Raw genomic sequence first — 72,089 nt, 5'->3', positions numbered from 1 at the left:
GCAGAAATGTACGCGTTTTGTTTCATTAAAGGCATGAGGATCATGCAAACCAGGTCTCAGATGTGTAGTAGTAATCCCTTTTGATAAAATCAGAAATTCTTGAGGACCGATTTTAATTTTGTGTCCAGATGAACATCCTTCTCTGTCTTCCACAGAAGACAGACGTCAATAAGTATAGAGCCGCACTTTGGAGCACCGTACCAAAAGATAGGGCGAATCCAGTGAAAATAGGTGGCATGCTTTTCAGGGTTGTTCCTTCCACCAAAGTTACGTTTCTATTACTCAATGTCTCACAAGAATCACTCAGCTACGAGACCCAGAAATATATACAGTTTCACTTTCGGTCTCATATCTTTTTAAGAACTATCAAAATTTTAAATCCTTGAATTTGTTTGTGTCATAATAAGAAATTGAGTAACATTTACATTAGAAAGCCTTGGCTGAAATTTTATAAGCTTTTGTTTGACGCAACAATTGGTAATATTTCTGTTTTATTTAAAATATTATAAGAATTTACCCGTGTACTCTAAGATCTTTAAAAGACTGAATATATAAGATTGTCCATATACATATATATCTGGGATTTTTCAAACTTATTTTTATGTAAATTAGAACAAAAATTAGACCTATGTAAAAATGGCGAAAATTGTTTTCATCCACAGAAACATTGCGGCAGGAAAATTAATCAAAACGCAATTCACATATTTATCATGGATTAATTATGATAATTTAAATTTAAATTAATATCATTAGCATTCCTTTAGCGGGTCGGAGTAATAGTTATGGTAGGGCAATAATGTGTTCTCGTTATATTATTTCAATCCTTGGGAAAAAAAATTCTTTTGCTAAATATGTACGCAAGTGAGTAAAATTTAGGTACTCCTATGTATTTTATGTAAAAGTAAATATTTGCCACCCTTTTTTAATTGTCTGGCAATTTATAAATAAATGTTAACCAATGTTTAATAGCGTTAACATTTTTTTATTTTCTTGGTTGATTATTTAATATTTAGCTTCTACAGTTTTCAATGACTTTCTCAAAATAAGGGAAACTGGTACAGAGAATTGCATTATAGGACAAAAATAATACCAGCATACAAAACGCTACATTACTCGCAAATTCACGGCACCCGATATTCACTTTTTTCACCCTATTTAATTCCGTGTTACGTGATTTCGAGGACAGCCGCTAGAGCGAGCAGAGATCGAGTTCATTCGAGTTATTCCCTGAAGTTTCAAGTTTTGAAAATAAGGTTTTTCATTTCCTAGCTTTTAAAAGGCTCGAAACATTTTTGATTTGTTCCAAAAGAAACTTTTTCGTCGAAAAGAGCTAAGCATATAAGTTCTTCGGAGAGGTTCCAAAGATGAGATTGAAATTTATTGAGAATTTTTATTGCGATATCCACATCTACACATTATTAGTAGCGTAGGGGATGAAGTCGATCGTTGCTCGCTCTAAAGGCTGTTCTTATAAGAGTGCAATACAAGGTTAAATAAAGCGAGAATATTAACTTTACATTTGTGAATACTGTATTGTAGTTCATGCTGATTTTGATTAGGCTTCGCATAATCCAAAGAGGATGCAGTTAATAAAAAGTATATATATATATATATATATATATATATATATATATATATATATATATTCGAAACAGAACAGCGATGACTTAAGTGTACTAAAACAATTATTAAAACATTTAAACGTAGATTTATATAAATATATATATATATATATATATATATACACATTCAAACACGAAATCCCGCCAAACGGCGAATAAATACTCATATATACAGAAACATATATAAGGAAAAGGGATAGGAACACGTATAAAGGACGAACACAATAGAGGCGGGGAAGGCGGAATCGAACGGATCACAAGAGTAAAAATATTTCCTCAACCGGGACTCGAACACCGGATCTTTCCACTTGCCGGGCGGATGCTCTTAACCACTTGAGCTATCGAGGATATGTAATTTACCCTGAGATCCGTGGGTCTTATATGTCGCCAAGCGCCCCGATTATTTAGCCAAGAGATGGCGTCAGGGGGCTGTTTCACCCACCAAAGGAGAAATAGACAATACACAAGAGGAAAGGTCAGTGGTTAGAATTCATACAACATCATACAGGAAAAGAACAGTGCGTTTCGTGGCACGCATAGCCAGAAGAAAGAGATGAGCCACATTGGCCAAATACACATTCAAACACGAAATCCCGCCAAACGGCGAATAAATACTCATATATACAGAAACAGATATAAGGAAAAGTGATAGGAACACACATAAAGGACGAACACAATAGAGGTGGGGAAGGCGGAATCGAACGGATCACATGTAATTTACGCCTGACGCCATCTCTTGGCTAAAGAATCGGGGCGCTTGGCGACATATAAGACCCACGGATCTCAGGGTATTTTACTGACTATCCTCGATAGCTCAAGTGGTTAAGAGCATCCGCCCGGCAAGTGGAAAGATCCGGTGTTCGAGTCCCGGTTGAGGAAATATTTTTACTCTTGTGATCCGTTCGATTCCGCCTTCCCCGCCTCTATTGTGTTCGTCCTTTATACGTGTTCCTATCCCTTTTCCTTATATATGTTTCTGTATATATGAGTATTTATTCGCCGTTTGGCGGGATTTCGTGTTTGAATGTGTATTTGGCCAATGTGGCTCATCTCTTTCTTCTGGCTATGCGTGCCACGAAACGCACTGTTCTTTTCCTGTATGATGTTGTATGAATTCTAACCACTGACCTTTCCTCTTGTGTATTGTCTATTTCTCCTTTGGTGGGTGAAACAGCCCACTGACGCCATCTCTTGGCTAAAGAATCGGGGCGCTTGGCGACATATAAGACCCACGGATCTCAGGGTAAATTACATATCCTCGATAGCTCAAGTGGTTAAGAGCATCCGCCCGGCAAGTGGAAAGATCCGGTGTTCGAGTCCCGGTTGAGGAAATATTTTTACTCTTGTGATCCGTTCGATTCCGCCTTCCCCGCCTCTATTGTGTTCGTCCTTTATACGTGTTCCTATCCCTTTTCCTTATATATGTTTCTGTATATATGAGTATTTATTCGCCGTTTGGCGGGATTTCGTGTTTGAATGTGTATTTGGCCAATGTGGCTCATCTCTTTCTTCTGGCTATGCGTGCCACGAAACGCACTGTTCTTTTCCTGTATGATGTTGTATGAATTCTAACCACTGACCTTTCCTCTTGTGTATTGTCTATTTCTCCTTTGGTGGGTGAAACAGCCCCCTGACGCCATCTCTTGGCTAAAGAATCGGGGCGCTTGGCGACATATAAGACCCACGGATCTCAGGGTAAATTACATATCCTCGATAGCTCAAGTGGTTAAGAGCATCCGCCCGGCAAGTGGAAAGATCCGGTGTTCGAGTCCCGGTTGAGGAAATATTTTTACTCTTGTGATCCGTTCGATTCCGCCTTCCCCGCCTCTATTGTGTTCGTCCTTTATACGTGTTCCTATCCCTTTTCCTTATATATGTTTCTGTATATATGAGTATATATATATATATATATATATATATATATATATATACATACACATTCAAACACAAAATCCCGCCAAACGGCGAATAAATACTCATATATACAGAAACAGATATAAGGAAAAGTGATAGGAACACACATAAAGGACGAACACAATAGAGGTGGGGAAGGCGGAATCGAACGGATCACAAGAGTAAAAATATTTGCTTGACCGGGACTCGAACCTCGGATCTCGGTTAAGAGTATCCGCCCGGCAAGTGATTTTTTCTCAGATCACTATCCAATTCTTTTTCACCTCCCCCTCTCCTCTCCACGGCTCCTTCCCCCTCCTATTCAGTCCTTTGCCTGGCACCGCTTTCCCGACTCTCTCTCCGCCGTCCTGGCGCCAATCGCTCCTCTCATTTCCCCCTCTCCCGAGGACTTAGACCGCCGTGCCGGGGTCATTTCAGAGGCTTTTACTGAGGCGAGGCGCCTGGTTACTTCGCTAATCCCTCCCAAGAAGAGGGTAAGGAGACGCCCCCTCCCTCCTCACATTGTTGCCATGATTAAAGCGCGCAATACCGCCCGGCGGACTTGGCAAAGAGACCGTCTGCCGTGGGACAAGTCCAGATACAACCGCCTGGCGGCCGAAGTTAAGAAATCTATTGCGGCTTATTCATCGCAGGAATGGATGCGCCACGTTGCTTCCCTGTCGTTCGAGGATAACTCTCTCTGGCGTACTTCAAAATCCCTTCGCCTCTATCCCAAGCGTACCAACCCCCCACTCCAATTTAATGATGCCCTAATCTTCGATCCTAGCCGCAAAGCGGAGATACAAGCAACCCACCTGGAGTCAATCATGGCCGCCGATCCCGCTCCCTCTCCTGCTGACCGAAAAATTCGTAAATTCTTTTCCAACATTCCCCCGAATCCTCCTTTCCTCCCCTTGATTACGTCTGCGGCCGAAATTAAGGTTATCCTCACCTCACTCCCAAACCATAAGGCGCCAGGATTAGATAATGTTTCAAATCGCGAGCTCAAGCTCGCCGCCTCTGTCCCCGCTTTTCCTCTCATCCTTTCAGATTTAATTAATCACTGCCACCTCTCCTCCCATTTTCCTTCCCCCTGGAAGTCAGGGAAAGTTATTCTCCTCCCGAAACCCGGGAAAGATGCCACCATCCCGGGAAATAGTCGTCCGATTACCCTTCTTTCAAACGTCTCGAAAATTTTCGAGAGGGTCCTTCTGACCCTCCTAGAGACCCACGTCCGCGACCGCGGTATTCTCCGTCCTGAGCAGCTTGGCTTTCGTTCGTGGGTGTCCGCGTGTCATCAGATCCTTCGCCTCAGTGAACAAATTTCGCACGGCTTCAATCTTCGCCGTACGACGGACGCCGTCTTCCTGGACGTCGCCTGTGCTTTCGACCGCGTTTGGCACAAGGGACTCATTTACAAAATGCATACCCTCGACTTGCCCCCTCCCCTTCTCCTCCTCGTCCGAAATTACCTCTCCGATCGTACGTTCCGCGTGTCGTTGGGTGATTCCCTCTCTTCTGTAAAGAGAGCCGAGGCGGGCGTGCCGCAGGGCTCTCTTATCAGCCCTCTGTTATTCAACTTGTACGTCAACGATCTGCCTTCTACGCCTCACACTTCCCTTTACATGTACGCCGATGACACTGCTATCGCCGCCACATCTCGAACACACTCCGCGAACATCAGACGACTTACAGCACACCTTTACAAACTGCACCGGTGGACACGGACTTGGAAAATACGAATCAATCCTGACAAAAGCACACATATTCACTTTTCCCGCAGACGAAAACGCACACCCCACATTCCTCTTTTCTTCCACCAACACATTATACCGAGGGCTTCTTCGCACCGATTTCTTGGTGTCATTCTAGACAACCAGCTCACTTTTCAGCCGCACCTCGACTTTTGCCGTCAGAAGGCAATGGTTGCAAGGAGCCGTCTCGGCTGCCTTTCCTCCGTGATATCTCCCCTGAATCACGCCGACAGGATGCGAATTTACAGGTCAATCATTCGCCCGCAGTTTCTGTACGCTTGCCCCGTGTTTGCCATCCGGAAAACGCTCTGGCGTCACCTTGAAACCATCCAAAACAAGGCTGTTCGGTCGTTACTCCAAGTGAGTCGCTTCACTAGGATGGCCGACGTGCGAGCGGCGCATAAACTCCCATCCGTCGCGGAATTCATTCGCTCGCAAGTCGCGTCTTTCAAATCCCGCCTCGCACCGTCTGGAAATCCGCTGCTACAAACCATCTGGGACTATGATCCCGGAGAGAAACACACTTATACACTGCCTAAAGATATTACTCGCCTATGAGTCTTTACTATGTCTTTTAATTTTAAATTTTCTTCATAGTCTTAAGCCGCTTCACCTGAGGTAGACAAGTACGGTTTAGGAGAGAGAAATGGTGGCAGGGAGAAATCAATTGAATTTTTCAGGGGAAATGGAGTAATTATAATTATTATTTGGTTTCAACACTTGAGTAGGTAAGATTGAAAAACGCAAAATAGTACAGGGAAATATCGGTTAAGTTATGTAATTTTTAGGTATAGACACAGGAGTATGCATGGGGTTAGAATTCACATAAACGTTTGTGTAAATAAAGGGTAAAATAAAAATAGGGTAAACCAAGAGTAAAAATAGGGCATTTCAGGCGAATTAAGGGTTAATTCGGCAGATTGGGGTCGAGTTTACCGTCATTATATCAATTTTTGAACAGGTTATCAGTTTCATCTTCCTATCTACCACTCACTAATGCCTTATTCATGGGGCGTAATTTTCAAAACGGGTTTTACAACCGAAATATAAGAATATACTGGTAAATAATATTTGGCCTCACCATGATGTAAGAAAAATCGGTCGCAAAGTTTATTTACCCACTGCGTATGCACAAAATTAAATGTTTTCATTTTGTATATATGTGTATAGAAAATTATATATATATATATATATTTATATATATATATTTATATATTTATATTTATATATATATATATATATACATACATACATTGCTACATTGCTAATTTAGCTCCAGACCGCCTCGCCTTCAAACCTTTTCCATCGTATCCGGCTGACTTCTTGGTGGTAGCATTTCTCCCCCACAGTTCCTCCTTCTTTCTACGGTCCTCCCTTTCTCTTGGAAATTCCTCCCAATCTGAAGCCCCCACCCACACCGTTCTTCCTTTTCCAGATATAAATGTGGCCATTTCGACTTTGAAGTACCCGAGAGGGGAGAAGACGCAGACTGCAACACCTCACCCTCACCCTTCACAACCCTCCATTCCTCCTGTTCAATCTCCACCTTTCCCCCCATTTCCTTTGGCTTCGAAGGACGAATCCCTTTCATTTAACATCACCGCCACTGCGTCTTATGCCAGCTGCGGGACGTTTTATTTCTCCTTTCCCTATTTGCGATATTTGGAGCACATCTTTTTCATTCACGGAAAGAAATCATGACATTCCACAACAATTTATTTATATATAACTACACAAATTTTTATTAGTAAATTTTTGAAGAAGTAAGAATAATTTAAAAATTATTGTAATGAGAAAAATAAAAGCAGAAGGTATGTTTCACAATTGGAGGTTATTTAAAAATAAATGTTCGTATTTATGGAATTGGAATAATCGATGAAGTTAAATTAGTAAGTATAATGGTTGATGGTGATAAAAAGAGACGTTTCAGGCGTGATATGGTGGAATATCAAAATTAATTAAAAATTGGCAGTTTTCCACAAAATAATTATTTTGTGGAGAATTTCCAAATTTTAATTAAAAGGATGGTGATGTTTGGAACACACCTAGTGAAATAAGAGCAAATTTATTAGGAAAGCAAACTTGTAGATTTTGCAAACATTGATTTTCATATCTGGTCTTTGCGGTGATGTCAATGGATTTGCATGAACGGGCAAATGTTTTTATTATTTCGAAATCATTGATATTTTCTCTGCCTTGAATTCTTTCAAAGAAATTTACTTTCACGTTGGCAGCTATTCAGCTCATTACCCGAGCACTATTTCATAAAAATTAGCGCCAAACATCTTCACTTAAACATCGAAACTTACCTGAGATTAATTCAACACGCGCAAAAATGGAATTCTATCAACCAATTAAACTAAAGCTGGAAAGTGATTCTACGAAACGCTAACTCCGGAATTTCGATTCACGAGACACACGACTCATGCAACAATAACCGTCCCCACACACTGGTTCATGTCATCCTATTCGAAGGAGTCTGGAGCAAGTTGAACGAATCATTCTTAGAGAGACTTTAACTCACTATTACGAGAATTCTAGATTTAAGAGAACAAAATTCTGGCCGAATTTCATCTCTCTCTCTCTCTCTATCTCCACTTCCTCATTCTGTTGCGTAGCTACAGAATGAGGAATGGCAAGGGAGGTTTTAGTGGCCCTCTTGCGCCCCGCCGGCGTGTACCTTCAGAGTGTGCCCCACCTGCCGAAGAACAAATGGCGCGCCAGCAGAGAAGCTTGCTTATATTTTTGTTCGGGGTACAAAAAACGTAGGTACATGAAAATGCAGGAGTTTTCCCAGCTAAAGAGAAGTTTAAGGGCTAAACCTTTTGACGTGAGACTTGCGCTAAAGGAAAATGGATATCCTTTTGAATACGAAGAGAGAAACTCGGCTCGCGTATCCACGAGGCGTACGTACGCCAACGAGACCAGTTCTTTTAAATGCTCGAGACCTTAAGAAATCGTGTGTAATCCGTCTCTTAATGCCGCATTAAAAGGAATCTCATTTGCATTTAAAGCATGCACATTTCTTCGAAGGCTATATCCTTACTCGTGGTATGGCGCTACCCTCAGGGTGGAGCAATAATTAACGACTCTAATACCATGCTCCTCCGTCCCATTTGTTGATTCATTTTTTTAATTGACTTCCTTTAAAGCAATGAAGATAATTTCCTCGGCTTGTTTTTCCACAGAAAGAGAAGAGGCTGTAAGGAGTTGCAGCGAGGAAAACCTCGAGTCCTTTTTCTATAATTCAGATAAGGTGAAATTCACCTTGTTTGAATTCGACCTTTTTCTTCCATTTTACGTTTCTCCTACGGCATTACTAATCCTTTATGCCGCATACGATATTTCTCATTAAACGCGCATGGTTGAGAAATATTCCAAACCATTAAGCAGTTTACATTCCTCTCGAAGTTGAACTCTCATCGTTATAACTGACAATGAAATGTAAGATTCAGTCAGCATTTCCCATTGCGGCATTTTCAAAGGTAGGAAGGACATTCCTTTTCAATTTAAACTTTAAACATCTATCAAAATGCTATTGATATATGCAGGATAAAGAGAGGTATTATATGATTTAGGGAAAATTCCAAAAAGAATAGATATTATTAGAATCTTCTTTATTTTAAGAGAAGCAGGATTGTGAATGAAACTTTTGATTATAATAAATTCACAATTTTCTGCATTTCTAGGTGCAAACAGAAAATTATATTGGAAAAATCTTCCGATGCTCTGGTGATATGGTGAATGCTGACAGCAGCGGATATGCAAAAATCAACGATAATTTAAGAGCGCAAAAAATCTCCTAAAGATTTCTACGTTGAGCACAAAGATCTTTAGGAGATTTTAAAATTAAGTCAGTTTGTTGAATGGCGGTGAAACGTGAAATATAAGGGCAGCAAAGTGTAGAGACTGAAAGCCTTCGAATAATGCTGCTTTAGAAAATTGTTTATATTTAAATGGACATATGTGGTAAAAAACAAAAAGATTTTATGAAAGTGAGATGAAGAAACAACCAACACTATGGAAAACATTTCAGGGGATAAGGGGTTATTATATAGCTAACATTATGGGGAATGACGACAACATCAAATGAAATATCATTAAAGAAGGAAAAAAATTATATATGAAACATATCATTAAATTCATGGCATGCAGTTGACATGCAGAAATCATGAGAGTAGCTGAAGATACAAAACGATGAAAAAATGCGATGACAGCAAATCTATCAACAGATTGTTACGCACAAAATATGAAGTGTACATACGCATTTAAATGTGATTTCCAAGCATTTAAGCTACAAAGGCTGTCTCCAAATTATCTTCCGTTATACCATAGAATATATACTGTAATAGATACGGACATTTTATTATTTTCATCTAAAAGCTACACATCTCTACTTTTATATACATATATGCCAAAAAGATTTAAGCAACTGTCATATCTCTCAAATGGATTTAATATTCCTTCAGCAATAAACTCTATCGCCTAAGATTGCAGCCATCCAATTATCGTCTGAGATCGCAGGCATCCAATGACTGCATCTTTTGCTTCCACGTCGAGACGAGCGCAAAACATATAGTAAACTTACTTTTTATTCGAATTTCCATGCAACAGAGTCGTAGAAATCTGTAGAAAATTTTTTTAAGTTTTAGGTATCGTAAAACCTCCGTTTTTACGAAATTTTCCTCAATTTTCAGAGGCAATTCATAATTCACCAAGGACGGACGGCCACTTTTGTCATCATCATGGACACTCATGTCCACTCTTAAACGAACGACAACACTGACGAACAACTCTTATTAATCATCCCGGATGGTTCGCAAAGAGCACAAATTTCCCGTTGAATGTCAGAAGCTTTGAAGTTTTTCATCAGTAATAACCTAATCCCTGAATGGTCTTTTCATTTAGCAAATATTTCATTAGTATTGTTCATTTTGATTCACTATTCTAAATAAATGGTACGCGACGCAACCTTCCACCCACTGCAGCTCGAGGTGTACTAACCTACTGTGCACGTAAATACAGCAACCACTTGGCCCCCTCCTCTAATTTTCACGATAAAATAAAAAGTGGGTTCCTTCTGAACAGCCCTCGTTTTAAGTAAACTAATAGTAATCAAAATACTGAGGGTTAACCATAAATATGTATACGCATGGGTGGTCTGAAACATTTCCGACATAGCAAAGATACAAGAGATTTTTTCCAAAATATTTCCTGAGATTTTGGACGTCGGAAACTTTTTCAGGCCACCCTCGTATGTATATGTATGTATATATATATATATATATATATATATATATATATATATATATATATATATATATATATATATATAGAGAGAGAGAGAGAGAGAGAGAGAGAAGGAGAAGGTTGAAAGCTCGAACAATTTACCGTGTGAGTGTCCTTTTAAATGTTGCTATTTTATTTGTTCTATTGTGACGTCCCAGTATATATATACAGGTATATATCAAACCTAGGTATATATATATATATATATATATATATATATATATATATATATCAGGTACTGTATCAAACCGACCTTCGGGTTGATTACTGTGTTTATGTAACATGTATGCATGTATATGTGTATATATATATATATTTATTTATTTATATTTATATTTATATATGAATCATTATATATACAACTTGGATTAGAGCATCCGTCAAATAAAATTGAAATATGCTAGAAAATAGCTAAATCTTAAGCTAAGAGAACAAATTAAATCCATTTTCAACAGTCTAAAAATTGCTGGAGTATTAGAAAGAGGGACCACCAATGCCACCTGGTTTCCACAGCGTGGCATTCGTTACGCCAGGAATTAATGAGGTTCTTATCAGAACAGTCAAAAAAATTTAGCTGAAGTTTTGAGGTATTTTAGCTAAGTTTTCATTAGTAAATATTTTCTAAATGCGTTTGGCTAATATTTTCAATGGCATAACATAAGTTTAATCCTTCTTTAAACTTGCGTGGAAGCAACATTGAACTTCCCATGTGAAAAGTAATACTCTCAGACAGTATGCCTGACACGTTTAGAGTATCCCCTTGGATTTAAGTCCCCCTGGGATACATTGAATTACTCCGTAGAAGTCATCTTCAACAAGAATCGAAGACGCTTTAATTGAAACGGAAAATTTGACAACCACGACTGGTGTACGGGGTATGAGGATATCTCCTTCTCTGATCCTTTTGCAATGATGACGTCAGGGAAGTTTTCACCAAGTCTTGCAATGTCTAACACCAATGGTTACATAGAAATGTTTGCCTATTATGAAAAATTAATATTGAAGGCTATTTTATAATTGCAGGAATATGTTTCGTAACCTTTAAAAATATTTTTTTATTGTTTAATTACTCTGGTAGAAGATTTTGTTGTTTTAAGGGTTTAAACGACACATCATTGTTTAAGATATCATTAATTTTATAAGGATACCAATAAGAAAAAGTATATATTCCAATACTAGCGAAAAAACACTTTTAGGATTGACTCATGGACTCTTTTCAAATGCCGCAGATATATATTTGATCAAAATATTATTTAACTTGGAAACATTAAAAGGAAAAATTAATTAATTATTTATCACATAGACTTATATACCTTGATCAAAAATAAAGCGTAAATGACACATATTTTTACGCTTGGCTGATAAACAAATAGGCCTATTTTTACATATAGAAAATTGTTATTCATGGTATTTTCATTAACTTGTCATATAAATTCATCATACACATGAGACTAGATTACCTTCATTGCGAAAGATCCTAATGCCTCTACTTCCACCAGAGAAGGCATTGCTTTGGGCATTACAGCCTAGCAAAATAACAGGATCATCATAGACTGGTTAACACATATCTGCTCGAACTAAAAATATGTGGGTGTTTTACAGGTTTTAGAACATCTCAACATGTCTGAATAGCTGGCAAGGCATTGTGCCTTCGCGATGATGTGAAACCAGGTTCTCACGATCTCTTCACCAGTCTGAGAAACTCGATCTCATTCCAATTCTAATAATAATTACAGCTCGGTGAGTAAGAGGAGGGGGTGCAATCACGAACGGATGAGAATTGGCGAAATATGTTGGGGGTGTGGGAGGGTGGGGAGGAATGGTGAGGCTTGAAATTTTTTGAGAGGGGAGACGGAATTGAATGAGTCGGAGAGGGGAAGACGAGGAGAGTAGATTGGGGGGGCGGGGGATATTAAAAAATGTCACGTGATCGCTTTTGCGACTGGAATGGCAATCGAGGAAAAAGATAATGAGAGACGGGACGGGGGTGGAATAGCTGTGTGCGTACAGAAGACTGCTGGAGATTGAGACGGGGAAGAAAATTGAAAAACGTCTTGCAAGGAGACAGCTATGGGGGGTGTACGGGGGTGGAGAGGGAGAAAGGGATACGGAAGAGGAAGGAAGTCCTCGCCTCGGGAGCAGCGGTCGCGTTTTGTGGGGTGTGGTGGGGTGGGGACGGAGTTGAATCGAGAGTGCGATGAATGCTGCTGTTTTCTCTTTGAGCAATGGGAAGCAAATTCACTAAGTTAACATTGTTTCCTCGTAACTTACATCCCCCGACATGTTTTAATGTCCCATTTATTTAATTTCAAGGCTCGTGCATCGTAAATGATATCGGATATAGGTGCATTTGAACTTTCATTCATGTATATTTTCAAATGGACACAAAATTCACCCAAAGTATCTATGATATTCATGGTTTCTTCAATACACTACGAAAAGGGGAACAAAATTAATTATTAAAACTTGCTGATTTCCTCACTGGTGCACCGCTTAAGGTTTTTTTTTAAATCCTCCCACCCACTTATGCATACTATATTATTCTCTAAAACAAAAATTGAGTATCATCCTCATCTTTGACATAAAGCGTGAGCACTGCCGGAAAATGAAAGACTCGGAAAAATCAAGACCAGATGCTACGAGCGATTGATTAAAACTAGACGGATGAAGTTAAGCACCAATGAAGAAGGCATGCGAAGAGTAAAGCAAATAAGCCGATAATAAATGGATATATTCTGCTAATGGCTTCAAAAATGGCAATCGACAAAAAGCATGTGACCGAATTTCCATTTGATTATTGCACTAAAGACGCTAATGGAGGTAGGGAGAAACACGTTGCAAAGGATGGCCATAAGTCAGTTTACTGAAGCATGAGAGCATTTGTTAACCTGATTTCATCTTTAGTCTACATGCCATAGGTCCCTCACCTCTTATGAATCCAACGGTGCCAAAGAGATGGAAAAAATATCAAAGGAAAGAGACAAGGAATAGAAAAAATTCGAAAGGTATATATTAGAAATAGCGACTTAGAAATTATTACCATAACGCATTTTTGGAGGAAACAATGTATTTCTACGCGTAATGGTTATGAAATCTATATATATTTATTTAATTGCTCTCAAATTTCCCCGAAAATCATGTGTTATGCAGGAATTGAATAATTACTTGAAATAGGAGTAAACATTTTCTCAACTATACAAAATAAAATACATAAGTAAGACTCAGAATTAACTTAAGTAATCTTTTATATAATTTTATTTTTTCACTTAAATAGCATAAGCCTAAAAAACTGTTGTGCATAATTTTGTTTATATTAATGCATATTGCGAATTCATTAGTTACGATCAATATATTTTTAGTGTTAACTGAAACAATGAATTCACCCTAACCCGAAAACACACGGAAAATATCATCCAAACTTTTCATTTTTTTAAGGTCACAAATAAATTTGTATTCATTCGTAATGGTCGCTTTGAACACCATTATAAGATGACACCCATTTATCTCAATGATGAAAACCCTATCAGAATCTTCGGCATCCTCTAGTTACATTTCATTAAGCCAGTCTGATTGGTATCGGACAAGCGGTGAAGATTGATAACAATGTAAATGCAGCATCATCACCTTCATTACAGCATCAATTGAAGCGCAAGCAATTACCTGGACTAAGAGGAAACCCTACATCTCTGCGCTGACCAAAGGATGTAATAGCTACCAGGTAATTGGAAGTGGGACGATTTTCACTTAGCTCTCAAAGAAAGCTAAACACTGCTTCGAGAATTAAACAAAGTAGAGGGAAATTTGACAAATGAGGCGACTGAAGGATAAAAAATAAGAACTTAGACAAACGGCGAAAAACAAACTTGTGTACGCTACGACACTAGAAGGAAGAGGACTTCAACGAAACCGCCATTCACTAGCAAAAAAATTAAAATTCTCCTATAAACGCTCGCTTAAGCCCAGTCATTCGTCTGTGGAGCAATTTTAATTCGCCTCCCCGAAGACTGCATCCGCATAATATATGACCAATAAATAATAATGAAAAGTGAAATCCCCTTCCGATCGACTTCGGAGATGTAAATCCTATCGTTTCCATCATCGCTCCTAAGATATTATGCATAAAGAGTTAAATTTTCACGGCCCGAGAGCTCATTTCTCTCTGCTCGCCGCAATTTCTTTTTTTTAATATAAATTTTTTTATATATTCCGAGCGAGGAAATTAATAACCGCGAAGGTTAGAAATATTTGATCGAGAGAGAGAGAAGGAAATGGGTTTCCATGGATACTGAGGAGGGTTGGTGGCGATGGTTCGAATGGACGGAGTGAAATGGTTTTGGGGTGAGGAAATTCCGGGGGATGAGTCGGAAGGAGGGAGAGTTAATAAGGAGGAGAGGGAGGAGGTTTGAAGTGGAAATTTGGGTGTGGATTGAAAGGGAGAGAATGGAGAGAGAACGAGATTTGCATTTAGGCCACCGATTCTGAGGTTTCCTGCGAGGAGTCGGGAGGAGAGTATTACCCTTAAAACCTCCAAGACAGCATAAACTCGAAGACAATAACAATTTACGAATTACGAATGAATGAATTCCTTATTCTATAATTCGTCATAAGTACGTTTACTTTGACTGCGAATAATTTTCGTATTATTTTCTCCATATTGTAAAGTAAAATTTGGCATGGAGCGTAGCTCATTACGCCACGGAAACATATCCACTGAAGTAGGATGATGATAGGAATAGGTTGGAGGCTTTTGAAATAAGGTGTGGAGAAGGATGGAAAAGGTGAAATGGACAGAAAGGAAAACAAACGAGGAAGTTTTTGGCATGGTGGGAAAAGAGAGGGACTTGTTGAAAGAAGTAAAAAAGAGAAAGATGGATGCAGAGAGTTTTCAATCGGCCTTAATATGATGAAGACTGTGATAGAAGGGATAATGTTAGGTAAATGAGGGGCAGGAATAGATTAGGGATGTTGGACGGAATGAAGGGAGAAAGGAAGTATACGGAGATGAAGAGGGGATTATTGTAATCCTGGATGTCAGGTTATGTTTTGTTAAAAGAGCCTAGGGAATTGTCGATGTAACGTTTAGAAGTTTGAATCATCCAAAAACCTACCTTAAACAGAATATTACCAATAATTATAATATCATAAAGTTTAATTTGAAAAAATGTAAGACTTAACTGGTGAGAAATGAACGGATTAAGTTGAAATCAACCCAGAGACGAAAATATAAATTATATATAAATTTTCTGACTCAATTTTCTTTCCCTTCGGCTATTTTACAACGACCGTTCGTACACAGGCAACAAAGGCAATAAAAAGTTGCATTGCTTAGTGGAAAGCGGCAGGAAACGAAGTAACTCCTACTCGTTCCAGTGAAAATGCATATTCCCATGTTTTTCATTGTCTTATGTGCCAATTAAGGTAGACGTAATATATTCTATGGGTAGGAATGACCAATTAATTACAGTTTTGGAGAAAAAGAACCGCGTTTGCTCGTAAAATAATAAATTTTGCTTTTAATTCTCCAAAGCAGTCAAGTTTAAGATAAAACGCAATAACATTTTGTTTCTAGCACCTTGTGGAAACGACCCGTTCTCTCAGCAAAAAAAAACGTTGAGATAATAAGTCCTAACATTTTAATACAGCCTCATAGTTATGCTTGGCTTGGAGTTTCGGCTAGAGCGCCAGTGAGAGGAAATTATTTTCAAGAATATCATCAGTAAGAAAAAAAATATAATATTTTTCTTCAGTTTTTTTATTAATCGGTGTGTTTTTTTCAAATTAAATCCTTAATGAAACATGGTTAACATCTGAAATGCTTATAACTATTTGAAATGAAAAATGTTCCGCGAAATGACTTTTACAATTCCCAATTGAATTCAGGAGTAATCCTCTGTACGATGTCTATTGATTGCATGCCTTAGTACGCTGGTTGTCTTCTGCATGATATTTCTTCAGTGCATGAAAATTTGCTGGTACATTTAATATGCATAGTTCTGGGAAAATTCGTTTAAATACATAATGATATTTTCAGCTTTTTGATCACTTCAACTTCGTTGCCTGACGTCGAGCCACGTTTCGTCCGTTCCTACATAAATATCCACTTCACAAATAGATTTTTGAGAATTTAAGTGAAATCCATAATGACGCCATATCATAGGATAAATTTCAATTCCTTCTTGCTCATCATCGACATTTCCGAAGCGTCCCGTTGGGAGTTTACGCGTACGGGTGGGGTGCAAATGCAGCCAGCCACTAGATGGAAGGAGGGAAATTGATATGGAAATGACTACGCCCGGGGAAAAGATGTTGACCTCGTTAGACGGTCCATGATGCGCACGACCCCTAGAGGTGCTAGACGACGTATGAGCCAAAGGGTGGCAGCAGCGAGTACGGGGTTCCATAATCCGTGCACATATAGCGGCGATGGGAGGGCGCGGGAAGGAGGGGGTTAATTTCCATTTAAGTTTTCCCTGTCGTAGGAGGAAGGGAAGGGCGCACTGAAAGTTCACGTTAAAAATCGACGTGGATCATGAAAGGGGGGAAGAGGGCGGCGAAGAGGAAACAGACCATGCTACTTACCGTAAGGAAAAATAGGTGGGCTTTTCCACATTCCCGGGGCTATTTCACATTCCTTGATTTAATTAACTATCCCTGTGGGGGTTATCCGAGGAGGCCTCGTGATAGGCGAGGTTATGCGAGGAGTGCCTTGGCATCGAAGTACTGAATGTTGTTATTCACTTCGCCGCAGAGCGCCAAAAGTGAGGCGGCGGTGAAAACGTGTGAAGAGGTGTTTGGTAGCCTCAACCCTGGTGGGCGTGAAAAAACTGCAAGCGCTCCTTCACTGACCCTTCCTGAGTCTCTCATACCTTTACCAAAAAGAGAACGTCAGAGTGAATTTCATCGCAAAATTCAGATTAAAGCCACAGTGTCACTCGCAATGTATTTAAAATGTTTAGGAAAAATAATATATGGCGGGACAGATCAGGAAAAGCTAAAATACCGGATAACCGTAATACTGAAATATTTTCCTTATTTATTTATTGAACGCAAAGATATTTCAATTGTATAAGTATAAATTTCATAAGTATATATATATATATATATATATATATATATATATATATATATATATATATATATATATATATATATATATATATATATATATAGAAACAGATCTTTATATGTGTTCCTATCCCTTTTCCTGTGTATATGTGTATATATATATATATATATATATATATATATATATGTGTGTGTGTGTGTATATGTATATATATATATATATATATATATATATATATATATATATATACATATACATATACACGAGGGTAGTCTGAAAAGTTTCCGACCTCAGAAAATTTCAGAAAAAAATGTCAGATGGTTGCAGCAACCGGATATACATAGGCCAGACGGGAAGGACATTTGAAACGAGAATAAAGGAGCACCGAGCATGCTTTAGAAAAAACATCTCAACGTCCATCTTCGCCACACATCTGAGAGACTGTGGTCTCAGCAGCGATTTCATCCCCGAAATCCTGCGCTTTGAGAAGAAAGGTCACCGCCTCGATGTGCTGGAGCAATTAGAAATACTTCAGCACATGGATTACGGAAAAGATGTTTTGACCAACGAATTTCTTTACCATTCACGATCCCTGTTATTGTATTTTCCTCGCCTATCTGCCAACTAAACTGACGCCAAGCAAAGCCTTTTCAACAATGTTTATAACCCTTCCCAGCCTGCTACTTAATCACCTAATTACCCAGTGCCGTTCGCAATACCCATTCCCCCACTCCTCTGCCAACTAATCGACGCCAAAACTTTTTTTCAACAATATACTTTTTATCAACAATCTATATTATTTTTTATGTTATATTTTCCACAATGTATGAATTCCTTCTCCCAGACTGCTAATTTATCAATGTTACCATTCCTCCTCCTCCTCTTCCTACCTCAACCAATCCTTGCTTTCCTCCCTCCCTCCTCTTCCCCTCCGTCCAGAGCTATATATGCTTTGTTTGACTTGTATTTTTACCTGATTATGTTATACTATAACGAAACCTATATCGAAAATAAAAGTTCTGTATGTGTAAAAGCAAAGTGGTTGAATTTTAAGTTCAATACTAAGTAAACGAAAGGGATGACGCTGTTTCTCCGCGGTGTGCATGCAGCAAGAGAAACCACCATACTTACACCATTATTGCTTTCTGGCAACGTGCTGCCAACTGTGGGAAATTCCTCAAAGCATGGTTAACACTGGTGCGAATTCACAAGACACGATGTATCAAAATATTAACGCACTTTGATGGTTTTCACTTGACTCACCCACGTGTATTCAAAAGTAATTAAATAATAAATTCCATTCCCAAATCTCTAGTAGGACGAATTGCCTTTGCCGTCCACATCAGCTAAACAAAGCAATCATAAGAATTTGTCATGGGTAAGTAAATTAAGAAGTGTGAGGACTGTCAGTCGTTCTTACTGTATACAAACCAAATAGCCAATGGGTAGTCATAGATGGAATTAGCTCCAATGCATTGGAAGTTACTTCCCGAAGGAAGTGTTTCATTCCCTTCCCTTTCATTCCCACTGCACGTTAACGACATTGACTCCGTAGACACTGGCAAGATACGATTATTTTCCAACGATGCCGTGATTTACAAATATGCGTAATCCTTAGGACACAGCAGCTATCATATGAATTTAATACTGTAGAACGATGGTGCAACACTTGGTAATTAGAATTAGACACAAAGAAGTGCGTAGTGGTGGATTTTTGGAAAAATAGCATATTCCCTACCGAACGCTTACTGCATTGGGAACACCAAAATGGATGTTTATACTCCATTAAATACCCAGGCGTTACCATCACTCATGACCTCTCCTAGGTGAAACACATATGGGGAATATGTGGACAAGCAAACAAAAAATTAGGATTTATTAGAAGAGTACTAGGTAAATATGATGAAAAGATCAAAGAGAAATGTTATCTTTCGCTGGGTAGGCCTCATTTAGAATATGCTGCAAGTATATGGGATCCTCTCAAAGTTACATTGATTGCCGAATTGGATCGCGTTCAGCGTAGGGGAGCTAGTTTGTAAAACGTTTTTGTGATAAATTTAGTGGCGTATCTAAAATATTAGAGCAGCTTGGCTGGGAATCACTCGCTGAGCGATGGTTAAATTGCAAATTAAATCTCTTGCATTGATTGGAAAGATGTCTATTAAGCAATTATGTTGAAAATACATTGCTAGCCTCATCTTACTACGATAGGCTAGATTATGTTAGTAAAATTGGACAGATTAAGTGTAGAATAGATAGATTTTAGATGTTATTTTTTCCGCAAACGGCAAGGGACCATTGTCCGACCACGGTAGGGTCATATTCGGGTCAAAACAATTCTGGTGTGTATTCACCCTTTGCCACACACCCTAGCGGTTGCTTGCAGGGTACTAAAAACACAAAATACTAACAAAAGTCAATAAATCTATCCCCGCCGCTCGTTGAACGTGGCTCACTGCGGATTATTAACCGCTTCAAAACCTTCCGTGTTTTAGTTGCGCTTGGCGGAGAATTGTGGAGAAGAGTAATCGAGGGGAGGAAAGCAAGCACCCGTATGGACAATGTGAGGAATCTCTGAGGATGGGAGTCGGATCGGACAACTCGAGGACCGAAAAATAAAGGAGTTTTTCTTTCAAATTTCCTCTCTCGATCAATGAGAATTAAGTGATTGGCTCAGGTGGGTAGGGAGCTTGGAATGGGAAGAGGAAAAGAAAGAGAAGGGATGGTCGAGCTTGAGATTACATTTTTTTTGAGGAGATAGAGAGGGAGGTAGCGGCGGTATTCATCGATGGGCGGAAATAAAGAGAGGGAGCGAGAAAAACGAATACAGGAAGGATGAAGTGAACGACTACAGGAACTAAGGATCATGATAGAGGATGGAATTGGAATGATATTAAAAGGGAGCGGAGTTTGCAGAGAGGGATACTTAGGGGAGCAAATGAGGGATTTTTACATTTGGCTACAGTGTGCGTGTGGGTGTACATATATACATATATATATATATATATATATATATATATATATATATATATATATATATATATATAAAGAGGAGTATCCATTTTCCTCGTGACAGACGGTGGGAAAATCTTTTCGCCATGAGGGTTCGAGGACCTTCAATCCTCTTATGGCAAGCATCTCTAAGCACCTCCATGAGACTGAAATCTCGGCCCAATCCTTCAACTTCCCACAAAATAAAAAAATCGAAATGAATACTCTCTTAAAACGAGATTAGTTCAGAAACCTGGGTACGCATAAAAAATCAAGGATCCAATGCAAAAACGTACATGAATAATAAGTAAACTTCGGGATGATTATGTCAATATATAACTAAGCTCAGAGAAATTTTCCGCTCACTCCGAGATGAGCCATGGAACACTTTTTTTTGCAACCTTTCTGGGAGGAGGAGGCAAATATTTTAAATTTTAATTCTAAAGGTGTAATAACATCCAATTCGACCAAAATTTTTAGTGACGTTAAGAACATTTTTAAGATATGAAAATTTTACTTCCGGGTCATGAATAAAGAAATTGCTGGATATCAGTGTTCGCACATTGAATTTACTCGAGAGCGCATTCATTTCAGCAAAAATTGATAAGTAGTGACGGCAATGTTGATAAAGTGATTATTTGATGCATAAAATTCGAAAGAAATGTATATTTAACTAGAATTCCCAAGTGTAAGGTAAGGTAAAAGGTTCTCCTGAGGTAAAATTCGATGGATTAATTGAAAAGAATGTCCGCTTAAAATATAAACTCAAAAGAATGATTTTATTAAGATAATCTAAAACTTCGACTGTACATTAAGGTTGATTGAATGACTACACGGAAAGCGAGGAGCAATGTGAGCGATGAACTCTCCAGGTGAAATATCTCGTTCACCAAATGGTATTAATGGATATCGCTAATCTTTTAACGAGTTGGATTTTCTGCGTTCTGACTATAATCAAAAGCATCTGTCAGTCCTCCAAACTTGTAGAAACCGTACTTTATCAGGGAATGAAAGCTGGAACTTGAATTATCATCGACATTTCGAATTGATACCAAGGGAAATGCATAGGCTGAATTAAGTGTCTTCGTAAATTTCCACTTGGTGAGGTGATTCATTATAAATCCCTGCGCGGTAGAAAAGGATTCTAATCACCGTTTCAAGGAGCAGAATCTCAACAATTTCCCCGGAAATAAAAATACCTAAGGATATTTAAGACAAGATATTTAAACATACACTGTATAGAATAAAAACCAACAATAAAGGTTTGTTATTACGCTCGAATAATCAGGTAACAGATACTCTGTTCCTACCAACCGTTTGCCTACCAAAATCAATTCTTCCTCTCATATCCACGAGATCCTCCATCACTTGTCTCGCATTTCTCACGTCTAACTAAGTCATTTACTTCCTCATTTCTCTAGTTTTATAGAACTCATTAATTAATATCATAAAATTTATACATGACTTTAAAAGGGAGACTTTTGAGATGTGAGTGTGGCGGAGAATAGAGAGAAGGAATAGAACTGAGGAGAAGACAAACGAGTGGGGCAGAAGAAAAGAGAGAACAAATAATGTAGGGCTAAGAAAGAAGAAGTCCTTATTATGCCTTTTGGGATCCTCCAAAACCTATCTTTATATATATATATATATATATATATATATATATATATATATATATATATATATATATATATTTATATATATATACATGTAATGCATTAAACAATTTCAAAATAATGAATGTAAAATCTTATGAAATCCACTCCGGAAAAAATGCATTAATACAGCCGTTTCTATGAAGTCAAATTTCATCTTTATCCTCTAGATATATTTGCATCAATAAAATTTTAATTACCCTTCTGCTAAGCCTTCCGCATCCTAAAGCTACAAAAATTGCTAAGGTCACTTAGGTTATTGAGTACCATTTTCTTCCTCAATTCGTCGAGTAATTTTATTAAGGAAATGTTCTTCTGATAGAAAGGTATTTTTACTTCACTCTATCCACTTTTGATAATTCCATCGCTTGTAATTTTGATCATAAATACCATTTGTTATTCATTATCCTGCCTTTTCTTTTGCCTCCATCACTTAAGTATCATTTGAAAATAATATTTCGATTTTTGGCAACAAATATTAAATCAATTCTTTATTTGTTGACTTTGAGGCCATAAATTGAAGTTGTTTATATTACAAAGTTGCAATTACCATTCCAAGGGGCTTTGGGTCAACTTGATAACCTCATATTGTTCATAAGACCATCATCAACACAATGATCCGAGCGAACGCAGGAGATAGTTTTCCTCTTTGCCGATCTGGAAAGGTCTCATCCTCTTCACTAGTGAATAGAGGGCTTTCTATCTTGATCGTCGTTGTGTCGTTTCCTCATGAGCTTATTTTTAACGGAATAGGTTCATCTGGGTTTCTTCCAAGAAGGCTTTGCTGATTTTGTTATTAAGGGTGACCCAGTTTCTTTCACAGATAACGCGTATGTTGTTGGCACTCATACTACTGTTAAATAGTAAATAGATTCATAATGGACGTTACTCTGTTTCATCGAATTTTTCACATAAGATGAGAAGATGGAAAGACGTTATCGATTTCGAAGATGAGTTTTGGAGAGAGTAATATTGCTGAGTGTCCAAGTGTTACATGAAGGTCTGGTAAGAATAAAACTATGCAGAAGGTCGTAGTCACATGAAAAGTTAGGTACACCGAGAAAAACTTCAGCTGGCAATTTCAACGTCTTTTAATCGTTAACCTTTAAACAGTGGCAATAAAATTAAGTGAAATGTGACTGAATGTAATTTGCATTGAGGCAGCTGATGATAATTCTTCTTTAATATCAACAAGCAGGTCCAAGTATGCAGTCACTGATTGTTCTCGGAAATGAGAGCAGAAAGGAAAGGCTAGTGAAAAGGTTCAATTGTATCATTATTCATACTTCAGATAATCTCAGGCCGAGGGCGTAAATAAGTTCAGTGACATTTTGAACATTTTCATAGACACGTTCTAAATAATTACTGCCGAGAGAATATGGTGGCTCAATTTCACACAGATTTTGGTATTTTCTATAAGTATTAAACGCTTCTTTCGGAAGTCAACGTGGTGTGTGTCAGAGTTAAGTTCATTGATGATACATGCTGTATAATTTACTTGAGCGATTTGAGTATGGAGAATTCAAGAATTTGAAGAAAACGTTTTCAAATGCTATGAGTGTTATATGCCTAGAAGAAAATTAGGTTTGAAAATTAGGATTCAGGGAATGGAAGTTCCGTCATACCGAGAGTACGTATGTGATATGTGAGTGTGAAATCACAGCGAGTGAGTGAGCGAGTGTGCACAGCTCAAATTGTCGCCGTTTCAACCGTACATCTGACACTTATTAATCGCGACATTAAGAGAGAAGGAAAGACAATAAATAACCCTACACTTAGTTCATTGACAACGTTCATGGCAATGGGGCTAGGCGACGGAGTAGAAGTCCGAGAAGGTCAAGTCTTGCGGGATTGCAGACTAAACGTGAGCACGTTTAGTATCGGACTCCCCGATCATCGATACTGCCACGCTTATAACCCCCTTCAAGGGTTCAAAGGGCAGATTGAGTCATCCTTCGACACCGCGACAGGGCGGGGCGAGAGAGTTAGAGGAGGGGGTGAATGGACTCGCCCCTTCTTCCCTGCTCCCGTGTCTCTCCACTACGATTATATTTTGTAGCATAACCAAGTATTTAATTACTAAGGCGTCCTTTAAAATGCTCTTCTTGAAAATTTTTAGAAGTGTCTTTTTTAGATAGACGACAGAAGTAAACTAAGTTTCAATTAACTATGCTGACAATCATGAAAATAATGACTCACATATAGTATTAATCAATGAAAGCTTTTATTTTCGCGCTTTATATCAATAACTAAGATTACGGTGCAAAGTAATGACACTGCATATTTCAATTGCCTTTCAAAACAATTATTACTCAGTAATCTCCCACGAAAGCACTCAAGTACGCCTCTGTTGTCTTCTGAACTATCTCCCGTTGACCGCACAGGTAGCTGTCCAACACTGAAGGTTTCTCAGCAGCAGCAGTGTCAAAATTTACAACGGAAATGTAGCGCTTTCATTTACCCGAATGACTCCTCTTCAGCAAACATTGATCCACGTCTCTGTTCTTTGCTGCTCTTGCCTTCTTGAGTCTTCCCCAATGAAGAGGGGGAGCCTTTTACTACTTTTTGGTTTTCGGCGTTCACATGAACAGGCTCATCCTAGAAACGCACGGAAAACCTAGAAAACCTAGAAACGTGAATCGGTCAGGGCATTGAAGATCCAAAAGAGCTAATTTGACCTATGTTGTTTCGTAAAATGAACCTACCCAAGACATGTAACGGATGCTTCGTGTCGAGCCATTCTTTTTCTCAAGGCCGGAGAGGTAGCGTCACGCAGAGAATGCTGCTCTGAGGTTCATTCTTGTCTGTGTCTCAATTGAGATGCCCTTGTCTTATGGGATAAGCGTAACGAATGCTGCCTAAAATATAGATTATGGTCGAGCTACAAACCAAGGCAAGTTACTTGATTTTCACGGAATCTCTTCAGTTTCAACAAGTATTCCATCAGGTTGCCGACTCTTTCACGGTCCCAACAGAATTACCTTCCACTTTGTTGCGTTCACTCTGACATGCCATAGTTCTACGTTGTAACCAGGCAGTCTACCTTCACCCACAGATACCGGGTAGCCATAAAAGTCTCCTTGTCTTGGTCACGAATGCGTTATCATCTAAAAGGAATGCCTTATCCGTGTTCCATCCGATGTCTTTTGGAATGTTGGAGATGAAAATATTAAACAGAATAAGTCCTAGAACAGAGCGCTAACGTTCACGATGCCTATGAACCTGTGGGTGGAATGTTTTTGATCTTAGGTTACATGGAATATCCTGTTCTCCAGGTAGGAGCAGATGAGGTTGCGTTGCCACATGGGGAAACGAATCTTTTCAATTATCGCTGCAGCCCGTTATGTCGCATTGGTACAAACGTCTTCCTCACGTCAATTACTCACTCGTATTGTAATGGCAGCGCTTTTGACGCGCAACAGGCATCCAACCGTCGAATCCATCCGTGAATCCGAGGAACGCCGGCCGCCTTCTCGTGTGGCGATCCGTTGCCATAAAAACTCCCAAATGGAGGAAGAAAAGAGAATAAATTGAGCAGACATCATACGGATCAACTCAATGAATGGCTTTCGCCAACTCCTAAAAACAGAAGCTAATGGAATTGCTACCCGCTTGATATGATATATCTGATGGTGGGAGATAATGAACATTTGCATTAATTTAAAAGAGTGGACACGGGGAATCGGGAAGGTAAGGTCGCTAACTTACAGGCTTTCCTACGACAAAGGAAGGCCAAGGTGCAACTCCTGGAAACAAATATTTTTCAGCGGCATCTCGATCCCTACTTTGGGTGCTTTGCGGAGAGCACTTTGAGTGAGTACGCCGTCCGTCGGATGGGACGTTAATCTGAGGACCCCTTGGCGCCTTTCGTTGAGAGTAGGCTTAGGCCAACGCCTGGTCCTCTCCACCCTTCGTTTCTCATCCAACTCTAATGGCGCAAATGACTTAAGTTGACGGTCGTCTCCCATAAAAACTACTACTATTAAGAGGGAAACCTCCCACAAGGAACATCGGCAACTTTTTCTATGCTAGAGGGGATTTTCAATTTATAAACTGATTGTAAAATGAAAATTTTCAATCCATATCACAGCATGATCTGAATTTCAAATTATTGAAAAAAATGAACATAAGTCTCAAAAAACATTTTCGGTATGATCCCTGCCATACACAGTCGTCAAGATATTTCAAACGAACATTCTCTGAATTCTATAACTGACATCTACCAAAGAACGCTAAAACGTGTTTATAAATATATTATGTGAATGATGAACGAATGTCGGAGGGTTTAAATTATTTCTGCACGCCCTTCAAGCGCCATATGACTGCGAGTCATGGCAGTGGAGGAGAAGAGGAACAGCTGTCGGCCATCTCCCCATTCTCTCCCGCAATCGAGGGTTCGAGGATTGGCGCTTGAACATCCTCCCATTCCCTCGTGTTTTCGCTGACGGTTTTTTAAAGATAGGATGCAAGTTATAAAAATCCTCAATCAAGTATTGTACATAAGTTACTTGTATTTTAGGCAAAACTGTGGTGGACATACCGTGGCTTCAGCAAATCTCGGGAAATAATAGAGCGTGTTGGGGGAAAAATAAATAAACTTCTAAAATGTAAATACTACCTTTAAAAATTTAATAAGACTTAGGTCCTATTTTCTCAAAAATCTTTTGATTTTCATGACCAAATATAAGGATAAATTGATCATTTTTGGCAATATGCAACATTTTTGAGGTCCATTGAAAGTTATTATTCTCACTTGACGAAATTAATGAATCCTCTCAAAAGCATCTTTCGCCATTAGTTTTGTATAACACGTAGTTATTTATTAACAAACTTCCAAATTTTGTTATAGAATAACCCTGCACCGACAATAAGCTTTCTACGGTGACCGCATTAAAGAGAAAAAATCATAATCTGTACAAATCCGCTGGTGAATAACGTTCCATGCGATTTCTGATCCATGGAGTAGTTAATAAAGCAATGGACTTTTTTCCGTATAATGGCTATATCTCCAAAACGTTGAATAAATTATTTCATATCTTATAAAGGGAAAAAATAAACTAGTGTTTTATGAAAGTTAAGGTGTTCCAACAAATATAATTTTAAGTTTTTTGCTCAATTTAAATATAGCTTTGTGGCAGCACCACGGTCACACACACGGTGAAGGAAAACGGAAGTTTCTTTCGGAAGTTTGATTTTTTTTCCAAATTTTATCAACTCATATAATCTCAACAAAAATGTCAAAGTATAAAATTTTTTGCTCATAATCGTTACTTTTTGAGTTAAAGTAACTTTGAAAAACATGAAAAGTACACAAACGCTTAGAAACACCCTCTTGGGAAATCATCAAAACGAGGGCATGACACCTCAAACATTTATTTCCTATATATTCCAAAAACAAACTCTTTTTCTTGAAAATAATTGATCAAAGCCAATTAAAATTCTCTAAAAGATGCATTACTTACTAGCGTAAACTCGGTAAAATAATGACTGAAGAATAGTTTTTGACTAAATAAAGAATAGTTTTTGGTCATTGGTTTCATAATTATGACTGCTTTTCAACGAAAAAGGCTCCCAATTTCTCATAGAAAACGACAGGAAAGATTGTATTTTTTTGTATAACTTCAGAGTATTATTACTTTCATTCAAAGTATTGCATACTACAATCCAGGATAGTTAATTTAGTCCATGTTGCCAAAATTGCGTTTAATTTTCTTTATTTCTGAATGGGTAAACCATTTATACATAAGCACTTACCTGAGTCGAGGAAAATTCATTACATAATCTGACTAAAACGATTATTATCTATCTAGAACTCTTGAGCATGTTATCTAATTGAAACAATAATTTGAGCTCTAAAACTTACTAAAAAAATAAATTAATTTTTATGCAAAAGGCCTCTCTTCGAAAAACGTTAAATTTGAGACTATATGATAAAAATTCCACTGAACCAAACTATTTGATTAAAAGGTTAGTTTCATTGAAATCTGTATAACACGTGAAGTAATAGAGAAATCTTCATTTTAATGTTAAAATATTTAGCCAAGGCTGACCAAACAGATACAGTACAGTACAATGCTTTAACCGTGAAAATCAAAAAATGGTGAGGAGTGTATTTCACTTCCAGTCCCTTCCAAAATTGACAAAATGAAATTCATTTCTTTTGCTTTTCGCAAACTTTTCCATCGCATTCAAGAAAAGTAATACGAGTCATCCAACGCTGTAACGAAAACTGGATACGGACTTCTTTGAGGAGCCTCGAAACTTGGATTTCTGCTAAAAATCTAAAATCTATTTACTCTATGAATAATATAAACATCCATTACAACACCTATGTGTGGAGATATAAATATTTCACCCGGCTTCAAAATCCATGTAAGAGCGGTGCTGGATTGATACCCAAAACACTTTGAGTTAGTCGCGACGAAACCCGCCGGACTGTGCCAAACGCTTAGATAGGATAATGGCCATGGATGGGATCCAGGACACCCCAACCGTGAAACATAAGGTCCCTCATTTTTGCGTCACAAAATTGATGAATCCAATTAAAGAATTTTACTAGTTTTTAACTTTGCATCCTCATCATTCATTTTTATTTGTTAAATAACCAAAATAATTTCACAATTTCTTTCGATTAGAAAACTCAAGGTTCGACGGCAAGTAACATAAAACAGCACGGACTGATTTGAAATAATATTAATGGAACTCTTTATTATTTGATGACCCAGAAATTTATTCGTTCGACACGTTCGACATAACGTTTTAAAAGGAAAAATGAGATTCTTCGTCCATAACTTTGATGAAGCGTACGAAATGAAATAAAATGAAAGAACTTTAAATTTCAAGTCAAGAGAGGAGCACAAAAATAAGAAAAAGTACACTGGATTGCTGGATACGATTTTTATACTTCATGAGTCTCGATCAAGATCAGGTGAATTCCTAAGAGCTATTTTTAATTAATCTTCAAAAGGCTAAGTAAATCATTACCTGTTCCTCCGAACGATTTCTGTATAGATGAAGTATGAAACGAGATATTAGACGAACCCGAACAATACGGGACTTCTGAGAGCCCTACCTCTCACAAAAGCCAAGGAAGCAAAGTGAGTAAATAATCCTGTAAAATAGATAAAAAAAAGTATGACGTCGAGGAGAAGGGAAGGTAGGGGGGTGGAGAGCAGGAGAGCGAGTAGCCAATCGCAAAGAAAAAAAGAGAGAGAAGGCAAATACCTACGCCGCTTTACAACGGGGAAATGCACGCGGGTCTTCCTACGGGAATAAAATCCGAAAGCCCATCTGTTTCGCGGAAAAAAAAGAATTAACGTTCCTTTTTATGGACCACGTGAAGTGGAAGAATAAGACGATGAGGGTTGGCGGGAGAGGGAGGGAGGCGGGGGAGTAGGGGGCGGAGGGGAGGGGGTTGGAAAGTAGCGGGACTTGATATTGGGGGAGGGAAGGGATTATTTAAAAATATTCTGAGTCGAGGAGCAGAGCCGGAGGAATGGGGGATGAAAATTCATTTACTTTCGAAGGAAGATGAGTCGGATGAGATGGGACCAATGGGCGAGGAGAGTTGAGTCAATACGGGGCGGCGGAGGGATGGAAAAAAAGAGAGGGAAAGAGATAGAGATAGTTAGATACATACGCTCACTCACACACACACACAGAATCCCGACAAGCGGGCGGAAAGTTTTAATTGAAGAACCGAAGGCGAGGTTTTATGTTTGAACTGCTCTTCTCAAGCCAGCCAGACCGGAGCGAGGCGCGGAATGAGAAAAAGAGTCGCTCTTTAAGCCGGGAGAATCTATTTGGAGGATCCTAGAGACGGGTGGCGTCTCGCCGAACGATACAATCGAACAGTAGGACACGTGAGTGAATGTTTTGAAGCGGCTCCGAGCAAATCGCTCGCTGCATCTCCCGTGGAAGGTGAGAGCCTCTTCCCGGCAGCACCAAGCCGCTCCCTCTCGCGTTGCGATTCCGAGTTTCTCGAGTGTTGAAGGGTTGGACCTAGCCTTTTGTTCCCGCCGCCCGTAGTTTTAAGTTTAAAACTTTAAAGATACCGATTCTGTCATTCGCATGAGATTCAGAGAGGGACTTCCAATAAAGGTGACGAAATATATTGAAACTTAGAAGATCATACCGTGCTATTAACTCAGCCAAGACCATTGCTAATAACTGGAATATCATAGGATGACCATTATACCGGTATTCTTTCTCTTGAGAGCCTTGATGTTGGCGATTATAAAAAGGGGTTATTAACTTAATTTATTTCTTCCACAACCCATTAATCATTTGAAGGGCGCACATAATAATATGGCAGTCTAGCTATTGATTACCTTTCTGAAAATTGCAATAGGTGGAATCCCGAATTTGTATACAGAGTGCTAAACTAATGAACAGGGAGTCATTAAGTGCTTCTGAGACATTACAGAGGGAATGAAATGAGTATGAATTTGCCTAGAAAAGTTGATTTGGAGAAATGGCCGCATGTTAGGTGTGCATTGTGAAATAATATATCAAGTGTATTGAATTTATTCAACAGTTTCAGGCGAGATATATGTAGCGAAAGATCGTCATTATCAGAAAATATAAATTTTTACTTTTCCACAAGCTTATTGGTAACGTACATAAGGTATTGAATTTGTATGTGTTGCAGATTTTTATCAGAACGGAAGAAGATATGAAAAGACGTGTTGCTCCCGCTAAAAGATTTTTAGTTGAAAGCGGAGTATGCCCATATGAAAACTTGTTTTCATATGGGCATACTCCGCTATTTAATCATAAATTTTTGTTTTCCTAGAGGTTTTTACTATGGTGATACATTAAATTGTACCTTCAAGTGTTGACTATATCCAGTGGGTATAGGATACTTGAGTGTTTTCGAAGAAAGAGGAGAGATACGATAAGAATTGTGAAAAGTGTATACGCCATAAAAAATGGAAGTTATAATGAGCATTCGTCGTTCATGTAATCAACAAAAATCAACTTTTATTGCAGTTATCATTACAATTACTTAATAATCTTCAAACAATATATTCCTCTTGCATCAATACACTTAGTTCGGCGCGTCTGCCACTCGTCAAAAGCCCGCTGGAAGTCGGTTTCCGGAATACTGTTGAGAGCCTTTGTCGTCTCCGCTTGAACCGCCTCGATGGAGTCGAACCGATATCCTTTGAGCTCTTTATTCGCGGAAACAAGAAAAAGTCAGGTGGAGCAAGGTCGATGCTGTAGGGGGGGGCGAGGCAACGTTGCCACTCCGAATTCCGTCAGCAGTTGCCACACAACAATCGCGACAGTTTTTGTTCCTCGCTCAAGACTTTCGGCACCACCTTCGCGCACACTTTCCTCATCGCAAGATCCTCTGTTACAATGGTGGGGACGGTTCCGATTGAAATTCCGGTCTCCTCACTGATAAGGGCGATGGTTAAATGCCTGTCAGAATCCAAAATGTTTTTCACTTTGGCCACCTAAGCATCGGTTCGAGCGTTCGTCGGGCGTCCGACGCGGTGCTCGTCTTCCGCGAGCTCCCGGCCTTCCATAAAAAATATCATATATCGTCTCTCCTGTAACTTCTGCCCTGCCTTCTACGTGGGCGAATGTACGACCACACTTTCCCTCCGCATGAATAACCACCGATATTCCACTAAATCTCCCACCGTCCTTAATTAGCCCATCCCTACTCACACTGCTTCCCACAATCAATCTTTTGATGTCTGCTTCTCCGTTTCGGTGATTGAAACCCTTCCCAAATCTGCTAGTATAATTAAGGTGAGAACCCGCGAGATGGCGCAATATCTGAGTGACCCAGTCATTTAAACCGCCCGGGCTGAACCAAACCCAATGAATGGAGCATATGGCTGCCGACATATCCCCTCCCAATCCCTTGTTCATTTCCTATTGGCCCTTACCTTTCCTTCCCCCACCTCTCCCCCGCACATGTTCTGTCCGCTCTTCTCCGGGAACGCCATTCTGAAGACGACGGCCGAACCGTCGAAACGTCAAAACAACATATGTGAGTATCTTTTCTTTGTGTTTCTATCGTTTAAAAATCTACATCTGTATAAATATATACATATATATATAACTTCTGTGTTACGTCTACGAAAGCATATATATATATATATATATATATATATATATATACTATATATGAGGAGATTAAAATGGTTCGAGAGAAGGGTGGATCGAGAAAGACGGGTGAATATGGCAGAAAAGATTTTAAACACCAGTAATGTTTTAAGTCAGAGAGGGATGAGAATGTATGAAGTAATGTAAGATTAGAAATGGTATTGTGAATAATGCAAGGATAAGTTTAAATAGAAAAAAGGTGTTTATTTAGAAGCTGAAAACTAAGATATTCTTTACGGTTCCTGTCTCGTAATGGAAGAATAGTGCATGAATAGGCATTTATAGATAAAATTACATAATTATTACATACCTGCCTTACTGTAATCAATTTTATCATAAAAATAAAAGTATTTCGTTGCAACAATCCGGGGTTAGGGCATATTATTGCTAATAAAATGGTATTTACTGATAAAAGGTATTATACTCGTAGTTGCAAGAAAGGGATTAGAGAATATTAGGGTCGAAACATTAAGAGCGCAGACAAAGGGGATTGAGATGTTTTTGAGAAGTTGTTTAACACTGGTGGACGTATGGTGGAATCTTATGGAAAGGAAATGTAAGAGGAAACATAGCGGTAGCGGTTAAGCAGGGATAAGTAGCATATGAATAAAATCGGAGTAAATAGTCGGGAGAAAATATGTTAATTTGTAAATGTCCCAGAAATCCAAGAAAATTGTATTGAAATCATAGGCATCTGGTGATTTGCTTAAATTGCAAACCGATGGAAGCCGATGGAAAATTAAAACTTAGACCGATCAAGTATTGCTTATACACTTTAAACTTAAGTACACTTTAAACTTAAGTACACTTTAAACTTTCAGACTTTACTTCGTAAAATTGTTAGATATTCATATTAAATGAGTTTGTCAAACTTTATTTTAAGGTACAGTAAAATAAAACCTGTGGAAAATTACAAACTCATTTGATATGGACTTTTTTTATGAGAGCTCGCTGGCTATCTTCATAAATCAAGCGTCAGTTTTCAAAAATGTAATTTTTTGAATTTTTTTGCGTAGCCAATTTCAGCTGCTTGCGTACGGGAGGTGATCATGATTTTTTCCTGAACGTTGGATGGAACTCTTTTTAACTAATCCACTAAGCCAATCTTATCAACCGTCGTTACAATGCCGCGAACCGAACTCGCAGATTTTTTACTGCCACGGGAATGAGGCGAAAACGCACGCGCATTCCCACTCCTCCTTCCTCATTCATAACCACAGCGTACACTCATGCCAACACTTCCCCCCAAATGCGTCCTACGTCGTCATCCGCCTCGATAAGCCACACCCTTTCATCATGAATTCCCCCACCCCTAGCCCACACTTAAAGATTTTGCAAAATGAACCAATACTTCCCACCTGCACTCGAAAACATTTTTGGCGAACGACGCATTCCACCCAATTCGACGATGTCGCTCGGGATAGTCGTAGTGGCACGGGCGGGCAAGCACCAATCCCAAACAAAGCAGCTTCATTTTTCGTTCGGGGGAAAAAAACTGAATCATCTACATGACGAAACTGACTGTTGGCAGGGAACTGGCGGTTAAGGGGGGGGGGGGAAGGACTGGACCCGCATCGACTGCGGAGAAAAGAAATGTTAGGCGAAGACTGAGGTTTTTAGCGATGAGTGAGTGGGAGTTGGTTTGGATACTGGGGCTGTGTCGTGTGGAAGTGACGGATGACGTAGTACGCAGAGCGTCCGCAGGGCGGGGCCGCGAGACATCATATCATCATCATGCAGCATCGTCACGGCGAGAGAGACGAAATCGAACAAAAGGACCGGGAACAAAGCGACGAAACGGGCGCTTACTTAATCCCAGTGTAAACAAGATAATTAAACCAAAAAGGGCGCGCGCATTAAATTTCCAATGAGATCCTCCCCATGCTATTGTGACGAAGGACAGGGTCGCCTGCTGAGGAATTGGGAGGGGGGGGTGCAAACAACCCATGTCTAACCCCCATGAGGTTGGGGGGGGAGAGTGGGTGGGGGGGGGGGTTGGATGGGCGCGCGACTGAACGAACGAGAGAGACGAATGAGAGAAATGGATGAATGAATGAATCAAAGAGACGGAATATGGCCAATAAGGACAAGTCCCCCGAGCGTGCGGACAATAAAAGCGGATTGAATAAATGAATAAAACAAGAACTCCGCAGCCGTCGCCATGTTTGATTAGAATTAATTTTTACGACATCGGCGATCGATTCAATCATCCACCTGCCTCCGAGAGTGCGCCACATGTCTCGTGTACGAAAGAATATAGTAGAAAAAAATGGGAAAAGAGCAAAAAAAATTAAAACAGTGGAGACGGTTACATTATTTTCCGCGATCCGCGCTTCAAACCCACCCTCTCCCCCTCCCACCACACGCGTCTTTCATTTCCAACCCCTACCCTCCTTCCACCACCCCCTCATTCCCCACATACCCACCCTCTCCGACCCCCTTATCTCGGAGGAATGAGAAAAAAAAGGAAATGGCGAACGAGACGCGGCAGAGAATGGATATTGAGGAAGGAAGGCTACACAACCCTATCCCCCTGTCTCCCCCGCCCACTTTGGTTCACCTCCCCCTCTCCTCAATCCCCTCCTCTAATCCAGGAGAACCAACCCCATCACCCCCCACGCCCTAGAAATACCTATACACCATCCCCGTCTCGCGACTCCAGGACCCCTCCTGGGGTGAAAACCGTCTTTATAATTCACGTGCGGCGGAATACTTAATGCTAGAGAGGAAGGAATATGGAGAGACGAGATGAGAGGGGTTTTGGGGGGTTGTAATGATAAAGGAGCCGATGAAAGCGGCGGCGGCTTCAGTCGGTTGGGGGAAGATGAGGAGGGAGATTGGGCGGGGCAAAATGGCAGCGGGACGCAAGGGAGGATTTGGAAAAAGGGCTCCTCGGTCCTCTCGAATTGAGAGGGCGAATGAATCGACACCGCGGCAGGAGAGATTCAAGATAACCGCTGAGGTTAGAGGAGGACTCGAGCCTACCGAGGATTAATATTTGAAAAAAAAATTCTACTCAAAAGTGATAAATATTTTTAGCATACCATCTGCACTTAGGATATGAGTTCAATAAAAAATAGGAATTTGAGTTATTTGAAGAGAATTTTATTTATTTGTCTATATCAATATCCGCTTCGAAGTTCCCCCAGAGGATATTAAACATACGCTCACGCCATCGCTTTTTCATATCCTCGAAATACTTCTACAACTTGATCTTTGGTATATCTTGATCTTTTAGCTCTTTCGGCGGCAGTTTTTCTCATCCCTGCTCGCAAAAGACGACCCTTTTAGGTTTCCTTTATTCTTGGGAACATCAAAAAGTCACACGCGGCTATGTGTGGCAAATGAGGAAGCTGGGACATCATTACAGTGCTGTTTTGGCCAAATAAATTCGTGAATATATAGTGACCATTATGAGAAGGTGCATTACAATGGTGGTACGAAATCCATGACATGTTTCGTCATAAACACAAATAAAACTAATACATTTCTTTCGAGTTGATTCTCGAAAAAAGCTTTGGTCATGTACGTAAGTTATACTCTTCCTTGTTTCATTGTTTGACCTTGTGGAAAGAACTCATGGTGCACTATACCGTGCAATATTCACTATGCGAAATGGCAAAATTCCCTTGACTTTTTTAACATAATTCGTTTCCTGAACAGAAATAATTATCAGCTCTGATTTCCCTATTATATATATATATATATATATATATATATATATATATATATATATATATACACGAGGGTCATCCGGAAAGTAGTACCCTTTCGTGCCGCATGAAGTGCTGACGACGCGAGTAGCCGCTGGACGAGGTCAGATAGCTTCAGTGGCTTGTCTGCCTTCTCTGAGCCAAGTTGCGTGACGCTAGCATTGCCTGTGTTGTTTCTGTGATTGTTTACAATGTTTAAAAAAAATTGAGAACGCCGCCAGTTGTGAAGTGAGGGCAGTGATTAAATTCCTCAATGCAAGAAACGTTCGCCCATGTGATATTCATCGCCAATTAAAGGAGGCGTATGGAGACAATGTAATGGACGAGTCGTCTGTTCGGCGGTGGTGTCGCAACTTCAACATGGGGAGGGGGAACACACACGACGATGAGCGTTCGGAGAGACCGTCTGTCATTACAGACCAACTGGTGAGCTCAGTTGACGAATTCGTGAGGAACGATCGGCGCGTCACAATTGATGACATCTGTGAGCATTTTCCCAATGTTTCTCGAACAATTGTTCATGAAATTGTTAAACACCATCTGCATTATGCAAAAATTTGTGCAAGATGGGTCCCTCGCGTATCTCAATGAGCTGGCGGCGAAGGACTATGCAGCAGGAATACAGAAACTTGTCACACGTTATGACAAATGCCTTAATTTGCTTGGAGATTATGTTGAGAAGTAGTTTAAAGTATCCTCTTTCAAATAAAATTTTTTATGTTTGTTAATATTTACTTTTGTGTCTTTATTTCACGAACGGGTACTACTTTCCGGATGACCCTCGTGTGTGTGTGTGTGTGTGTGTGTGTGTGTATATATATATATATATATAATTACATATGTATATATATATTATTTATATATATATACATACATACATATTATTTATATTTATATATATATATATTCATATATATATTATTTATATATACCTACATACATATTATTTATATATACTATATAAATAAAAACCGTAATCAACCCAAAGGTCGGTTTGGTAGACGATGTTTTCAGTTCATCCAGTACTAAACCCGACGGCGTGTGAAATTCACACATCAGGAGGGGAGCCAGTTTTTTTCCTTGTGCTGGTTATGGTTTCCCAGGAAGATCTAGCACCCGAAAAATCACAAAGCTTGGGTGGAGTTGCATGTACCTAGAGAGGCTTGCCCGGGAAACGAACCCAGCCCCTTCGGTCAGCAGTCCAACGCTGTACCCCTGGTCTACCGCGACCCTCATATTTACATTATATATAACACTAACATCATGCATGTATACTATATTAATAAAACTATTATTCTGTATGAGATGAAATAATACTATAAAATAGAGTATGACTTGTCTCTATGGCTAAAATAGACTATGAATTGAACTCTACAGTTGAATTAAAAATGATGAGTGTGTAGACATTACTCGTATGATACTTAAAACATTGATATTTACAGACTATTCGTTATTCATTAAAATATAATAGCATTGAAAGATAGTTTATGATATGGATTTCCCAAATAGCAGAGCAAATCTGTTTCTTGTCTTGCCTACGTACTCGTCCAACCATCACCACTTGTTTTTAAATGAAGTCTATTATTTAAAGAATGATCATAATTTGTCCTCAAACGTGTTTTGCTTATCAAAATAGATATCTTTGTTAACCGCAGTGTTCTTTACTAATATCTTTATAAAAAAAAGGAAAAATGCTCGTTATTTAAATGATTCATTCAGCCATTCACGAATTTTCTCATATTTTGTGACGATAATTTTAGTTTCATTTCAGAACGAAAATTTGTTATTTTTAAATACAATCAAATGTGCTTTTTGTTAAAAATAGAATATAGTCAATGAAAAATATGTGACACACTTAATTAAATGGGCTCGTTGGAAATTGGAAGGATCCATATTTAAAGTAGGGTCCGTCAGTTCATTTACTGATTTATTTATGATATCGGCCACCCTAACAATATGTTCACGTACAATTGTATGCATGTCCACGAGACCAAGAATGATAAACGCGAAAGAAAATTCGATAAAATTAATTATTACAGAGGGTTAGAGACAAGGGAGTGTGATTTATACCAGATGTATACCAGAACTAAGTTCATAATTTTCCATTTATTGACGAGTCCATTGAAGGTTCCTTGTGGTGCAAATTTAGAATATTAGCATTGGACATGGGCTGGAGTAAATGGAGGAGAAATGATACATGCCGCAATATCATTCAAATGCTCACTACAATTTATTCGCTTGATTTAGTAGCTTACATATCAATTTCAATTGAAAAATAAAGATAAACTTGATAATGAGCCGAAATGAGATCTAATCCAACAAGTGAAATATTTTATTAGATATTTTAGTATTTTATTATATCGCTCAAAGTTATCCTTATTTATTTGATTAGGTAATTTAGATGTTATCCTCAGTGTATTGATGAGGAAATTTTATATGACTCATACTTTAAAACTTAAAGATTTCATTTGATTTTACCCTGGTATAATACGCTGGTGGCCCGCGTCCCCCTGGGGTCTCAGATACGTACTAAGTCACTGGGTTTGCTATCAGATGTCTCATGGGTCGGATCACTTGCGTTAACGCAACACAAATATAACAAGCGGTTTTCAAAATCGCGACCTTTGTGTGATTGGGGGAAAGGGTTTAGACGAGAATGATCTGGTGGAAAAAGAAGAAATACAAAAATAAGAATGAGTGGAGTGAAAAGTCCAGTCAGTAAATGATTTCTTGGTTATATGTGGATTACGACCGCAGAACCTTCATTGGAGTCGGATCAATGGTTTCAATAGAATAGAATGTGATCAATTCACCCAACCGTGGGCATGTTCCTCGGGGTCGCAGGGCATAACGCTAAGCCGCCGCAGTTGACTCGGACAGTAGATTATGAAAGAAGGAAACTCATATGTTCCGACACCGCGTCTATTTTACAAACGTTGAACTAAATGTATCTTAACACATTTCAAATCTTTTTCAGAGAAATTATCAACTGAGACTTTGAGAAACGAACCGAGGTCGCGGTATGAATGAATTGCAATTGTATTCGAGGGCATAATTGAAACAAATTATCCGATTTCACTTTTCCCTCCACAATCGGCATCCGGCCACCGTTGTCCACTCATCAAGAGTAGCGCTGAGGAGTGGAATGCCCGCTTGAAGTTTTCCCGTTCGTTTCCGTCTGGGAATATTCCGGGGGGGAAGTACTACGGATAATAAGACGGTTGCGGCGCCTACCCTCACGCGCCACACCCCCCCCCCTTTGCCGCACCCCAACCGCCTTTGCCGGTCCCCGCACGATCAGGGGCGCCCCCGGGTGAGAGCCAGTCAGAGGGGCGGGCGAGACGAGAGGGGATAAACCCAGAGGCGTTTCACTTATTTACTCCCGGAAAAGGAGGAGACTCCGACGGAGAGGGCGAGTCGGGGGAAGGAAGGAGGTTGGGTCTGGAACAGCAGCAGCGGTGAATGAGTGATGCGGGGATAAGGGAAAGCGGCGAGGACGGAGAGGAGAGAGGTGGAGGAAGGATAAAGGGACGGCCGGGAGAAGGGATCACACACGCACCCACACGCTTATATACAAACACATACCCTCGCGAAGAACCGAGGGAGTAGTAGGGCATAGTAAGGAAGCGGCGACGGAAGACGTAAGGGTAGGGGGAGACTGAAAGGAGGTTGAGGCGGGATAAATATTAAAGGCGGGCGAGGGTTAGAGGAGGAAAAGAGAGGGGTTTCAGACCCCTGAATTCGTTCTACCCAACACCCACGGACGCCTCTCCCCCTGCTCTCCTACTCAGTCCCATACAAGTTCTCCGTCCGAGGAGGATGTCTTCCATCCGGGTTTGCCCGAGGATCCACCCGCTCAGACTTGCATGCCGCGCCAAGTTACCTCACTGTTTATAGTCTTCGAGTCGACTACGCCCTCTTGTGAAATAGAGCGCTCACGCTTACCTTGCCGGACACAGCTTGGGAAGTTAAGGATGGGCAATGGGACGAGAGAGACTCCTCCCAGTACTGCATTTAAGAATCTTCGTGGGGAAATCCTCATTGTGGGTTAACCTGCCGCAACGGGTCGCTGTAAAGTCATGAAATTTTCTCTACCCTCATAAGAACTTTAAAAAAGTACTGGAGAATACGTAAGGGTTAGCATTTGCATGGAACGGGCGTCAATCATCATCCTAGCGTAAGATCAAGTATAGATATGTTTACGTTTTTTGCCACGCCGTCAAAACATACGCGAGGTTTTTTTTAAGTTTTTAGAGAGGCAATTAGGTTAAGCAAAGACGAAAGATAACAAAAACCGAAGAGCAAGCCTATAATTGACATTGGTCAACTATTAAAAAAGAGGCCCTTTCTGTTCAGTTAATGCTTGTGAACATATCGATAAAAAATACAGGTTTTTTTAAGGTGGCCGCACTCGAAATCGAAATAAATAATTCATCTAAAAACGGCAATATAATTACTATCGTGGGTCATTATTAATTCGAGGATTGGAATCTATATTTACAGTTTCTCGCAATATATTCTTCAGCAAACTAACGCGCTAAAGAATCATTGACACATATTCTCCCTTTTTTATTTTGGCTGTCGTTCGGAGGCTTCACTTTTCACCGATTCTTCTTTCACCGTTTCATCAATTTTAATCATCTCAGTCCTACCATGTTATAATGGCATATCAGCTCAGAAAAGTCATTATGTCGAACGATCCTAAAAACCTAAAATTTTTAACCATTTTTAATTTTTCCTGGTGAATCGTTAGTTACCGAAGAGGATTTTTTTCTTTCGCTTTTCATGCCAAACTCTACAGCTTCAACGGATGTTATTACAGAGCGATATAATACATTTATAAATGGTTTGCTCGGATTATAATGGCAGGGAAAACGGCTGCCTTCTTAATTAAAAGTCGAGTCCCACCTTGGTGGATCAGGGTGCGGCGTAAAGATTCGTTCAATGGTCAAAAGTCGCGTCTGGATTATGGGTATTTCATCAAATAAGGAGTCGCCGACCATTTTTAATGAAGAGTGGCTTTAAATGAGTTAAGGAATGTCAAAAAGATAGATGACAATTATATCTACCCACTACAAAAAGAATGTTCAACTTCCTTTCCGTCGTGACCCCGGATCGTTGACGGTAAAGGCTAAAATTTAAGCAGAGCTATAAATGTTTGTATCTCTCTAATTCTATTCGTGTAGCTCAGCAAACAAGAGAAGCGTACCGTAGCGTACCGTAATTTGCCGTCAGATCAAAGTTTAGTTCCTTTACCTAACTATAATACTTAGGGTGGATTTATATCCTTGTAAATGTAACGGCTACCGACTTTATTTCTATTTTTGTTGTGCTATTATTTTGTCAACTATTAAAATATCTCTTGTCGCACTTTTCGCAACTTTGGTGAGCTTTTAGTAGACACGAACTGATTCCTTTGTTAGTATCTCCAAGGATGAAACTCGGTTCTTGAAATCTGCAAGCTATCAAAATTCGGCAGCCTCCCTCACCTACGGCATTGTGACAATAGTGACATATCCTCACCATGATCATTTCTCTGGGGGAATGCAGATGACTTGGGTAGTATTGATTCCGTTCAAAAGATCCGCGGAATTTCATTTGTTTCTTCCACATTCTCCACCAAGAGTGAAGTGAGGGATTATCATTTTTTAAGAGGCTTCTGAAAGCGAAGCAATCTCGGGGTGGATCACGAGTGAGAAGTTTCCTGAGTAAAGATCGATTTTGAGTTTTTGGAGAGTTAAACGGACGACCAATCAATTTTCAAGCAGATCAAAGTTTTAATGCGCGCCTTTGAATTTTGATGATCATTTCGTCAGTTTGCTTTTTTCATCGAGATTAATTAAAATCCGACGGCGGATTTAATATTCATAATTTACCTTTCAAGTATCTAAACTCAGAACCGACCAAAGAAGTCAAATAGAAGTTTTGTTGAAAAAGTACGAGGTAGAGCTTGTGCTGCGTCGTAATTGTAATTAATGGGCGCAAAGGTCTTATTTTAATTAAAGAGAAGGTCTTCGTATATTATACCATATTCAGGAATTGATAGTATCCAGAAAACCACACAACTTGGAGATCGATCTAACCTCTGAACAAAAAAAAAGCTTCTTCTACCCTCTGAGCACATCTTATTTCATTTTTAATGTCAGCAATACAATCATAAGGGAACATGCTGTGCTCCCTTATTTTTAGAAATACACAACCAATTAAAAAAGGCGTATTTAGCTTCAAGGGGCCCTAATGACACATCTGCCGATTACAATTCTACACAGTTGCAGTTTCCCCAAAGCGATCCGAATTTCAGGAATGAAACGATGTTCAAATTTAAATTGTCGCTTACATATTTGCTATTTATTCTAATGTCAACCAAAATATTTTTGCAAAGATAAAAACAATCTACTATCCTTTTTGCTGATACTTAAAACTCTAACTTTTACGCCCTTTTCCTCCAGAACTGCTAATCATTGTACCATTCAAACTGCTTTATAAAACGTTTTCTTAAAATATTTAGCGAAGAAAGGCACGATGGAGACAATAATTCAGCTGATCATGTTTACTGCGCTAGACATTTCTAGACATCAGCTTCATTACTTGGATGCAAATACTTCATTAGTATATTAAATTACAGATCTTATGGAAAATGTAAGTATCAAGTAAGTACTAAATCAGAATGAAGGGAGAAACGTAGACGTATAATGTGATCCATGTCTTATACGACAGGCAATAAAATGCAATACTCACTAAGGTTGTAAACATCTTATTAGTAGTTAAAGAGAGTGGAATATTATTCGTTCTGCGAAGTATTTACAAGATCTAATCATCTATTTAGTTTGGCGCAATATATTGCATTCATAAAAAATTAATTTTCTTTAATGGAGATATGGCATAAGCATTGGAAATAACTTAACCTCGTAAAAATTACTGTAAGCTCCATTTCAACGCTTTGATTTAAATTATTGGCAGTCGGTGAGATTTTGGGAATCAAAATGGTTCGGACCTGTTGACTGAATTATAGACAGTTGTACCATTTGTAGCCCTTATTTGGTTAAGGTGCCAATTCATGTAATTATTTTAGTATCTTGACTTTCATAATCAATCATAGAATAATAACCTTTTGGCTTCGTTCCCAAGTAGAGTGCAATTTTTCCACGATAAAAATCAGATGATGTATGGATAGCCAGGAAAATAAGTCATCCGGTAACAGCGGGAAAAAAACATATTTTTTTAAATATCCATGAAGATATTTTTCCGCACCATGCTATTTACGGATTCTCTCCTTCTCCGAGTTCATTCCAAATGACACCTCGCTGAAGCTACTTTACAAATAGTTCATTTAACGTTAACCGTGGAAATGGGACCAATTAGAATGGATCTGTAAATCGATTAAATCATGGAGGGCACAAATCGAATTTATTTCTTTATTAAAAAATTAATTCACAGATTTGAATTGCAATTATTTCAAATTGATTCATATTGTATTCATCCCAAAAATATCGTCATTCATTTCTCAGCATGAAGACCCTATTCCGCAGTTTCCTTAACTGATTTGCGATGTCGATTCATGAAAGCCATTATAAGTTTTAAAGGTCTGACCACAATAGACACAGTATTGGCGTCCTCCCACGTGCCCAGCCTAACCAGTTACGCTTACAATAGAATGGGTGATTCCGTACTCACAACGTGCCAGATGTCAAGGTTATATCGCTAAAAATAGCACATTGAGCGCCGCAAAGAAAAGTTGGATAAAAATAAGAACCCAAATGAGAGCGGAGGAAGATACGGCTTGTCCTTTTCAGCAAACCTAACTCGTAAGAAAAGTGGTATTTTAAGATTTGATTTTGTGCAACTTATTCATTACGAAAAGAAATATTGCAGCTTTGTTATTACACCTTAACAATTTAATTTTAGGACTCGATTATCAATACATTGTATCATCATCTCGTAATTTTACAAGCATTTTTATAGACTCCAATTGTACAGACAAGAGTAGTAAAGACTCAAGAGCACAAAATTTTATGTTTTTCTAATTTTATGTAATCTGCAAACCCCTGTTCCTCTGAAAATTCACCCTCTTTCCTCTCTTTACCAACCCCAAAACGTCTTCTTTCACCCCAAAGCCTTAGCCGCAAGACCAAAAGGCATACGTATATGGAATGTAGAGCTCAAAAAAGTTCCAAATGATGATATGTATCGACGCCCGGGTTGAAAGATGCAAACATTCAGTGGAACTAAACAAAAATGCAATTATATTTCCATTACTCACGATAGGCCGATATTCTAGGTCAATAGAGAGGATTTGAGTGAATATTTATAAAAGAAGTCCTGTAATGTCTAACCAAAATCCTCTGAAATACATAAAAGAGAATTACTGCTAACCCAAAAGGTATTTTTTGAGTGAAGAAGCTTTGTAATAATATAACTTTTTAGCTAATATCAATCATAAAACCGGATATGCCAAAAGGTGCATGAAGAACTATTACTCAATTCATCTCATCATTGTATTCGTATAACATCCGACCAGTGAAATATGATGAAATACATTAAATAATGAAGATTATAATTCATTCTAAAACAGAATTTATTGTATAATTTACGTCAATTTACCTGAGTTAAATCGTTTAAAAAAATAAGGTTGTAATCTCAAATTTTCAAGGATTTAACTGGTTGATACACCTTTTCATTAACGGAAGAAGTTCAAACTGTGATCTCAATTTCTTCACGGAAGTTTTATCGCTCATTATAATTGGAGCGAGACACAGCTTAACAGTCCGAAATAATATGACATTCGGATCCAAAACACTCAAATGGCCCTGAGATTAACATTTTAATCTCATCACACGTCCACCCGCCCCTGTCGATCGCCGGAGTCGACGGTTCGGCGGAGAAGTCCAAACACGAAGCTTGGCTTGATCCTCGATGCCACCAAGGGAAATTCTTGATCATATATGAATAATACCTACGCTTCGTCGTTCCACGGTCCCCAATTTATTCCTTAAAGGAAAACGTTAAAACATGGAACGACAGGAACCCTCTGCCGCTCCCGATCCCTCTAACCCCACGCGGCCTTTTCTCCATTTTAATAAGTCCTCCTTTTGCGACGGAGCGGGGACCTGGGGGGGGAAAAAACCCCGATTCCAATTTATGCACACCTTAATATATATGTGTGTGCATGTGTGTCCGTGCCTGTGTGCAGAAAAGGCCCTGGGGGAGGGGGAGGAGAGACGGGGGAGGAGGGGGGTGCAAGGAAAAAGAGCTTGAAGGGGTGGCAAAAGACAGATGGTTGTGTGGAGTCCCTCGGAGGAAGCGGAAAACGGAGGGAAAATGAGATTTAGGCGGGAGAGGGAGAAAGGAAGGGGAAACGAGATGATCCCGAGGCAAACTGTCAATCCAGGCTGTCTTAAAGAGAGGGAGGGAAGGAAGGGATTCCGCCTGCTTCCCAGCATAGGGTATGGGGATGGGGAGTGGGAGGGTTTCGGTGGGTAAGGGTGGGGCGGGTGACGGGAGACCACTCCCCCTCACAACCCCACTCACCCGGCCGAAAGTCTCGTAGTCGGCGGGCGAAGGGGTCGGGACGAGACGTGGGTATATTCCCGAGTAAAGAGGAGGGGAGGAAGAGAAGAGACGGAAAGAGGGAGAGAGAGAGAGAGATGGCTGGAGGATGGAACGAACGGTCTTGAGAGGAAGAGGGAGAAAGAAGAGGGACGCATACCTTAAAGAAAGGGAACGGCTGAATCAGTGGGGGTTTTGCGGGTAACATTTCCATTCACGCACGTGAAAGACTGAGGGCGAGAGGGTAGGAGGGACGTGAGGCTGGAGAAATAAAGAAGGGCAGGAGAAGGAGAAAGGGAAATAAAAGGGGAGGAGAGAAGAGTGAAGGATGAAAGCAATAAGAGTTGGCATTTTTGGGTTCGCCGACTGTGAAAGGTTAATTCTCTCTTACCGAAGTCGATTTTTTTTTCACTTCAGCAATTAAAATGCCTGCGAAGCGCAAGCAGCCCAGTCCACAGGGGCGTATCTCGAGATATTCGAAAAGAGTTACCTCCTGAAGGCATTCTCGACAATGCACGAGAAATGCGTAGTGAATTATTGAATAGTTTTTAGGATAGTTCAAGGCAAAAATGAAGCTTTGTACTTAAAACTTAATGGTGAGTTGATTTTATCAAGGAAATTTTAAAGATAAATACAGTACAATATATTACATATATCACAGAGTATATATATTACATCTATTTTAGAAAACAATCTTTCGGGACCTATGAATGAATTACTGGTGTCAATGCAATCTTGCCTTTATCGCGGGGGATCATGTACATTTAAAATAAATTGCATCCACAATGTTTACTCATTATTCCTGCTCATATTTATATGCACGTAAGGTTTTCATTAATACAATTTATTAGTAATATATGCCGATGTTTCTTTGGGAAGTTTCTCCCTGACGCTCTGATATTAAATATCCGAAGGATGATTCATATAAAGGAATTCCATCTGGCTGGTATGAATTATAAGAATAATAGCTTTACAAATACTATGTTTTCTATAGCTTTTCAATTCAAAAAATCCCTTTCCTAATACTCTAGTCCAAATTAATTAATGTGATACGCAGTAATTTCTGGAATTTCAAATATTTTAATGAACACCCTTGAATTTCCAGGTTTTGTCTAATATCCAGGGCACTATCATACCTGTTTTAGTAGTTTCAGATTAGTAGATCACACCAGTTATATGACAATACTATTAAATAATGGTTTATTATTATATATGTTATGGTTATATGGCTTTGTTGCTCTAATAATTAGTTTTATTTTGACTCCGTAATAAAAATCCAAACAAGTATACGTCTAAGACTGAATTCACAAGGAAAATGATCAACACTCTCCAAAATATTGTTTAAAACCTTTGAAAATTAAAAGAACTTCCATACTGAATAGGAACAAACTTCTTAATTTCTAATATCACTGTCACCTCTTGCCTTAATGCGACAAACCTTGTGATTTCTCGCGGAGATTTGGGCTCATTATTTTCTTGAACCCGTTGTCTTCTTCCGGATTCTGTGTTGCTTAATCCACGATTCAGACTTAGCCATTTTTGTTCTTCTGATATTATGGAGAGGAGAGTTCGGATTCCAATTCCATACATATTTACAGGGTGCAAAACTGGAAAACGGATTGTTTTTACGATGCCATAAATTAGGAAAAATATTGCAATAGAGAAGACGCTGAAAATTTATATTTATCGCTTAAATTTGAATTATTGCTACCGTATAATCAGTAGACACTTAAAATCCGCTCTAATATTCTGGACACACTTATAATTGAAACACTAAAACCCGACTTCATTACGGTAATCGAGATATATTAATGGCGATGTATTCGTATGATGCAATAAGTCATTTGACGTACCTGCTTTTCTTAGTTTTTAGTCATTAAGTAAATTAATGACGTAGAGTTAAAAGTAATGCTGATACATGGGGGAATTCATTTCAATTTTCAGTTGTACATTTTAAAATGAATTTGACATTAAAATTTAAAAATTACTTATTCATTAACTGTACATTCTGTGCGAATACATTAAAAACTCGTTAACTATCAATTGCAATTGTATTTTTCCAGTCTAATTGCAAAGAGAGGGCAACATAAATTCAAAAAAAATATTAATTAACTCATAGATAGTAATAATGAAGCTCTATAATAATATTGTTTTAAGTTTTAATAAATACAGCGCTATTATTTGGGTAGCATTTTAATGAGTCATTTAATTTTTATTAATTTCAATTGGACGGTGGGAAAAAGGGCGTGGCCATTTTAAATACCAAAAATCAAATGGAAATTGATGGGGCACTATGGGGTATTGAGCATTATTTTTTCCATACTACATCAGAGGAGTATGATCCTCCCTTGCATCTGCCGATGAGAGAGGATAGGCCTTTGGTGAAATTCTCCCTTTGTAAATAAAAGGAAACCCGAAAAACTGGCAGAGGTTCCACTGGAAATAATTTAGCATCTGACACCTTTTGTAGAGAATTGATTTTTTTTCCTTTCTCTGGATCTGAAATACTTATTAATTCCTTGAATTTCATATGACATCTGGGGAGGAGGAGACAATTCCATACTTGGCACCGTGTCCATTTTGGGATTACAGAGAATGACGTAATTTTTAAGTTATAGTCTGGTCCCAGTAAAGAACTCATGCGCGAAATAAATATTCCAATTCTATTTGAATATTCAAGTTTAATGAAATTTCTTTCCATATTCTCCATCTTCCAGGGGCTTTCCAAAAGAAATGCAATTGAATTTTCCGCACCGCTCCTATTGGTCAAAGTGGTATCTAACCACTTAGAGTAGGTGGGGGGGGGGCTAAGCTTTGCCGCGAACCGGTCTCAGTGCTCTCCAAGCTGTGGAAGTGTCAGGACGTCAATTATTGTTAACCTCTGGACGCCGACGGTGTCACGAAAAAAATGGAATCGATGATCGAGCAACGTTACGCGCGTAAGTTTTGTACTAAACTGATAAAATCTCTATAGAATACTAGCAAAATGATTCGCGAGGCTATAAAAGGGACTCAGCTCTGTCCTACTCACAAGTTTCAAGGTGGTTAAAGGCCTTTAAGGAGGGCCGGGAAGAAGTTTAGAGGAAAGTATTGATAATCAGGGCTTTCTGAATACCATTGGATGGATTTAATCGCACAGTGCAGGTATCTGTAAATTGTATCAGTTAAATCTCTCAGAGTTCTCTTTTTTATTAAAGCAATAATGAGACATTCCACAAAGTAAATCCGCACATCGTGCGTTGCATAACAAAAGACGAGTAGGTACTTTAAGTGATACATGCATTTACTCGGCTTCATCAAACTGGCGGTGGGAGAGTGTAATGGGATAGTTATAGAGAGGTGTTATTTCACCTTAAATGAACTATATTAGGAATACACCGCTAGTATTTTGGATTATTTGGAGAAAAAGTTGATAAAAAAGTCAAATTAATGTGGAGAAAAAATCCGCCAGATTCGTCAAAAATTGTTACGAGCAGTAGGAAAGTGTGACAGGCCTTTAAGAGAAATTGGGCAGAGATACGCTTGAGATACGAAGAGAACAAGCGATACAGACTTTTAGAAAGGTTCATAGTACACAAATTAAACTGTAACACAAAGGGAATTATTATTGCCACACCTATATGGGTACGTTAGAACAAAAAGATAAGATAAGAAATAGACTCTACAATAGATAGATACAAATAATCGTTCTTTCCTCGGAAAAACAGGAATTATTACAATTAGAAATCAGTCACCATAGAAATATTAAAGACTTTCAATTTACAAGCAAGGACGAGAGAAAAGTCTGCGTAGACATCTGCTACATTTGCAGGAGCATATGTATGTGTATTTCATTTTCTAGCTTATGCGTTTGTACATAGGTAACCGGAACCTCAGAAAAAAGAACCCAGAGAGTCATTGAATTTTAGTATTTATTTCGGGAACGCATACTACCAAGTCGTCCGTCTTCAGTAGCACCTTGTAAACTTAAAATTAATAAGAAGCACTATACGATTGGTTGAATCTCTTCATTGTTCCATCTTTAAAATGAAAAACAAGTATAGAATATAATATGTTTCCATAAAAGCCCAGGTGCTTCGGTTGAATTGGAGTAATTTGTGTCATATGACCCAAAAGGATCATTGCGCATATGCAACGCCTGACTATGATACCCTAATTGGGAGAACGTGGGAAAAATAAGGTGTTCGCAAGGAAACGAACGGATAACGAAAAACCATCAACACTGTGTAATTAGTGAATTTTTCAGTGCTGCTTATAGTAAATACGAAGTTCAATTCACATTTCTCAACATTTCGGCTTCCGGAGACTCCACTTTTATGAGCTGTGAAGGAAATGATGCTCAAAATCTTCCTTTTTTTATATCGCCACATTTTATCTCCACTTTTAGCCTGAACTCAATGATTTTTATTGAATAGTTTACGAACAGCATCTTTGTTAGAGCTGCTAAGTGACTCGACTTTTAGAGATCTTGAAATAAAGCTTGAAATATGGTACCTTGCTTTTAAAAGCGCAATAATCGGTTTCCCCATTGATCCCCTACCCACCCTTAGTTAACAAATCTACCGAATGACTAATATATTATATAATAATAATAACGATAATGTTAATAAACAATGTATTATGATGTTCACGAATAAAAATTTTAATAATGAAAGCCTAGGGATCAACGCTGAACCTATCAATCATATGTTGTAGTCTAGAGTTTAATCAGGTCAAAAGAGGCCAAAGCAAATAGAACGATTTCTTTGTTTTAGTGAACCGGCAAGTTGGACAAATTTTGGTACTTAGTTGTTCCATGCATGCATAGTTGCAGTGAATTTGACCCTTCTTTATTTTCACTGATTGCGCCGAAAGGAGTTTTGCATTCGGGATGGTTCACGGACGAGAGGTTCGCAATGGCATTGTCCCTCATTGGCTCTCTTTGTAACGAGTGGTAGATTGTGTTGAGGTGGAATCATAGTGCATTTGTAAAGTATTATGGTTGAATTTTTCGAATGGACTTTGCATTGGGGAGTCGACTGAAGCTGATGAAGAGGAGCCTGAAGAATACAAATGATGGCTGTGCTTTATTTCTTGAAATTTTAATCACGAGCTTCAAATTTCAAGCTAAATTATATGGAACCCATTTTAAAATGTTCGACGAGTTATTTATGTCAATGTCCTGACAGCTCAATTTTCCAGTCCTTCGTTATTAGGTTGTGGCGTCATTTTTTTCCCACGCTAACAAATAGAACCCAAGAAGCTACTTTTCATGAACTCTTTGCCAAAACTTTTAGCCAACAAGAGTAAATTAAACGATAATTTTTTAAAAGTTTTATTGCGGAAAGCGTTAACTTTTAAAGCGTCTACCAGGTCATTGGCAATGGTTAACATTTTAAGTAAACATTTACGAAATCATTTCTTCTTCAATTATTAAATGTCTATGCATGAGCATAGGTCAGGATTGGTGTATTATGTGCTGGTCCCCGATTTCCCATATTTTTGAAAACTTACATAAAATAGGCGATAATGCCATGACACAATACAAATTTTAAACGTTCACTTTATTCAAATCATTGCTATTTGAGAGATAGAAAAATATGAGGGCACATGCGGAGGATAGGAGGAGAGAGGGTATTAAGTGAACAGGTTCAAAAGTTCCTAGTGCAAAATGCTTTGAAGGAGGGATATGTAGGGATACACAGCTTGAAAAAACAAAGGACCCATAGGGGTTGGAGGCCACACCACAAAACGGACAGGTGAGCATGACGCCTGTTGCTTGCGTTGAAATGCTCCGTCTTGTATTTTTTAAGTCCTCCATAAAAGTGTGAACTTATGGAAAAATGTTTGCTTCTGAGTGAACCTAATGGTGAAATCAAGTTTTACGAAACGCATGCTAGGTCATTATTTTCATGAAATTATCTGGCAAAACAATGAAAAACACCCTCGAAAATATGCCCTCTTCGGTAGAGAAAAATAGGTAAAAAATTCTTAATGTGCTTAATGCATGAGATGTTTATATCACCGTTCAAATCACCCACTTCACATGTCGTTCGGAGTCGCGCTAATTTGCGCTCTCTCTAGGATCTAACGAATGTTATCCATATATTTTACATCTTCACTTCTAACATTTTTTTCCATTCAAATTCCGAAAAATCTGTCAGAGACAAAAAAAGAAATACACATTTTACATGTTTATTGAAGGCATTCTACAACATGATGCGACACAATACCTTTAACTGTAAATTAATATATTTTTGAACTCATTATGCTTAGATTATAATGCAAACCAACTGAATTTTACGCACCTGGCTCAAATGTTTTTTAACAAATGAGAATTTTAGGACATTGCATTTGCGTTGCTTTGTAGTATATTTTATATTAGAAAAAAATTTTAATAGATATTTTTAAAATATAGAAATTTCAAAAAAGTTTTGCAAAGTTCTTAGAAGGATAACTCGCATGTTAAGGAAGGAGAAAATTTTTAATGAATATGAACTCTGAAATGAGTGTAATTATCTACTATTATCTACTGAACTAGTCGTATCTACTTAGACTCTAATCTGTGTATTTTCGTGAATATTTATAGTTTACTGTAAATGTCAATGAATTATTCATCGATCGATTCATTCTTCATCTCTAATTATCTTTTGATATTCAAACTGCGAGTAGTGAATCACCAGCAGCATCGTTACAAATGAATATCGTATTCATGATTACATTAAAGATTAAACTCCATCACTTGCTGAGCGCGTTCTTGATGCAGTTTGACACAAACATTAAAAGCATGGTATAGAGCGTATTAGCCGATTAATCTTCTTTTTTCAGGAAAACTCCGTTAGGTAAGCACAAATACAGTTGCATTAAATATTAAAAAGGTACCGAGGGGAAGAAAAGCCCCAGACAAGAGACCCATCGATGAAACCAGACCCTTCCGCTCCGACCTCTAAGCCAAACTCCAAGCCACAAACCCTCTTCATCCTTTCCTGCGACGGTCATTCTCAGCAGTAAGAACCCTGGGATAAAAATTCAATCCCGCTAAAGGTGAAAGTGCAGGTCCCTCAAGCGGGTGATCGCGACGTTTGACCCAAAAAGAAGACATCTCCAAAGGGTTTTGCGTAGAAAGGGAAGAGGGAATACCTGCCGAGTAAAAGTCCTTGGATGACGAAAAGGAAAACTAATAATTTAACAGGAAAGCTAAGTACAAATTATAGACTCTCGATACAGTGAGAGCCTTTATAACTTATGTTTTACACTTTTTCATAACGATTAAATTTGCTTTAAAAAAGCTGTTATTTTTGCTGGTAGACCACAGCTATGAATTCAGCTTTTCAAGGTTTCGTTTTGAATCAAAGAGATACAAATGTTTAATGCCATCCAGATTAATTAAAGACCAAAGTTTCAGGAATGGGCCGATCTTTTATGCTTTAAGCGAGCATAGTAGTTTTTTGACCTCTTAAATGGCAGAAAACTAACTGCTAAAAACAGTGGCTCATTTGATAATCGACGAAATGACTTTAATAAGCTGATCGCATGGAAAAGTGAAATTATTCTCATATGAAATCAGAGTTAAATGGACAACGAAGTCGATGGCATGTGATAAAGTTATTAATTCCCAGTCCATATAAAAAATACGTAGAAAATCGTGTGGTTGAGCCCATGGTAAACTATGTATACCTAGCAACAACTTCTGCAAAAATTAAAGATTTTTAGGGTTCCGGAGGGAAAAGCGATCGACGGAAATATCGGAAAGCCATGCAATAAATGAAGACTTTGCCTCCGGAACTTTTTTATGCAAAAAAATTGTCACCGTAAACTTGGGTATTTCAAAAGTGTACAAGTTGCGCAATCAATGTCCGCACTACTGAAGCCTGTGAAATCAGTGGAATATGGAAAAGATATGTTAAAAAAAAGTATTTCCAATATTGAGAGACATGAACAATTTAGATAAAAAATATAAGTAAATAAAAGATAAAAAAACTCACTCTATAGGATACGCATTAGAGGTCTAAAATTGGATTATATCTCTAAATTATTGCTACGATAGACGCGGATAAGAACGGGGAAAGAAGGTGGCGACAGTTACTGTTTACATCTTGGACAAAATCAGTAGAGCAAGCATAATCATTTTATTATCTTAATTTGAGATCCTCAAAAGCATGGGGTTTTGTTTATTATACTTGTTTAAATATATATTTCAATTTTTTTGTATTTTTAAAATATAATTTTATAGTTTTAATTCAATAGCACAAAAGAATACCGTAACAAGATCAATTTTAAGTGATTTTCAAGCACTTATATATACTAATCAATGCAACAACCCTTCTTCGTTTCCTTACACTTAATCCTTTTTTCACTATTTTCGTAAATATAAGGTTGTATGATTCCTCCCTCAAATAGGCGAATAATTTTGGAACAAGAATATTTTATTTATTTATTCAGTATTAGTCCGAAAACAGCACATTTTGGCCTTTACATCGAACAATTAACAACGATAACAATGGTCACATTTACAAACACCCAAGCCCTAGATGGGAGCAAACTCACCCAGGCGGGAATGGAACCCACGACTCTTGGAATGGCAGACGAGGTCGCCATCTCCATTATTATATGGTTACCCCGGACCGGACCGGTCCGGGGTCGGCGACGGGGTAACCATATAATAATGGCCACACCCTTTTAAGCCCAGCATGCTGATGTTTCCTATTTTTTCATCTTTCGTAGGTCAAGATTTGAATGGCATTTTTTTTTATTTTCGATCATAACACTGTAATAGAATTCAGTCATTATAACATACATGAATTACTTTTCCATGAGTATAATATTTAATTCTTTCAACTATTTTTCATCTGTACTCTCTCCAGTTGCATTATATTCAGGATATTTAACAATTCTTAATTGAGACCGGGCGAGATTGAGACTATGGAGTCTTATCTACTAATTAACCTCTAATTGCGTATTTACAAGTATTCAGTCATAGATAAATATTCATTAATTGCGGTAATTTTCGTAACACGGTGCGCCAACCGTGTTACGAAAAAAATGGAATCGACGATCGAGCAACGTTATGCAATTACTAAGTTTTGTGCTTAACTGAAAAAATCTCTTGAAAATATTAACAAAATGATTCGTAAGGTTAACGGGGACTCTGCCCTGTCCTACTCACAAGTTTCAAAGTGGTTAAAGGACTTTAAGGAAGTCTGGGAAGATGTTCACGACGAACAACGCTATGTACGGCCGTCAACCAGCAAAACCGACAATATTGTGGCTCGTGTTCGATAATTAATGGACTCTGACCGTCGTTTGAGCACCAAGATGGTTGTCAATGAACTGAACTTGTCGTTTACTGTGGCATTTTGCATTGTTACTGAATATTTAGTGATGAGGAAAATGTGTGCCAAGCTCGTGCCCAAGTTGTTTGCAACAACGCGCTACGAGTCCGTGAGTTCCTGGCCAAACACCAGTTGCCAACGCTACCTCGTACCCCCGATAGCCCTGACGTCGCCCCATGAGACTTTCCTTTCTTTTGTTCCATCGGATTCAGGCAACCCTGTAAGGAACCCGTTTTTCGTCCGTAGAAGAGATCCAATATTCCTTGACGAAGACCTTGCGAGAGGTTTCCGAAGACGCTTTCGGGGGCGTGTACCGGTCATGGCAGAGTCGCTGGAAAAAATTTGTGGAGGCCCAAGGACAGTACTTTGAAGAACTTTAAGTGTTTTTGCCAATATGTTCAATAAATTAATTTTTAAAAAAATAATTGCATTACTTTAAGAACGCACCCTGTAAGCCCTAAAGTCATTTTGAATCGTGGGTCTTCTTCACTTTGGCGACTGATATGCTGTTCATAAGTGTCACCTTAGGTGAAGTGCGATTTTAACATACGGCCCCAACCGATTCAATGGAATCGATTTTTTATCCACCAATCGCCCTTTCCTTATGTACGTATAAGAGTGGGGCACCAGGAGCCATTCATGAGCGAGGGGAGAAATGAAGAGTCGGACGTGGATGCGACGGGGAGTGGTCGAGGGAGGGGGTACAAGGGAAGAGGGGCGGGGATCCCCATTCCACCCTCTCCCGAGACTAGGGCGAGGCCTGAGGCGCGGAGGCAGACGGGCCTAGCGGAGGGTCGGTGGCGGGCGGGATAAGGGAACCGGAGATATCCTCTCTCCTCAGCGGGAACGACGTCCAACTGCACTTGCATGACAAACGACTGGAAAAGTTTTGCAATACTCCATCATGTCAACGGTCTCTCCTTGCTTCACGGACCGCCACCGCTTCATGGCGAGCACTCAAGTCATTTTTTAGAAAAAGAGTGCACAAATAGAACTGATTCCTGGCATGCTCTGCATTTGGAAACGGCATTTCCTCCATCATTTTACTTTCTGTTTTGGTCACCTTAACTCGCACTTGTTAGCCAGAGGATAATCGGAAATACATAGATACGATATGAACACATGCCCATATGTGTGGGCGCAAATGGCATAAATATATATATATATATATATATATATATATATATATATTATTATTATTATTATTATTAGGTAATATACCGGTTAAGGTAGGTTTTTGGATGGACACAGCTCCTAAATAAATATTTCATGACTCCTAGCAAAACATCTACATCAGGTCCCTCTTCATCTCTGAGCACCTTTTCCTCCATTCATCCCGTCGGTGTAAGGCAGGGTTACCCATTATCAACCTTGCTGTTTAACCTGAATGCAGAGTAAATGATTAAAGAGGCATGGGAGGAACTGGAGGTAGGAATGAAAGTGGGCGGGTAATTCGTAAAATTAGTTAGGTTTGCTGATGACCAAGATTTAGTTTGTCAGTCAGCCAAGGGGTTGCAAGCATTGCTGATTGAATTGGAAATTCAGTGCGACAGGTATGGGATGAGAGTCAATATTAATAAAACAAAGGATATGCGGTTTTCTAGAAAGAAAAAGACTAATCTAAACATTAAAATAGGAGGGCAAAAACTAGAGCAGGTAGAACTGTTTACGTATCTCGGAAGTGCTTTGGACCCACACGGTGAAAGTAGCAGGGACGTAAGGAGAAGAATTGCGCCAGGCAAAGAGGCTTTCACAAGGAGGAGGGAGTTGATGACAGGGACCTTGAGTAAGGATGTTAAGAAAAGACTCGTAAAAACTTTGATATGGAGCGTAGCTATGCACGGCGCGGAAACGTGGTCATTGAAGGAGGAGGATAGACGTAGACTGGAGGCTTTTGAAATGTGGGTGTGGAGAAGAATGGAGAAGGTAAAATGGACAGAGAAGAAAACAAATGAGGAAGTACTTGGTATGGTGGGCGAAGAGAGGGGTTTGTTGGGAGAAATCCTATGGAGGCAGGAAAAGTGGATGAAGGGGGTTTTGACCGGCAGTGGGATGTTGAAGGCTGTAATTGAGGGGAAAATGTTGGGCAAACGAGGAAAGGGAAGGAACAGGATAGGGATGTTGGACGGGATGAAGGGAGGAAGAAAGTACTAAGAGCTGAAGAGGGACCTGATGTAGGGGGGGGATTTTGTGTTTTGCTGGGAGTCAAATTGTTGAATTAATAGTTTTGTCCATTCAAAAAAAGAAGAGAGGGGTTTGTTGGGAGCAATCCTATGGAGGCAGGCAAAGTGGATGAAGGGGGTTTTGACCGGCAGTGGGATGTTGAAGACTGTAATAGAGGGGAGAATTTTGGGCAAAAAATATATGCATATATATGTATATATATATATATATACATATACATATATATGTATATATATACATATATATGTATATATATATATATACGAGTATATAAAAGGAAAGTCTAAAAGATGGGAATAATAATTTTAACGGAGAAGCGAGATAGTACTAGCGAACAGAAACATAAAGAAACACATGCAAATGAAACTCACACGTATTCCGAATCAACGGTTCTTAAACCTCCTTTCTCGAGGAAAAGAAGGAACTGGCCCCAGAGGAAGGCGGTTTGGCCATCTTTAAATAGGAATATTTGTTTTTGAGAAGATTCCTCGAGAGTTTCACTTGCACACGTTTCTCTGTTTTTGTTCGCTAGCGATTTCTCCGTTTACATATATGTATATATATATATATATGAACCAGTTTAGCCTAATTATTTCATGTAGAAAATTTTTAATCTTAGTAAAAAGATTTTAATGTTTTACTTAAGGTCGATTTAGGAAAATCGGCGGCCGTCACAACAAATCGTATTCATTCAAATATTTGCCTTATACTCGTATGGGTATACAAATCGAAATACTTTAATGCATATTCTGTAAGTTTTTAATTAATATGTCCAAATAAACGCTTGACTTGAAAATCGGCCAAAAATTTCCAAAACAATAAATTCTTACTAATAAAACATAACCATACATTTTTCGAATGATATACCATAGAATCAGATTATTGCATAGCGAGAGGAATACGGTTATCTCAAATCCCCGTAATGCCCACATCGTCGATACTGATTCTGCGATTGTGGACCCTTTTCGTGGAAATTTGAATGGCATCGACAAGCCATTACGTCCCGTCGTTCGCGCATCGTTCGCCGCAATAGGTTCCCTCCAAAGGGGGAGGGACAGGCGCTGTTGTCAAGCGGATGAAGATGACACCAGAGACACGTTCACTTTCTCAGACAGCAACCATCCCCCCTTCCACTTCTCGGCCTCCCTTCATCTGTGAGATGAATTATGCAGGGCCTCCCAACCTTTCCTGAATGTCTATCTTTGGATACGTATGCACATTAACTTCGACAGCAAGTACATGAAATGATTGTACGAGCTCTCTAAATAACCCTCATATTAATTTTTTTCTAAGTAAAAAATATCCATTAGTTAAGGTTTTCGGAAAAGGTGAATAAGTGTTTCAACCACACGTTGAATACGGCAATCAATATTTTAAACGTACATAGAAGAACATTTTCATTTATAAGAGAGATGGGAAAATTATTTTTATGCTATTTATAGTACATTTATTTTCACTATGCTTTGAACAAAAAGAGACCTAGTAGTAGGGGCATAAGAAACATAATTGTATAAGGCAAAGAATCATTCACAAGGAGAAGGGAATTGATGACAGGTACTTCGAGGAAGGATGTTTAGAAAATACTTGTTAAAACTGATATGGAACTTGGTTTTGTACAAAGCGGAAACAAGGTCATTAAAAACCGATATGCTAGACGTGAATGGAGGCTCTTGTAATGTGGGTGAGTAGAAAGATGGAAAAGATGAAATGGGTAGAAGAGAAATAAAGGAACGAAGTGAGCGAGGTGGGAGATGAGAGAAAATTGTTGGCAGAGATCCAAAGGAGACATATTAGGTGGATTGAGAGTATTTTTACTGTCGATAAGATGCTTGAATCTGAAATGAAGGGAAGGCTGTTAAGCATGCTGCGAAGGGGCATAAGAAAAATATAGCCATTTTGGACCCAATGGAAGTGGAAGTTTGCGAAATAGAGCATAGTTTTCTTCTGTTTTCGTCGGTCAGGTTGGGTTCTGTAGGGTGGGATGGTATTTGTGTTGATTATATGTTCCGTCGTATTGTATCAGTGCTCAGTCTTTTTTCCATTCAAAGTCTATCTTAAAGGATAGACTACCTACAGCAAGCTATAAAAGACAGCCAAAATGTTCCACAGTTCCACTGACTAGCACAATGAAAATTATTTTCATGATCACAAAACTTGGTTACCAATGCTCATATAATGTTTCAATAAGTAAGGCGAGGATATCTTTCAGTAACTGCGTGTGAACTCAATTTGAGGCTCCTCGTGAATTTATGAAAAATTCATTCGACAAGGAAAGAGACGAGAAAGAAAATTGAAACATAGGGAGAGGAATTACATTAATGAATAATGTCTATTTATTGAATAGAATTGTTAAAAGCATTGCTGGAAATCCCGCGCAGAACTTCAAGTCTATCAGCTTATTTGCAATAAAATTCCGCAATCTCACAGAGTATAAATATTTAATATTGTGGCCCAGACGATATATATTTACATTCCCCAATATTTTGGATTTTGAGAAGAACTATATTTTTCAAGTTTTTCTTGTATATTTATGCGTTGGTAAAACATACTTTTTTCTCTCTGTTCACTCCAACTACATTTATTATCTTGGGGAAGACACTCACAGATAATAATCTAGTCATTTGAGTAGCATAAACCTTTTACATGCTTCATAAGAGGTGCGTCCTTCGGATAATGAACAAATAAGCAAAGGTTGCCCGGCACCACATTCGTTTAGATTCCAAAATCAACTCTTATAATCCATTAGAGTGGCTCTACAACTAATTACTCTTTTATTCCATACATTACTTAATAGACTTTTGCACCTGGGAATCTTGTATTCGTAAAAATCAATTAGATAATAAATTAAAGCCGAGATATATTAAAGTCCGTAATCCGTAAGTGCTTTGTACTTCTACCATTATGGAATCATATCGATTGATTACCTTTTTAGCACCTGAAAAAATTCCAATAAAATTTTTAATGAAGTATTGCTTTTGCATAGAACGTTAATGTTGAGACAAATTTTAATGGGTAATTTTTAAGTAATGGACTCCACAGTACAAAATGTGATGCTCGAAATTTGAACGATGTCTAATGGAAGAAGGTAAGAGCTGACTCCGCGCGAGTTTATTATTAATCTTGAACTGGGAGAAGTTAATAATAATCGTGCTTTGATACTTTTTCTACTTTCCCAAATTAATATGTTTTTCTATTACATCTCTACTCTTGTACATTAATTTACGCCGCGAAATGACCCACCAGCATGAGACGCTAATGCTCTTTAATTCCTCCATATAATAACATCTTACGATCATTCTCTGCTGAACATGAGATCCAAAATTGGTGAACTTAGCGGGGGTACGTACAGAAATATGTTTGATTTTAATGAGCTCATTTGCATAATCCATCTCATTCGGTAATCAAAAGTTCACGGGGTCATTTTGTTCGATCGGAATGTGATAGTTTAGAAATTCCTCTAATCAGCCACCGTAAGCGATATATTTGCGAATAGTAACCGTCAAAAATTTCCTTTTAATTTCTTTTCATTACTCGACACATATTTTACTGTAATTGAATGATTCTGTGAGTATCACTTACGCTCGCCAGAGGTAGCGGTTGTGCAACCCTAGATAATGTATTTTTTTTCCTGGGCGTTAAGGGTCCCGGCGCACACGATGGCTATGAACTCAGCATAATTATAAGGGCCCAGTATCAGCAAAAGTAATGAAAAGTAAAACATAAAAATATTTCTTGTGGAATATTCCTTTATTCACTCAAACGTTCTATATGCCAAATTTATATGAAATAATTGGTAGGAGGAAAAACCTCGGTGTAAACTTATCTCGGGGACAGAAGATGACAACGACAAAGTGAGACGGAGTCCGTAACTTTTTCCCGGAAGCAGTCAGCCGGTAAGAAGTTATTAATAAAGTTCATTTCACTTGACTGCCCTTCAAAAACTAAACGTGGGTCTTGAGAGACGGCTGATGAGAAGATTTCTATCCAGTGTCCTTCACTGTGTTATAGCAGCTCGTTCCTCTCCGACGTGAACGAAACAGTTTACGCCTCGACGATCGCCAACAACGAACTATGAGCCGAGACTCTTTTCCCCTGATTTAAAAAGATATCACTGCCTAAATCACCGGGCCCATTTTCACACTGCTTTAAAATAACAAAATTATCCATGAAAACACGAAGGGAGTGGTTGTTCAACTGGAAAATAGCATTAAGTGCCGCTACTTCCTCCGCAAAAAAACTCCAAATTAACGCGTCACTTACTAAATTAATTTATCAATGAAAAAACTCCTATTTTGTTTTATTTTTATAATACATTCTATGAAAAATTGTGCTACATGTTTATCCATATAAAGGGGTTTATTTTAGGAGGTTTTTAACAACCAAAAGAGGAATATAAGGGTAAATGCTCTATAATTCACGTGCATACTCCATGTCGCAACTAAAATTAAAAATTATCTTAAATTTAAATATTTTAATGAGCTAATACCTGACCCCGGAATAGAACATCTTGAAGGGTAAGTATACGTGTACATGTACGTTTTTTTATTTATTAAGTTGACATATGGCAAAGGCAAAACTTTAAAGCCCGCTCCCGATTAACTGATGTTTTCCGCAAATACCCCCTTCTGTTCTACGAGTCCAGATAAAGTATATTATCGTCCCCACGCTTAAAACGTCAATTAAATAGACTCAAGGATCCCCTGAACAAGGAATCTATGATTTCTATAATCTCTGATACATCACGCATTTGGTAAAACCGTCCGCAGAAAAATGAAAAAGACTTTTCTTTCTGCATGGGCGGCGGAAATGTTCCCTCCCCGTTAACCTCCTGGGAAGAAGACATCCCTCCCGTCAGAAAGAAGAAGGAAAGGAAAAGGAAGATGCTCCACGCCCTCCCCATTATCACCGAGACTCCTGTCTTAAAATGTTATCCTTCCCCCCTTAACCCTCAACTCCTCAACCCCCGGGAAGGGAAGCGGGGATCGCCTCCCCTTCTTGCACATGCTCTGCCCACCCACCAACCTCCAACCTCTCTCTCTTTTTTTCTCTCCCTCCCATGGGGGTGGAAAGGAAAGAGAAGTGAGGGATTGGGGCGAGAGCGGGGGTAATCGCAAGGAGGGTATGAGGGAAGGGGGAATGTGGAGTGGTGGAGGAGACTGGGGAGAAGGCATGGTAATGACGGCCTCCGTCAGCTCACGCTACTTAGGTACCACGGGAGAGGGATGGCGTGGTAAATATGCACCTATATACTTATATACATTTACCTATCCGAGAAAAGGGGGACTGAGGAAGGGCGGTTGCTGCTAGGGGAAAGATCGCACGTGGCAGGAACCAAGAGAGAGTTGGAGAGGACACAATACATTCGTCTCCTCGGGAGGAAACCGTATCCTTTTTTTTCCTTCTGTAGTCTTTAGTCTGGGTTTTGACTAGTCACCAGACATTTAGAACGGGATCATGGATCCTTATAACTTGTGATAATCTGCAGCTACACAATACCCCGCAATTCGTCGCAAGGACTTACGGCTGGGGGTTCCAGGGCAAAAGTTTTACGTGGATAAAAATCAGTTCATGCAAACATTTGAGTATATGTTGCCTCATATACAATAACACTTAAGCACAAAGATGCCCAACTATCATTAAATAATTGGTTTGATCGACTAAATAATTGAATTTCAAGTTAATGTATTCGAGCATTTTGGTTCAAATTGGGTACAATTGCGCCCTGTTGGAGGGAAGTGCGAGTATATGAATCTCCCTGTGATGACGCCTATCTCAGTTATTTTGTCTCGCTGGTCAAATATGCCAATATAATAAGGTGGCACATTAATGTAGTACCAGAGTTTTTTTATTCACGCAGTGAATAGTGAAAACGCAAAATCCTTTGTATGATAATCATGAGTTGGGGAAGCAAACACGAGATTACTGTGTTCACCTCATATCCCTATAGTAAGATCGCAAGAAATGTGATAATTAACTGTGCTATGCATAAGTGTCAAGTAATAGGAAGTATTTTAATAATATAATAGTATTGTAATAGTAAATAAAATTATAATATTTGAGGAAACATTAGATCTCTTTCAAAATGAATGGTGGGATGAAAGTGAAAAAGAATAACTTAAACAAAAAGGCCAAAACCAAATATTAAAAAAAACAGCACATGAAAAAACACGTTCCAAACACTTCACCCCATTAACATGAACATATGGACATCATTCTCTTGATATGAACATATCTTGATATGAACATAGATCTGTAGACATAAATAGCGAGGAACGAATTAGGATTTAATGCATTACACTCGATGGCACGTAGAAATTCATTTTAGAATGAAAAAAGCTTACTTTATACGCTCAGACCTGTATAATTGTCGAATTTTACTCAAAACCTTTTTCTTTGGTACATACTACTAATTTCAACGCATATGCGTCATCCTCAGGTATCTAAGCATAACGCCTATGCGTTGAAATTATCTGCACCAAATAAAAAGTGTTTTGTAAAATGCATAGTACTCTTCTTTCATTTGCTTAATATTTTATTTGTTATCGTTGTGCTTAATGACACTCATCTCACGTTTTCATGAGGAGCGCGTTTAAAAAATTTACTGGAGAGTTCAGAGAACACTGGTGTTCATTAAATTTGTGTGATATAATTTTGATGACTGATGTAAAATAAGTTGTTTCACGGTTCCCTCATCTAGTATAATCTACAATAAAATAAATCAAGACTGATTACTAAATACAGTAAATTTTAAGAATGAGAAAGCATAAAAGTAATTTTTCTAAATGTCAAGTAATACGAAGTACTAACGTTTATAAAATATAGTTCTCTATCCTCGAAATCTAGCAAAATTAGTCTTTTATGGATCAATAAAGGAATTCCATAGTCTAACGGAGTCATCAAAATGGAAAATACACACTGATTTCCTCGTTGTGTCACTATAATTAAGCATAAAATGAATTGAGCATGAATTTAAACTTTGCATTGGCTTTAAGGTAAATTTATTGTACATTTCCCCGATGAAAAAGAAGAGAAGGAGGGTTACATCTAATTGCATGTCTGATGGATTCCATCGATTCAGCATTACGGGTAAATATTTTTGATAGATAACTATTCCATTCACCAACCAGCATTTATTTAAGTAAGCCTTACTCTAAGTTAAATGTCTTTAACCACTATTAAAGTGTGCCTGGAGACATACAGACTAACTAACATTATCTCTACGACTTTTTCTACTGTACTCTTTTTGCGTTGTCACGCATTTTTATCAAATAAGTAGAGTTTCCAGCTAATTACTCTATTGATATCATGTGCATATTAAATGACTGATGACACATGTCTAAGGAAAGCTCGACGTGACTAAAAGCATGCTTTACAAAACTGTATGGATTCTAAAATACAACTGACACTAATTAGCATTGACTTATCTAGCATATGACATTCTTGGCAACACCTTCCACTAATATAAGTTTTTAACTTAACACAAAAATAAGATATAATAAAAACAAGTATGGTCTGTCTCGTTTCAAGCATCCTATATCGATATATCCTGTTTGCCAACACGTCCACACGTCGGAGTAGAGAGCTGTGCAATCAGAGAGGCCTTGCCTAAAAGAGATATGAGAGATTGAGGTGTATAACCGATCTAACCAAATTACGCTTTTAAATATAGGATCAAGTAACTATTTCGAGTCATTAGGCACGGGGTAATTCGCTAAATATTACATTATAAACCCATGATGCTTTGATGCCATTGATCATATTATGAGGACAGGTAGTTCATCGAGGCATACCCTTTTTGGAGATAATTAAATTCGGCAGATTTTATACGTTTGCCTTTGCATGAAATATAAATTGCAAGCATTGATTGCGGCAAATGAATGGGTCAACTTTCATGTACATTCTGCAGGCATTTGGTAAGAACGCTTTGGAGGAAATAATTTAACTGAACGACATTTTTTTTAAACTTCCTGCCACCTTTTCTCTTTTAGAGATTTTCAGTGAATTAATTTAAGACCTTAAATATCCTCCTAAGATTTTTCTTTTGAAGTTAACTGATGCCACTCATCTGACTTTTTTCTTTGCTCTGACTTTTGATGCGTCATAATTTGCGATTACCTCGTCATGCTCATCACCAGCGCTGTTCATTCGTGTGCTTTTCACTTGAGAGGGGCGTATCCTTTGAAGTCTCATGGGATTCTTTGCCTCGGCGCTGTACCACCAAGGCTTCACCTCCTCTTTAAAATTCCTTGGCATGAACCTATTAACAGCTGAGCGTGTGACGCAGGCAAAACTACCCACGTGCCCTCAACCTCTTGGCTACTGATTTTAAGTTTTAAATTTCTTTAATGAATTCAGTAAGTTGCACTTTAGGATTCCATTTGTGTGAATAGAGGAATCAAATGGCACAGAAGCCAGACATATCTGATATTATACTGTTCTCTTGCATCTCACAAATTGATGTCATTTCGACATAGTGTTACACTTATATAACTTCAAAGGACTTCCCTTATTCATTCAGCTAAGTGCAGTTGTACGTAATAGTTTATCATGAAATGACGACATTCAAAGTTTATTAAATAAAACAATGCTTTACTTTTAAATTTTTGTACGTTTTTTAATGGTTTCACACTGATTAACCATTCTGGTAATAAAAAAGGAAGCTTTATTTCCCACATGAGAATCTGTCAAAAGAGCGAATGGATTTTGTGAAATAAATGAGCAAGTAAGGATGCCGACACACTCATACGTGTGCATTTGGAGTAAAAGGACAAAAAGTTGCGAGGAGATAGTAATTAAACAATAAAAAACGAAATATTTCAAATTTTAAGTAGAAATAATTGAATTAAAATTACGTATAAAACCTTAAAAACGGGTACTCAGGTATATTTTAATAGACCCATTCCATTTGATGCATAGTAATTGTGGACAATACCATAAAATTTTCAAAACACCGAAATGTTGCTCAAACAATTGGAAATAGACATGTGGAAAATTAAAATATTGTAATCTATTAGTTCAGAATTTTCTTATGCTATATTATTATTATAGGTAATCTACCAGTTAAGGTAGGTTATAGATGGACAAAACTACCAAATATTCCTCCTGCCTCTCCTAACGAAAACAAAACCGAACATCTTTAATACAACAAATTCCCTCTTCATTTCCATATATTTACTTTCTCCCTTCATACCGTCCCACACCCCTATCCTATTCATGCCTTCTCCTCGTTTGCCAAATATTCTCCCCTAGATCTGTATTCAACATTCCACTGACGATGAGTATGGTTTACATCCATCTTCCTACCTCCTACCTTCTCCCAACAATTCCCTCTCCTCTTCAACATAACCAGCACTGCCTCATTTGTTTCCCTTTATGTTCACTTCACCCCCATCCTTCTCCATACCCACATTTCAAAATCCTCTAATCTACGCCTGTCAACCTTCTTCAATGACCATGTTTCCGCGCCGTACATAACTATGCTCCATATCAAAGTTTTGACGAGCATTTTCGTAACACCCTCACTCAACGCCCCTGTTATCAATTCCCTCCTCCTTGTGAAAGCTTCTTTGCCTAAAGCAATTCTTCTCCCTACCACTTTGACATTTCGGTCCAAAACAGTTCCAAGAGACGTAAGCTGTTCTACCTGCACTAGTTTTTGCCATCCTCCTTTAACATTTAACTCAGCCTTTCTCTTTCCGGAAGACCGCATAAGCTTTGTTTTATTTAGATTTATTCTCACTTGACACATACAGGTATTGCACTGTATTCCCCGAGGTACTCGTAAATTCTTGCAACCCCTTGGATGACTGAGAAATCAAAGCTTGATCATCAGCAAACCTAACTGATATTATAATTTCCGCAACGATTCTCATTCATATCTCCAGTTCAGTTCTCCCCATGCCTCTTCAATCATTTCGTCCACATATACGTTGAACAGCACGGGGGATGATGGGCAATCCTACCTAACTCCTTTTTCTAACACTCTTTCCCCAAATCGTACCTGAGCAGTCTGAGACGGTCTGGCATGTACAGGTTGCGGATTACTCTCCTGCCCCTCATTCCATCACTATTTTCCGCAATATAATGCTATTTATTAATAAGTTTGCATATAAAATGTTTATTCTTGAGTCAAAGCAGCAGATTGAGAAAGGTTTTCTTTTTATGTTTAATCCAATTTCCGTTGGAGATTGCTTTTTGGTAGACCGGTGGCTTTTTAATTCTCTCTGAAGTTATCTATAGGCACGCTTCTTCGAGATGACGCTGACATGCGTGTAACTAAAGGAATTCTGTTGATTCTTATGATCCCAAACGCATAAGGAGAAGTTTCCCGACCGAGTAGGCCAGTAGATGCCCATGAAGGGTGCTTCCGGTCCACGTTGATATTAATTTAATCATGAACGAGCGTACTTCTTGGCACAAAGTATCAAAGTTTGTTTCATAATGCCATGGAAACGTTAGCAATCCTAAAATAAAAGTGGAATGAGTGTAACTTATAAAAAATCTCCACTCCATCGCCTGCGCAAGTTCTCAAACCACCACCTTCCTCTGGGAAATGAGCCAAACTTATCCTCAACAAGCGAAAAAGAACGCCCTATGGATGAGAGCTAAGTAAGCAAATAAGACTCACAACGCCACAGAAAAATAACATGGGATATAATTAAAAAATGTTTGCATAAAAATGAAGACAATATTTATAGAACGCTCCCCGTTTGAAAAAATGAAAAAAGCACCACTTCATTTTGGTTGAGGCAAGCAAAAGAATTGTTAATTCTTCGGAATAAATACCCGGTAATATATATATATATATATATATATATATATAGAGAGAGAGAGAGAGAGAGAGAGAGAGAGAGAGAGACCTTGAAAGATAGCTTATAAATAACATGAGCTACTTTCAACTCTTCATAGAGAAAAATTAATGCTAGTAAATTATATTAAACCTGTTTGAAGACGAATAACCGATAGAAGAATTAGACGCCCACAGAAATAAAAGAAAGACATATAATTGGTTCTAAAGTGCGCCCAGCTTTAATATTTTTCTCTGCCTTAAATTAGACAGAGGATAACGGGTAATTTTCATCTGAATGACTCGATTTTAGATGAATATTCAATGTTCGATATACGGATATACGGGTATACGGGATTCAACGAGAAATAGCGGAGGACTTGAACATTGCCTATGGATCCGCCCAAGACATTGTGGTTAATGATTTGGGTTTCCGTCGTGTAGCAGCAAAGTTGGTGCCAAAAGACCTCAATTTCATGCAAAAAAGAGACCGTGTTGACGTCGCAAAAGACATGATTTGCGAGGCTGAATCCGATCCCACATTCATCAAAAGGATCATTACTGGAGACGAGACGTGGGTTTATGAGTACGACACGCAATCCAGACATCAGGCAAGTGAATGGCGTTCACCAAATGAGCCGAGACCAAAAAAACCACGTCGTTTTCAGTCAAAAAAGAAGGCAATGCTGACGGTTTTCATGGATTACAACGGTGTAGTGCATCATGAATTTTTGCCAGAAGGCCAGACAGTAAACAAAGAGTATTATTTGGGCGTTATGAGACGTTTGCGTGAAGCAATTCGCCGAAAGAGACCAGAAATGTGGGCAGAAAACTCGTGGATTTTGCACCATGATAACGCACCGTCGCACAGTGCTATCATTATTCGTAATTTTTTGACGAAAAATGCAACAAATACCATCCAACAGCCACCGAATTCACCTGATTTGGCTCCCTGTGACTTCTTTCTGTTCAATCGAGTTAAAAAACCATTACGGGGAACGCGTTTTAGCAGCCGAGAGGAAGTAATGGAAAAATCGCAGGAAGCACTGATGGACATACCGAAAACCGAATATAAAAAATGTTTCGAGGATTGGATCAAGCGCTGGCATAAGTGTGTTGCAGTCGATGGGGATTACTTTGAAGGGGACAATATAGATTTAGATGAATAAACTTGTAATTTTAATTTTCTGAATAAATTCCGGGAAATTTTTCATCAAGGTAGTATTTTGATACGCTTCTCCATTCAGATAGCCTGAAGCAGTACACAATGCATTGACACATTTATTCGCTGATACCCAGGACGAATGGAAACCGAATTAAAACTGCCACAATCATCCTCAGAAGGAAAATGATACTGCCCCCACCTTGCTTATTTCGAAGAATATCTTAGATGATATATTTAGAAATATTTTATTTATAATTACTTACAGATATCGACGAATAATAACCGAGTACTTCAGCTCTCTTGTTCATTTAGCCTTGTTGTTAGCGTTTTTGAAGATACAATTTCAAACGAGGAATGAGCAAAATAACCCCAAAATTAATATTGACGACGAGTATAACAGATAGGAAAAACGTTCCCTTATTAAAAAATTAAAAAAGAAATTATTTCATCCGAATAGAAACGTGGCGATGAGGGAGAGAAATAAACGTATGCTCTTGTCGGGAAACAATTCCGGTCAGCGTATGCAGTGGAGCTCGTACGGATTCCATTAAACTCCCCGTTCTTTTGCGAATGACCAATCAGGGAGAGACGAATGCTTTCAACCCCTCCCCAGACGCAGTCGAAATATTCACATTCTAATTTTTCTTAAATTTTATTTCCCTTTGGAGCGGAACTATCTCTCTCCTGGATTTTCCTCTGGGTGGAACCACCCCCGAACATCCCCTTTTCCTTCCTCCTGAGAATGTCTCCCTAATGAGCTAATGCTCTCCGCTCCTCCAACCCCATGGACCCGCCCTCTCCCACTCCCCCGCCCTCGAAGCTCGGAAGAAAAACATGCGGGGCGGGCGGCGTCTGACGGTGAGAAGGCGACGCGGCGTACATTTCATGAATTCCGTAACGCGGGAGCTGATAGTCTTCTTTTTTTCCACCTTGAGGGAAAGAGACAGAAAGAGAGAACGAAAGAGAGAGAGGGATAGGGCAAGATAGCGAGAGTAATCAACACGGGGAAACTGTAAAAACTAAGGGAAAAGTTCCGTTGCACCAATGAGAGGAGGCGTGGAGAGGTGTGGGTGGGTGTTGGTAGAAAAAAAGGATTCGTGAAGGGGGATGAGGAGGCGGGGAGGAGTGTGGGCGAGTTATTAAAAAAACAAGCAAATGAGTGACGAAAACAAAAAGACCAAAAAAAAAAGACAAACAAAATTCGTGCGGGGAAAAGAATATTTTAATTCCGGAAAAAAGAGAGGAAATTACCATTTACGAGGGAAAGGAGGCAAAAAGAAATTTTCGTGCGATGATGAAGAGGGACGGCAAGGGTAGGGTGGTGAGGGTGGAGGGTGACTTTGAGGATAAATGAGGGAAGGGATACATGGAATGTACATAGATATATACCCATGTATGTATGAAGAGCCTACGCATTTGATGGTTTCGCCAGGAAGGGAATAATACATTGGAGATTGGGAGGAGGGGGGGTGGGGCCTTAACTTCGTTAGTCATTTGGAGATGGATACGGAGGAATTGGGGTGGGGGAGAGTCAGAGGTTCCGGAGGGTGGGGAGGATGAGATGGTAAATAAGGGATCCACGAGCATAAAAGGGAGTTAAGGGAGTCCCGGCGGGGAGAGGCGGATGGGTGGGCGGTGGGGGAGGAGGGGGGGAAGATCAAGATGGCGAGGGCAAGGAGACGAGCCACGTGGGGTGGCGGCGCATAAGGTGCGCGCGCGACCGCCCTTTTCCCTTCATCGCCCTCCCTACACCCTTAGCGAACCAACAACATAACCCCACCGCAAGAGGAGCTCACGTACTGCACCCCCTTACCTGGCTATTTTTACGGCTCGCTCCTACGCGGGGAAGGGATGGAGTAAGAGCACGTTATATATTTACGAACTCCTAACAACGATACATTTGTCCCCTTCGAAAGAGCAAGAGGCAAAAGGCACTTCCGAACGTGTTCAAAACGTCGAACTCCACGAGCCGCCGAGATGCTACCGCCTCGCCGGCCTGTCTGTCAATCATGGTTCCGCCCCAGTCACGCCGCGTCGTTCATCAAATCACACTCCTTTCATGAGTTTCTGGATTTTTAGGTCGGAAATAATGTTATCCCATCGAAAAAACTGATTAATCACCATATCTTGGTAAAACTGACAGAAAATTTGACACCCAATGAGTATCAGTTACAAGATAATATATTAGAGAGGCCATTAATGCTTTCTTTGAACAGGAAATTCTAATCCTTGAATTTTTTTATCAATTGCCGTAGCACAATAAAGCTGTGATCGAAATTAGCATCCGATCCCTAATTTATTGAGATAATTTGCACTGAATTGAGACCTAAGCAAGAGTGAATACGGTGTTAAGTTTATGTACCATTTCAAAAATTTTTATTTCTCATACTTTTCATCCAGGAATCGGGATTGTAATAATTGAATTAGTTCAGCATTTAAATACGAGCAACCTTTGATAGATATTCTCCAAAATCAGGTATTATGATCGCAAAGCAATTATCTTTTATATAAGACGCCATTTTTATCATAAAAATGAACTCTAACAGTATTGCTTTTGAGTGAAGCAGGGGTTTTGAAAAATTAGTTATTAATTCACGGTAATTAAAGGCAAGAAATTTACATCAGTTCTCCGTGGTACTTTTATTTTTCCACACTCATATTTTTTCGACATTTGAGAATAAAATTTCAATGCGGTAGAGCTATACTGCTGTCAGCCTCCATCGTTAATCAATTAAAATCGAGCCAAATCAGAAATATTCCAATGAAATTTAAGAAGCAGTATGGCAATATATTTACTCTGTTTTCGTGATTAATGTGTATTTATTCAATTTTAATTTTGAGTGCTACTAAAAATGTACGCTTATATAGTATATGTGCTTCTTCATAATTAAAATTGTAAGGGATTCTTTAAGTTTGAGGTTTGACAAATTTCTGTAAATGATGCGTACAATGGGATATCGTCAGCAATTTAATAGACTTTCGTCATATTGTC

Source organism: Hetaerina americana, unplaced genomic scaffold (assembly GCF_022747635.1).
Source record: "Hetaerina americana unplaced genomic scaffold, ioHetAmer1.1.p SCAF_9, whole genome shotgun sequence".
NCBI classification, from domain to species: Eukaryota; Metazoa; Arthropoda; class Insecta; order Odonata; family Calopterygidae; genus Hetaerina; species Hetaerina americana.
This window is presented reverse-complemented; position numbering follows the sequence as displayed.